At 31.0% G+C, this 64,832-nt stretch overlaps 2 protein-coding genes and 1 long non-coding RNA gene across 3 annotated transcripts in view; 2 read left to right on the plus strand and 1 right to left on the minus strand.

Moving 5' to 3' along the window:
* LOC111620121 (protein kish-B-like) overlaps window positions 1–3,576 on the minus strand; it is a 14,298-nt gene extending 10,722 nt beyond the window's left edge. The window contains exons 1-2 of the mRNA XM_023361981.1: window positions 3,545–3,576; window positions 127–258 (exon numbers count right to left, since the gene is read on the minus strand). Coding sequence (XP_023217749.1) covers window positions 127–258; window positions 3,545–3,554 — 142 coding nt within the window. The 5' untranslated portion in view covers window positions 3,555–3,576. The remainder of the gene's footprint in view (window positions 1–126; window positions 259–3,544) is intronic.
* Window positions 3,577–8,681: 5,105 nt separating this feature from the next.
* LOC111620114 (plexin-A2-like) lies at window positions 8,682–56,132 on the plus strand. The gene is made up of 32 exons (XM_023361973.1): window positions 8,682–8,826; window positions 15,430–16,605; window positions 18,625–18,807; window positions 18,873–18,998; window positions 19,093–19,193; window positions 22,727–22,856; window positions 23,094–23,268; window positions 24,450–24,543; window positions 25,306–25,417; window positions 25,528–25,659; window positions 25,735–25,842; window positions 25,942–26,129; window positions 26,790–27,138; window positions 29,158–29,340; window positions 29,406–29,531; window positions 29,626–29,726; window positions 33,260–33,389; window positions 33,627–33,801; window positions 34,983–35,076; window positions 35,840–35,951; window positions 36,062–36,193; window positions 36,269–36,376; window positions 36,476–36,569; window positions 37,702–37,877; window positions 37,953–38,122; window positions 38,211–38,328; window positions 39,861–39,997; window positions 42,675–42,863; window positions 43,652–43,745; window positions 44,375–44,617; window positions 44,699–44,875; window positions 55,884–56,132. Exons 2-32 carry the CDS (start codon window positions 15,463–15,465, stop codon window positions 55,941–55,943), a joined length of 5,460 nt encoding a protein of 1,819 aa, XP_023217741.1. The 5' UTR covers window positions 8,682–8,826; window positions 15,430–15,462; the 3' UTR covers window positions 55,944–56,132.
* LOC111620122 lies at window positions 51,741–53,516 on the plus strand. Its single transcript, XR_002755858.1, has 3 exons — window positions 51,741–51,891; window positions 52,129–52,303; window positions 53,485–53,516. It is a non-coding gene; the product is annotated as an uncharacterized LOC111620122 (long non-coding RNA).
* Window positions 56,133–64,832: the final 8,700 nt, after the last annotated feature.

Genomic DNA, 64,832 nt, shown 5'->3' on the forward strand with positions numbered 1-64,832 from the left:
GAATTTATAGTTTAATAATATAAAATATATATATATACTTAAATCAACTTTTAAATAAAATCTATTATTAATAATCTTTTAATTGTATTATAAATTTCATAGCTATTTTATTAAAAAAATACTAACCTTTGTAAAATATTCCCAGAAAACCTTTCTTTTCTGATAAAAATAAATCTCTAATTTTAGGAATTTTCCTTAGATAAGCTGTTGTACATATAACCAATAATGCAAATATTATAACTCCATCAAATGAATATACTGAAAAATTAAATATTCAATTTTATTACAAAATCATTATAATGTTAAATATATAAGATTACTGCTTATTATTTTCTTACAATTCATAATTAATTAGATTAATGCACTTACTTAATGCAACTTTTATTATGAATTAATTAATAGATAAAATTGAAAATAACTGGAAATTTATAATTAATACAGTAGAACCTCTGATTATCAAGCTACTTTGTATAAAATGAACAGTTCCAATCATTTTGGATTAAAAATTACCAATATGAATATAAAAGATTTACACAGTATCCCTTTAAGCCTCTTTTTACACTTTATTAAATTTAATCTTATGTAAGAACAATAATTTTTACATCATTTATATTATATAGCTGATATTTATGATAGTCAAAAAATAAAAATATAGTTTTGTACTCATATTTAAAATATGAATGGTTTGTCTCTCACAGAAGTCAAATATGAAAAAAAAATTCATCATTTTATAATACATGTTATTGTTTTTTTAAGATTCTTACAGGTTTGTTTTGGATAATGAGAAATATTAGTTAATTGGAGTTCTACTGTATACTAATTTTATAATTTTTTTTCATTATTCTAAAATATAAAAGATAAATTTGTTTATATTTTTTACAATATTTTTTCAATTTTCAATTTTTTGGCAAATTTGAGGTTCTTTTTGTATGACAATCCATTGTAGTCACTTCATATCTGTCATCTTTAATTGCTTCTCTAACTTGCTTCCCTTATGTTATACAACTTCTCACTATTGAAATGTTTGTTTTTCATACTGAACTAGACTGTTTCAGATATTGATTGATTGTTTCTTATAGAGTAGATAAAAATATTATACAAGATCAATATAATGCCATAAAGGAAGTCTTTTAAAGCCCTAGTAGACAATAATAATTTAAAATAGTATTAAGGACATAGAGGCATAATTGATTAACAGTCTTTTACTTTGTTTAATGTTATACAACTATCAGCATAGTCACTGGAAGTATACTTTTCGTTACAAGTAATTTTACTGTGTGTCAGTGTATAAGCTTTTATTCACTCTTATATCATCATCTTTGCTATTAGTTGCAGTTCTTTTTCATAGACCAGGAGGTCTGAAACATGTATAATAGCATATTTGAATAAAAAATGTAAGTGCATACATGTGTGAAATTATTTACAGAAGTAGGTTTTTACAGTTATATTTGACAAAAGACAAAGGATTGCTTCCTGTATGCAGTACTTAACTGTTTTGCTAATGTTTTGTTAAAAATGATTTTAGTGTATTGTACCTGAAAGCACTAAAACTTTAAATTTTTTAAATTAAGGTGCAATATCCAAAATTCTATGTAAAAATCATATACATTTCCACTCAAAAATTTTGTGAATGAAATAATTGAAGCACATTCCAATATGGCTGAATCAATGCTGGCAAATGTAAATGCCAAAATAAGCAATATGTTACAGCTTATAGTTTACTGGATTCATATTTGTATAAACATTTATGGAATTTGAATAATCACAATGTGGGTATGTTCGATCACATTTAGTTTGATGTAATATTGTTCTATCCTTTTATTACTATTTATTCTAGGCCTATGTTGTTAGCAGACAAATTAATGTAGTCAACTGTAATATAACATTAAATTATAAAAATATGTAAAATTTATAAAAAAAATAATTTATCAGGTTTTTTTTCATTCAGTCTTTTTTATAACTTTTGTTTAGCACATTCATTTCGCCAAATCATACATCATAAACAATGAAGTGATGCAATATAGGCTACAAAAGTGCTATGCATTGGGTCATTAAATGGACTAAGTTAGGCACCTTTAACAGCAGGATTTTTTGGAAGAACATTAACATTTTCATCCTGGTTAATAAGTCATCATTTAAGTCATTAAACAAACAAGATCCTTGATTTCAAATTTAAAAGTTTTAAACTTATTAAATAATGCTATTTCAGATATCAAAGTAAACTGAAAATTACTTGCATAAATTTTTTTTTTATATTTAAAAAACTTTAATGTGGAATTTTTAGAAATTAAATTCAATTAAACAAATTGCCTTTATTTACTTAAACATTTTGCTTTCTAGCATCTATGTACGAGTTTTATATTTACTTATGTAAACAGTATATATTTTTTGAGGCCAGATTGGTTCAATGAATGCTACACTACTTTTACATCAAAACACATACTGCTGCATGCAATACAGAGTGTAGAGAGGGAGAGAGGAAGTAGGGAGAACTGTGATGGGTCAGCTGTCTCTTAAGCAGATGCAATGCACCCAAAGATAGGCGCAAGCTCACAAGGCTTGACCAAAAAGTTGTACTCCCATCTGGATTTTGCCTCCTGATATAGTCAAGTCATATCTAAAATGGATGATTACAAAGTATAATTAACTGCCTTTGGGGGCCCAAAAGGGATGGTCTTTTGTAAAAAGCCACATAAGTGATCCCATAGTTGCATTAGTCAATTTGGTTTATTTGGTCATGGCAATGCGACACACGACTGATCTGTCAATGGAGGATGCCTCTCCAGGGAGCTTTTATGGGAAACTAATCCCTATTTAGGCATTACGAATGTGAAGAAAACTCAGAAAACTTCTTGTGGCAAATCTGTTGGAAAAGTACAAATGCACAACCAACTACCAGCATTCAGTGGTTTTATCCATTCAGCCATGGTGAGCTGCATTAGTTGGGGTCTTGGGGTAGGTAGTGGTGGGTGGCTTAGCCACTTCTCGCTTTTTTGGGTATCTGATGTCAGCCAGGTCTCGACCCGGAGCCCAGCAATGCCAAAAAACAGCCAAAGCTCCACAGCCGATACAACAGATTCGCTTCCTTGTAAAGCAGCTAAGTAATCAAGCCAATGACATAGTTCGTTTTATATGAAACAAACTACGTCACTGGCTTGCTTGACAAGGAAACTCACCCAATGCAAATTAATGAGAGATGCGGCCAACCAGCCCAGTCCTTACATTTTTAAATTTCATACTAAAATATGAATTTTTAATCAACCAAATACTACGTATTAAATTTTTCATATATTGAAGTTAAATCTTATCAGATGATACGGCAATTTAAACATCAATTTCAAATAAATATCAAGAAATAATGCGTCATGTACAGTACTACTTGTATATAATTATCATAATTTAAAAAAGTAAATGCATTAGTATAAATGTTATTTTACCTATTTAGACTTCCTTACGTAAAAATGTCGCATATAAAAGTAAAATGTAATAAATTTTTGCTACATATACATTTAAATCATAAACCGTCTCCACAAGTAAACCTTACCATTCGTCATCTTGTCATCCTTAAAATCATTAGTGTTGCCAGATGTTTTTATCATAAAATAATACGTATCGTAAAGTGATAATTTTTATGAAGTTATTTCTAGATTTTAATATTGCTATTTTGACATTCTATATTTTCTCACTTTTTAAAAGTCAGATAAAAATTGAATAGTATTAAAAAAATAATGCATACTTTACATATTTATCAAAACTATTAAGTTTTTTTTTTAATTTTTCCGCTCTGTGGGCACTAAGAGTACCTTTTTTTTTTTAACAAGCCCGTTATGGGTTCGGCCAGGCCCGCAATAGGGCGGGCGGGTGGTGAGGGACGGGCCCGACATATCCGGATGGACCACTCCCCGAAAAATTTCTGGGGATTTTTCGATCCGTCCGGATTCGATTCCAGGTCCTCCAGAGCGGTACGTTGCCACCGTGACCTCTCGGCCGTCCGGCCGTAAAATTATTAGGTTTTTTTCTACTACTAGACGGCTTTGTTTTTTAACTTTTCCTCTCTTAACTTAATAAGACTGTGGAAAGTAAGAAGACTTATTTTTAGACCCATTGTGGGTTAAAGTAGCCGAATAGAATACGAATGCCGATGTATCCGGGACACGTTACCAGAAAAATTTCTGTCTTTTTAAATCGACCGGACTCGATATCGGATACCCAGGAACAATAGACTGACGTCTTAATCGTCTCGACCGACCGCTTGTCATTCTTCAGTAATATAAATGATATTTCATATGCCATAAACAATTTTATACACAGAAATTGAAGGTAACCATCAAGAGTTTATGTAGCTGCTCTTTTGCTTCTTAGCTAACCCTTTTAACCAAGTTTCTTCAAACAAACAAGATACGTACATTGTTTCTTTATTAAATTATTAATAAAAAGTAGACTCAAAAATTTTATTTTCTGTTAGTAAAAGTAACATTAATTTCTCATGGGTATAAACCTCTCAGGTTCCTAAATTTTCTCCGGGTCCGGGAAAAATTCCCTAGCTTCCTTCTCGACGGCTCTGAACATAGTACGTATGCATTACGTATATGATACATGTTTGTTTTTCATCCTCACAGCGTTACAAGTTCCATAGTGGTAATTTTAAGAACTAAATTTTTTTTTCGCAGAAATCTCTTTCGAATATCCGGAAACGTCAGCGTATAAAATTTAGTTGAGTTACAACTGCAACATATTCCTTCAGATAGTGTTAAATAGCTATACTTAATTTACGATCACACGGAACTTTTGATATCTTATCAATCGAAAGCTAAACATATCATCATCAAGTCATTTATATATACTGTAAATATATTCTATGTTGCATTTAACTCACTATCGCTACATACAAGGTCTCCTAAGTATCGGATGAACCACTCAGAGAGCCCAAGCGCGACCTAGTTTTGAGGCCCTTGTTCTAAATATTAAGTAATGCTATCAAATCAATATAATACTTAATAAAAAAATACTGATCAGTGAATTGTTTCCTTAAATATACATCTCTAAATGTCTAGACGAAAATGGTATCTGTGCTAGAGGTTCGCAGAATGTATCTATTTTTGAAGCTGCTAACTTTCGAAGGTACCAAGCGCGCACTTCTTGTGTCTGTGCGATGATTTATCACTGTTAGTGATAGCAGCAATAAATAGATTATTTTGACATATTCAATATATTCAGGCAGGCCATATTCAATCATAATTTCTAAGAAGCCAGCCTACCTCTTTGGGGGATCCTGTGTGGAATCTGCTTTAGATTGGTGAGATATGGCAACGCAACACATGCGTGATCTGCCAAAGAGCATGGGCGTAGCGAGGGGGGAGCCTGGGTGGGCACGGCCCTCCCCAGTAAACCTGGTGCCCCCCAGAAAATCACAGCCGAAAAAGTGCTAAGCCGATTTGGAAACAACAAAAAACTTAAAGCTAAAAATTTTGAATACTAATAAAAAAAGGTCCACTGTGCCCAAAGTTATGAATAATTTGAAATACAGTAGAGCGTCGTTTATCCGAAAGCTAGTTATCCGAAACGTCTGTTATCCGAAAGCATTCCAGTCAGCGAATTTAAATTTTCGCTAGTGCTGTGGCGCTGCAATCTTCGGCTGTTTCTTGGGTTACTCAAATATTTTACGTTTTTGATACTAAATTAACATTTGAAGTATAATTTTTTATTGTTTTTATGTTTTTCAATATATTTATTCTGTTTGTACAAAATAAAAAAATAATTTTTACAATAGTCTTCGTTAGGCTTAACATCGACGAAATTCAACGCGAAGCGACACGCAACAGAGAAAAATTTCAACACGGGATAAATTAATATATTTTTTCGTACATGATTCGTTATCCGAAAAATAAGTTATCCGAACCACCCCAGTCCCCAATTGATTCGGATAAACGACGCTCTACTGTAATTCAATTTTGTGTTAGGTTGGCCTCTACTAGGCCCCCCACAACAAAATTCTGGCTACGCCCATGCCAAAGAGAGTCTCTCCCGAGAGAACTTTTTATTGGAAACGTATGTAGGTGTTAGATACGTGAATAAACTCGGAAAACTCTACGTGGTCAGCCTGTTGATGAGGCGCGAACCTGCAAACAACTAGTAGTGTTCAGTAGTTTATCCACTCGGTTACCGGTGGGCGATCGAAACTGACTGTTACTAAAATCATCAGGCATTTTTTTAGGAACAGTCTGTCTCAAACGTCAATACGTTTGAGACAGACTGTTCCTAAAAAAATGCCTGATGATTTTGGGTCACGTCTTTCATTTCCTCACCATTCTTATTGTAGGGTGGCTGAACCCATAATGGGTGTGGAAAAAGGTTCTCATAGAAGTTTGATTTTTACATGAAAAGTCAAAAATGAAAATAGTACAGTAGAGTCCCGAAAACTCGGCACTCGATAACCCGGCAGTCCGGATAACTCGGCCACACCCTGGCAGGGCGAAAAAACCCCTAGTTAGTTTTCATTATAGACAGCTTTATGTCTCTTAAAGTATTTTTCTGAGGTATGTCTTATCAGGTAAATTACTGTACACTGTGTATTCATTAATTTTCATTTTCATGTAGTAAGAGCCTTATGCCTTCATAAAGTACGTACAAAAGTACGTACTTTACGTACGTACCTTTGTTTAAGGGTATTTGGGCAGTTTATTCTCTGTTGTATTCTCAAGCAAACAATACATACAAGTACAGTACAGTATTTTCTGAGGAAACACTCGTACTTATTTTTTTTAACCCCATTCCCGATAACCCGGCATTTTCACAAACTCGGCCACCCTTCGGTCCACATTAGGCCGAGTTTTCTGGACTGTACTGTAATAATTATATCATTTATAATTTTCTTTCTTCCTCTTTTTTATTATATTTTTATAAAATTTTGTATGTAAAACTTTTACTTTATTATTATTATTATTGTTTGAAATTTGCAAATTATTAATGAACTGAATCGATTTTTAAGCTTCTTATTATTTTTCAAGCATACTCTCTTTAAAAAAATCACGCTTATAATCATCTGCTTATATAACCACGTGATATAACTAGACGTATCCGTCATAGTAGCCTTAGGTTAAATTAATTTAAAGTAGACAGATCTGAGGTCAAGGAAAATTATTTTTTATCTTGTGTACTACATGCCACTGATTAGATGCTTATGAGTGTTGCTTCTTAACAACTGAATGTAAAAAAAGCAAATGTAAGTTTCCACTTTTTCTATGAATATGTCGGATAAAATTTTACATATAGTACTGTACTTTATAACTGTTATAAGTATTGAATAGTGATGAATTGATAACAATGAAAATGGAATTCCTAAATTTAATGTAAATGAATATCAAACTTAATTCTTTACAAATATAAAAATCGTATATTTAGATTATAATGCGATGTTAACTGAATATTGTGCATAAAAACGTTAGCAACTAATAAGTTAAATATAACTCGGGTATTTACGATTAATTGTAGATACTTTCTAATAAGTTAAAACTATAATTTGGATAGGACCATTAAACAGGAAATCATTAAAAACAAAAGTAAAATCGTAAGTTTAACCACTTAATTAAAACGGGGTTTTCGGACGAATGAACCGAAATGTTGTCTTTCAAGAATACTCAGAAGTTCCCGAGTTCAAGAATTACTCAGAAGACGATTAATTCTCAGATATTTTACTTAAATCCATTTCGGATAGGAATTCTCGCCGATCCCTCTTCAATAAAGGTACAATTTACGACAGAGCCTACATCAATATTTCAGACTGTTCGAAATCAATCGCAGTAAACAGTCGGATTTGAAGGACATAACACTTCGGTTTATTCGTCCGAAAATCCCTTTTTAAGTTGTTATAAAAGTGGATAAAGAACTTTATTTACTGTTGTTCAGTTGAGAATTTCCAATGTTAAACGGTGCCACAAAAAACCTAATCCTATGTTACAAAATGAATGGGCTATCAATATTAGGCTTCGGAATAAGTCCGAACTCTAATTCCAAGGTTCTCAGAAATGAACAAACTGAGAATGAATTAGGCTAGGTTCGTAAAAAATCCAGCCACGAGGTATATAACTTTTCTGAATTCGTCGGAAAAGTTATACACTTCGTGGTTGGATTTTTTAATGAGGGACACTAAGACATTAGCACAAAGCTAAGATTATTTGTGGCATCATCTGTTGTGAGATATCATTAAAAAATAACTTTTATATTATTAATTATTATAAAATGGCAAAACGCTTAATTTTGAAGATATAGATGAGTTTTTTAAAAAATTGTAAATGCCAATAATGGGTACAATTTTCACTAAGTCCGACCCCACTCGAGATACGACACATGATCCCCTCTATCTCCCTACTCCCTCGACCTTTAACCATAAAAATTTAATAGTATCATGTGTGAAATCCGGAATTTTTACCGATTTTTCCGATTAATATCCCGTATTTTCCTAAACCCTCAATTAAACTTTTATTTAAACCTAAACTAAAACCTAACTTAAAAAAGGGAAAAATTCCAATCTCCTCTTTCGTTCAAAGTAAACATCCGTCCACTTCGAAAATAATCCCACATTCCAACTCCAAAGTTGATAGTTAGCATGGTCCCGGGACAACTTTGACCCATCCGCGTACCTTTTACCTCGCAACAATTAATCACACGACCATTCTCCCACGACGAAACTATAAAAGCCACTTGCTTCCCTCTCTCGGGGGTGTCGTTCATCAACCGTCACCTACAATTTCCTTGAATATTGTGTCCTGGTCCTACCGTGTTGGATAAAATAATATTTTCCTTGAGGATAACTATCGACATAAAGATGTATGGAACAAATTTTTGTGAACTCTCTCTCGGCCCTTCGCGTTTTAGGGACTCAGAATTTTCCCTCGATAATAGTTATTGTACCGTCTATATAGGTAGCTAATAAATCGTTGTTTCCTTGTTAAATTGGTGTCCTCTTTTACTCGTATATCGCCTGTCACCTTACCGACGGCACTCCTCCCTCCTACACTCGACCGGACCTGGAAAAAAATTAGTCCCGTTCCCTCGGGATAAATTAAAAATTTAAGCCATCCAGTGAGCAAGTCCCTCCGACTTGAAAGCCGATCCACGGAGGTACGACGTAGTCATACCCCCTCGGTTCTCACACATGTCTATTATATACAAAATTATTGTTCCGAAATTCGTCTCTTAATCTCTATTCCATCCTGTGGTATTAAACGAAATAGACGCCCACATACACGTATCAACGGAATTCATTCCTTTTTTGACTTTTTGGGTGCGGAAGGGATTTCAAAACGTCGAGATTTGCAAAAACAAAAAAACCCAAAGGGTCAAATCTAAGACAATTTCGTGTTATATACATAATATACATAACAGCCGGAAAAATAATACGTCAGAAATGAGCGATTAGAAATTATTGCTGTCAAGAGAGAATACACAGTTCTGATGTAAAGATAAAGTTCTACAGATCGATAAACATATCCGGTTGGCATAGGAATTCGGCGTCGAATTAAATGTCTCGCAGCTTGAGTTGGTCTCGAATTTCTCCTGGAAACAAGTACATGGCCAATCAGAAAGTGTGGAGAGATAACCGGGGCAGTTGAGATGCCTGATCGAGGGACGAACCTTTTAAAAACCCACGTCTCAAGGACATGGGTATCCTAGTTCCTTATAATTCCTTAGTGCCTGAATTCTTAATAGATGTATTGAATTACGACTATATCATACAAAAGCAAATAATTCGAACACGTTTGATCAAAACTTTTTAAATTATGCAACATTTCTTTAATTGCATATTTAGGCTACTATAAACAGCATATTTTGTTAAAAAAGTGTAGCTATATTTTAACCATATTTACTACCCTTTTATCAAAACATGATATAAAAGTTCAAAGTTTAATCAGAATGGCTATAAAATTTGTTTTACTTAACCTTTATTCTATAACATATACAGTATGGGCTACGCTATAAATAAAACGGAAATACATTAATAAAAAAACACTCTATCCATTTTATATCTGGCCTATTGATCCTTACAAGTTTATTTATAAAAAAAGAACTGACTTTATTAGAAGCTAATATAGGTTAGATTAATTAATTTCTTTGAAATGTTTTCCTGATAACTTGAAAAGGTCATAATATATTTTCGTTACAAGATAATATTGACGTCAATTAAGTATAACACGTTATGTGGGGTGTTTTCGAAATAGTGGGATTAATTTCCGAAGTTTGCTTCGGGGATGAATTTTACAGGAAAACAACTACAGAAATGTATATAAACATTTCCGGAAAAAGGTGGTTTTCGAGAAATCAAACCTCTTATACTGAAAAATAGATGGTTACATAACTCTTATTAACTCTCTTACATAACTTTTCATTAAAGTGAGCTTCAATTCACTTTAATTTTAATCAATATGCGCCGGCTGTACTAAATAATAGGCTACATATCCATACAGATGGATAGGTAGCCTGTGATTTAGAGTAAGTCCAGTTGTGTGGCCTCCACGTTTCCCGGTCTGAATCCTCTGGATTTTTATCTGTGGAGTCACCTGAAGACAATGTGGAGATGCAGCTGCAATGCACCATCATTTGTGGAAGGTCTGGAACCTTCGAAAGAGTGCAGAAGTCTGTTTTGACGCCTCAAAATACCCTCCACGTGCATCTATGCACGCGGAGGGTATTTTGAGCATTTCTTATGAAGAAAGCTGTGGCATAAAAAATATGCCCATTTCTAGACATATTTTTATATTCCTATAATTATACAAGGTATATTATTTCACAAAACAGTTTTCATGTAGCATTAGTCAATTATTTTTCATTTATTTAATAATTGTTTAAATAAAAATACAAGGTATAATATTATTAATAAATTACTGAAGAAACTTAAAATTTTTTAACAATCCATAAAAATTCATAAGTTAGGGGAGACCGGGGATAGTTGTCACAGTGGAAATATCGCCTATATACAGTAGACCCCTTATAACACGGGTTCATATAATACGGGATTTGTATAACACGGCGAAAAAATTGCGATCGTATTCGTATAAACACGCTACAAGAGACTCGTATAATACGGTAAAACGTCATCGCTGACTCGTGTCGCGACAGGATTGGTCGAATCTAGACCAATAGCGGATATTGCACAAATCTTTGAGTTTAAACGAGCACTGGACCTACTAAAAAACATTTATTATTCAACGGCCATAAAAATTATATTTATAATAATGATGTCTCCAAAGTTCAGCGAATTTTTCGCAGAAAAATAACTTATCAGAAAACATGCGTCCGCCGTTCGATGCGCCGCTCCGCGACGAAAACAAGTTTAATTAAGCAATGGCGTCGTCGAATAGTGCACACTCGGTAAGTAATCCTACAATTTTTTGTTTATAGCATAGTTTATATGGATTGTTCCCCAAAAAATTATACGTGTTTTGGAAATGTTGTGTGAAATTAGTCTAGAATCGATTAATTTTATGGAAGAAAACCTTTCAAACAGCCGTAGTCTGTAAACTGCACACGTGCCGGGGCTGTGATTGACTCATGTATTTAAGTGACTCGTAAAACACGGAATTCATATAAAACGGAACGTATCTACTGTGTTATGGGGGAGTCTACTGTAATCAAAACTGAATGGTCACGTTATCTAGGAATAGGTTCATATATCCGTTGCATTGTTTTCTGTAAATTAGCGGTTAAAAGATTTACAGCAAGTCGCGTAAACTTTGATGCATCATGTCTTGGGCCGTTTGAAAACTTTCAATTAGTAAAAGGTGAGTAACAACTGTATTTCCTATTAGATGTGTCCTTAATGTATATATACATTACGAGTAGAGGATTTGATCCCGGGATCTCGAAAATCGGGATCCCGGGATCCCGACCACTTTTCAGTCCCAAAATTTTCGGGATTAAGTTTTCCTAATCCCGGGATTTTCGGGATTGACATCATTTTTAAAAAATTGCAAAATAGACTGCATGAAGCGAAACGTTCAGTGCCAGTGCTTTTAACAGAATTGCATTGCTTGCCTATCATTTTAATATAAAATACAAGAAATTTTATTCCAAGCAAGCAGCAGAAATTAACCAAGCGGGCTTGCGATGCTTGCTTGGAATAAAACTTTTTGTATTTTCAACTAAAATGATAGGCAAGCAGTTCTCACTGGGTTACTTGGTAATATACTTCATTTTTGTATTTTTGAATTTTCGCGGGCGCCAATCGATTTTCTGGCGCAGTCGAGAGCACTACTCAGTGCGTTTTACCTGTCAATGTGTCAGCCATCTTGTTTTGCCAGTGTGGTTAATATAGACCCGACGCCTCTCGCTTAGGGGGGTCGACCTTAGGTGAAAAGGTTACGACCCTCGCCTTGCCCGCGATCTGTCAGGATGATGCGAGAAAGTCTTTTTACGTTTCGGGGTAGTGGTTTGCTGGACGCTGAGAGACTCACACAGAGACCGAATTTACAAAATTAACGCGTTTATTTTTAGAAAGACATGCTTACAATGATCGAAACAATCGGGATTGTAGCCTTTACTCCTACAATCCCGATCCGTGTCGACCGGACTGTTTTCTTCCATCCTCCCCGTGTCCTCGAAGCTTATAAGTATTTACTAACGATTCCTCCAACTTCCATCAAACCTAAACGCGTTTTCTCAGCAGCTGCATATATGTGCAACAAATTGAGAAGCAGACTTGGTGATGAGACACTGGATGCGTTGTTATTTCTCAGATCATATTTTCGCAATTCAAATTAGAATGTTCCTATTAGATTAGTTTTCTTTATATTTAAGAAAAATGTGACTGATTAATATTATTTTTAAATACTTTTTGCTAAGAAACTTACTTTACTACCTACTTACTAGGTTGTTATATGAAAGTAGTCTATTTAGTCGATGTTAAGAGAGATTTTTGTTAATTTTCAACGTTTATTTGCATAGTTTGTTACATAAAGGTTTTTTCAATTTATGTGAGTTTAAAGAGATCTCAGTGATGCTTAAAAAAGAATAAATTTAACATGAAGACAGTGATTTTAAGTCTGGTTAGTCTGACTGTAAGTCTGATTAATTAGAGTGATTAAATTAACTAGGTGTATACCGTAAAATACGTTGATTTTTGTCTAAATTTTGATTTTTAATTTCTGTAAGATTTTCTTATTTTTTATTAACCCTCAATACCGAAATAATCCCGGGATCCCGGGATCGAATAAGTATAATCCCGAAATCCCGGGATTAGAAATAAGGACCGGGATCGAATTCCCTAATTACGAGCAATTGAATTTTCTATTTTGAAGTTAGAAACTATGAACCGATTTGTTAAGGAAGTTCATTTGGGGCAAATTGTCACACATCGAACGGGGCAACTTGTCACTAACAAGTAAAACTGACTCATCCGAAGAGAAAGAAAAGACCTTCTGTTTGGTTTGTGGTGAGAGTTTGGTCTCGCGAGCTATGTACAGATGTAAATCCATATTATATTTGTTACAATTGCGACTCTGAAGACAAATGTAATGCGAAGGTCGCCGAATTGGTGATATCCAAATGTCAGGACTTATTATCGTATGTGGGATGAAGGAAAGTGAGGCAAATAGCTACAGTGACAAACAAACCCGTTTATTTATACTGTCTTACAATCTAGAGTGTCTTGTCTTCTGGTGGCTCTGGATTGTTCAGTTGTTGGCCCCGGGGCAGTAAGTCAGTGCCCGATGGTGTGGGAGATTGTGACGAAGGATGATAGCCTGAAGTTCAAAATGGATGGTGTCCACTCGTGGAGGCAGGGAAAAGTCTGGACAATTAACTATAGTTGTTAGCTGGGGAAATTCTGAACAGTGGTTGACACTGTCAGAGGCTGAGAAGTCTGGAAGAAGTCTCCTACAGTTACTTCACTAAGGGAAGCAGGGAAAAAGTCTGCCTTTGTTCTTTAGATACAGGTTTTTAAAAGATTCTCTTCCCGGATCTCTAGTTTTTGATTGGTCGGTTTCCTGTATCCAAGCAGACCATTTCCGGCTACCAAAGGTTTAATTCGACAGTGTGTTTTAATATGATCAAGGGAAATTAATCGCACCTTGAAACTACTGCTCGTATTTAATTGTTTCGAATTCTTATAAGTCTGACACATGATATCAGCGCTGCATCTCCTTTTAAGTTTATTTAAAAACCTTTTTTTTCTCTTAAGTTTATTTAAAAACCTTTTTTTTCTCTCGATTAATAATTTTATTATTTTCCAATTTTATTTAAGTTTTTGTTCCAATTTTTTACGAGCGTTAGAATCAAAGCCCGATACCTCGATTTGACACCTTTATGATATTTTTAACACTTGAGCTCGAGTATCGCTTGGGCCTCACAGTAAATATTCTAGTTACTTGTCTTTCGCAGAATAAATAATAGTAAATTACTAATCTATTTTCTTTATAGAATTGGCACGAGTAAATGTCATATTACGCATAATTTAACATAACCAAAATAAACTCAGGAAATGTGAGAGCTTAAACTACATATACCCTGTGACAACATATCCCGTCTAGGGGGTATGTTGTCACAGGGTATAATATGTTCAAAATAATTAATAACTATGACAAAAAATTATTCAGTGTTCATATATTTATTATATGAGATCCGACCTCAGAGTAAGCCCAAAATTGTTCATTTTCCCCCCTAAATTTTCGACGTATTTGAAATAAATTTGTCGCCTCCTCGTTAAAATAACATTGTCAGAAAAAAGTATCATATATCGTTCGAAACTTATAACTTTCATCGTTAATATAAACATTCAACCCTCGAACAATGACATTCCTCTGCTGCAATACAAAACGTTTATAGTTAAAGTCCGAATTCGTCATTTTGTTTTGGTCCCGGGAACAACTTTAACCTCCACATCTGCAGGACCAACTCTACCTCACACAATAGATCACCTGACTAATTTCCCCTACCCGAAGCTATAAAAGCGACTTCTTTCCCCCCTCTCTCCCCCACATCAACGGTCGGAAAGGATTACGTCTCCGAAAATTTTTACTTTGTACGTCGAATTCTGTGCCTACGTTGAATCTACTAGAAGTATGAAACAAATAATGTAAACTCTCTCTCCGCGAGTTAGGAGCTAGCGAACTAAATTCATTTCCCCAAATGTTAGATTTTGTATTCTTTATTTTTTTTTTCTTTTCGTTAATCTAATAAATCGTTGTTTCATTGTTAAATGGTGTCCTTTTACTCGTATATCGCCTACGCCTATAATTGATATTATAGACTCTAAAACTAGAAATGACTAAAAACTGTGACAACTAGCCCCTGTCTCCCCCTATTGAATTAACACAAGAGAAAGTATAGTTTTAGAATTTTTTTTTACCTTGGCAATGATATCGCCAGGTGGTAAGAAATTAATATTAACAAAAGATTTAATATACGATTTTATTTTATTATTATTTTTTTTTACAGATAAAGTAACGTTTTTACACAAGGACTATAAAAATGCGGAGACCATCTACTTTTCTCCATATTTTGGAGATTTTAGTATTTACGCTTATAATTGCTTTTGAGCTAACGTCTGGAAACGTAAAATATGTTAACTATAAAGTATATGAAAATAAGGATGTAGAAATGTTTAATAAACTTGCTGTAAACGTGCAAACCGGAAAAGTGTATATTGGGGCAGTTAATAGAATTTTTCAATTATCTAAAGACTTAAAATATCAAGAATCTGTGGAAATGGGACCAAGAGAAGACAGTCCAAATTGTCCGGTTACAAGGGTGTGTCCAAATGAACAAAAATCATCAACCAATTATTATAATAAAGTGTTAGCGATAGATTATTCTCAAAGCAAATTGATAGCATGTGGAAGTCTTTTTCAGGGAGTTTGTACATCACATGATGTAGAAAATGTGACTTTATATGAAACTCCAGCTAATGAATTTGTAGTGGCAAATAACTCAACTGCATCCACTGTAGCATTTATTGCTCCTGGTCCAGAAGACTTATCTCGTAGTCATGTTCTTTACGTTGGTGTATCATACACTGGAATTGGACTTTACAAATCTGATATACCAGCCGTCAGCAGTCGAAGTTTGGATCCTGCAAACATGTTTGCAATTGCATATACAGGTGTCACAACTGGAACTAAAATTATGATTAATAGCATGTCGCGTGAACATTATCCCGTTAAATATGTATTTGGATTTAGCGCAAAAGGATTTTCATATTTTATAACTGTACAAGGAAACCAGACATCGCATCCTAAACCTTTTATTTCAAAACTGATTCGCATTTGTCAAAATGATGTACATTATTATTCCTATACAGAAGTACCTCTTGAATGTCGAGCTGATGACGGAACTCATTATAATCTTGCTCAGGCAGGATATGTTGGTCATCCTGGATCAGAACTTGCTGCGAGTTTAGGTATCACTACCCAAGATGATGTTCTATATGTTGTTTTTGCAAAATCTAAAAGTGACAGTGATACCTACTTTAAGCCTAGTGCCAATTCTGCATTGTGTGTTTATGCATTATCTGCTATCCATCGAAAATTTACTCAAAATATTCAAAATTGTTTTAATGGAGTTGGTCAACGAGGATTGGATTTCATTAATCCTAGTCAACAATGTTCACAAACTGTAAGTAATATTTCAATAGGTATTAATTTTTAAAATTCCAATAATATAATTCCCGTATTGATTTTTAAATATTTATATAATGAAATCGAATGGATGGCCGAGCGGTTAAGGTGGAAGCCTGTCGCTCGAGAACTAATGTGGACGGATCAAAAATCCTATGAATTTTTGGGATGGTGGTCCGTTCGGATATGTCGGACTCCATCCCTCACTACCCGGCCGCCCCGTTTTGGGTCTGGCCGAACCCATAATGGGCTTACTAAAAGAGATACTCTTAGTACCCATAGGGCGGAAAGAGTTTTAAAAAACTATTGTATTACGATTCTGGTTGAACCCATGGCAATCATGAAGTAAGAGTAAAAAAAGCCATAAAGTATTTTTGTTTAATCTATTAATGCGAAATATATTTGCGATTTTGTGGATAAGAATAGGCATTTTAATCTTAAAGTTTGGTTAATATGTAATACGAAGTGTGTCGTGGTCGATAATTATTATACTGTATTAGGTTATTTGATATAAAGCAGTTTCTAGCTTCCCAAGTCACACAAGCAAAGTAACAATGCAGAAGTCACATCATCACCAGGAACGCGTGTTTCGTCGTCGTTTGTGTGGAGCAACACAAATTTTTTCAACATATCCAAAGAAGATAAAACTGAATGAAGTAATTGAGAAAAAATTTGGCTTTTGTCATTTGATGGTATGACCGTTATTTTTTTGTAAAGTTTTCTTAATTCGAAACTTATTACAAATTGCCAATTTTTAAGTTCCGTCAACTTTGTATTGTCGGGGTTTGACTATATACGTTCACTACGTATTCAAACTAATCAAAAATTTGAAATATTCGAATATTCGAGGTTTGGTTAATATTCAAACTCGAGAAAAGTGATATTCGTTTACGTTACGACGATTGGTTGGCCGAAAGGGCCAACCAATCGCGTAGTTCCAGGTGGTTCCAAAAGTGAGCACTATAGTACCCTTGTGTCGGTCAGTAAATCTAAGGGGGTGGCAGGGGGGAGCTAGAGGCAGATACTGAAAGGTAACCATAGTCGAGAGTTGAGTCACCGACAATCTTTCCCTTCCCTCTGTTAAAATGGGTAAGAAGAAAGATTGCATTTAATGGTTTCCAGATGTGGATAACAATGTTCAGTAAGTGTGAGATTCATAGGAAAGTCTTTCTAAGAATGTTTCCAAGTCTTACTCGCACAAGGAAAAAATGGGTTAGGGGCGTTGGGTATAAGTTTATGGAACCAAGATAGCTTAAAAAAGTTTTGGATCACTGGGCTAAAATATATGAGTTGCTTTTTTGGGAGATTGGATTTAAGTCGAAGTCAGATTTTCAAAAATTTTGTTGAAAATTATATATGTCCACCCTCTCCAGTATCACCAGTGACGTAGTGGATAACACTACTGAACACTGGTAGTATGCCATGGGTTTCTCATTACCAACAGGTTAGTTGCATGGAGTTTTTTGAGTTTTTTCGTGTATCCAACATTTGAGTAGAAGTTGGTTTCTAATCGAAAACTTATCTCCTTTGGCAGATTGCCAAAACCAATTGATCAAACCAAACCATCCTCTCCACTTGTATTTCACTTGATTTTCTTTTCAGTTGTGCTTCAGTTGCTCAGGTATATTCAGCAGAGAAGACTGTGCCTTGAATACACCTATGATTATCAATTAATTTTTTGTGTGTAGAATAATTAGAATTTATTCTATTATTTTATACATAGATTTCAATTTAAATTAATGCAATCTACTTGTTTTTTTTTGTAGAAATTGTCATTAATTATAAGGTTCTTTATGAGAACTTTTCAAATAATAGAATTAATATTCTTTGTAAACTAATTTGATTAATTTTATTGACTAAATATTGTTTAAATGAGTGACAATTGTCTTATTGTTATCAAATTATTTTTCAATCTGAGATGTAAAGAAAAAAGTTATATAACTACCTATTCATTTTGGTTTTTTACCAAGAAAACATATTTACAAATGGTAATCTGCAATATACTTTTTTAATTTAGCAAGTTCAAATTGATGATGACTTTTGTGGTTTGGATATTAATAACCCACTAGGAGGAACTATTCCAGTTAAGACATCGCCAATTGTACAATATAATGGGGTTTTATTGACAGCTGTTTCAGCAATGCCTGCATATGACAATACTGTAGCATTTCTAGGTACATCAACCGGACATTTAAAAAAGGCAAGGAAGTTTCCTTTATATTGCAATTATTACATTTCATTTTCATAAATAAAATGTTTTAACAGGTTATAATTGAATCTGCAACAGTAGCAAATGAGTATAGCGATATTACAGTTGATGAAGGAAGTGCTGTCAACCCTGATATGCTGTTTGATAAAGAACAAAGTATTTACGTCATGACAAAAAATAGAGTATGATTTTTAAAGTTGCTTTTTTACATAAGATATTTTGAAATATTCTAAATACTTTTTAAAGATTTTTATTTAATGTTTTTATGATATTTAGGTAACGAAAATGAAAGTACAAGAATGCCTCAATTTTAATACTTGCGATGATTGCATTGGTGCAAATGACCCATTTTGTGGATGGTGTACAATACAAAACAAGTATGTGTTTTGTAATAAAAAACAAATAAAGCGTATTTTTGTAATAGTTGTGAATGCCGTTAAGAAAATGATCTATTTAATCTCATCATCAATGCCAAACAAATCAATTACTACGTTAAATCATTGTTTACATTATTACGACTCTGTTCTCTACTAGAACAGGGTCGTAATAATATTGTAAGCAATTTAAAATGCGTATTGTTACTAGTTCTAAAATTCGTAGCCTAAGACACCATCAGTGAGCTGTTCAATTAGTCTATTTATTACGAGTGTGCTTTGCGAAAGGTTTCGAAAGACTAACAATAGCTCTTGACTGTGCAATATACAGGTGCTTTCTCAGGAAGGCATCAGGCAACGCTCTAATAGAATCGTTTTTATTTCATTGTACTGTAATACAGATTTAAGTGTATAAGCTACCATGCCAAAATTTGTTTTTTAATTATTACTCCATCCTGTGATATTTAAACGAAATAGATAGACGCTAACATACGCACATACATATAACCACAAAATATTTTTCCGTTTGTTTTGGCATTTTTGGGTTCGTGGGTTTCAAAACGATTTGCAAAAAACCTGAAGGATCAAATTTAAGACTATTCCAATACTTTTCCTTGTTATGTATACATAAAACTAATAAGCGAGTATATTTTAAAAGAAAAATTAATTAATTCAGCTATTACCTATACGGAATTCAAATATAACACTGTTTTTTTATACTTTCATTTGCTTAATTAAACTTCGCTCGAAAAATTCACTCGCTTGCATCTGAATGCTCATAGCTTAAATTCTAACAAATACTCATGTAAACAAAATATTGTTTCATACATTTATGTTTAAAACTCAAGCAAAATAATGGCATTAGTTGTTGAAAAACGCAATTGGCGATGCATGCTGTTATGTAAAACTGTTCAAAATTTGAATATAACTTTCATTTGATGATGGGCGAATGATGGACAAACGAATGGCATAATTTACTTTGAAAAAACACCATTGGAAGTGCCAACAGATCTGTAGATATGGTAAGAAAGATCTCAAATTTGAACAATTGGTAGAAATTTCCTTAATAATTGTATATCTTGCTGATAACTTTGATGGCCTTGTTGACTTTTGGTGCTATATTTATCACTTTTAACGCAAAATTTGTCAATTACACTCGTAGATCAAATGAAATGTTTGGCAATCTATCTATTTAACTTTCCTCCATGTTTCAAAATGGTTATTTGCCCTTTTTCAAAACGATACCCCCTGAGAATATTGATAAATTCCATCACAATAAAAATACTCGAATTAATTGTTAACTAGACTTGTGTGAATATTTATGAGTCTCAATGAGTGAGTTATTTCAATAGAAATTATAATCACTGCCTTTATACTTTTGGGACACGAAAACTATTGGATATCGATAGATAATATTTTTTATTACAGGAACAGTTTTTATTGAATATCACTTTTCTCATCATTTTATTTACCAGACTGTCATGTATACATAACAAGAGAAAGTATTGGAATCGTGTCAAATTTACCCTCCGGGTTTTTGCAAATCTTCGTTTTGAAACCTATTGAACCCAAAAAAGTCAAAACCACAGGGGAAAACCTGTGGATATATAACCTATGTATATATCATTGTGTGTGTGTGTTTATTGGAGTCTGTCGTTTAATATCTCGAGATGAGATAATGATTAAGAAATGAAATTTGGCATGGTAGCTCGCATATAAGGGAAATTGATGCTATTAAATTTTGATGGTTAAAGGTCGAGAGGATGGAGAGATAAAGAGGGTACTTTTGTCATATCTCGAGAGGAATCGGACTTGATGAAGATTTTACTCGTAATTAACATTTAGCCTACAATTATTTTTTTTAAATAAAACTCATCTCTGCCCTCAAAATATGCGTTTTACGATTTTATAATAATTAATAATACCGGTATAAAAATTTTAATGCTAAAATCTCAATAGATGGCGCCGCACACTATATATTATTTGTATGATTAATAATATAAAAGTTATTTTTTAAAAGTAAATCTTTCAACAGCCGGGAAAGTTACGCAACTCTTTGCTGGATTTTTATAGATCATATGAAATAAAAATTAAACTCATTTTATTGATCAAAACGTGATTTAAAAATTTTTCCAATTAGAATAACTTTCTTTATAATTATGGAACACACCTTAAATGATGAGAAGAATGGTTTACTGGTGGTGCCTGTAAGGACAACCTTAGGCACTTGCTCAAATAGAACAATGGGTCCGGACACGTCCGAATACAAGGACAGATCTAGGGGCATTTTGCATTTATTTGCAGTAAGACCCCGCTTAACGCTGCTTCGCTTAACTTTGATTCATTATAACGCGGTCTGCTCGAAGCCTAAAAAAGCTCAAAATTAACGCTGATTTAAATTATCGCGGCATTCCATCGATTCGTATATAATACGATTATTTGCGAACACAAACCAATCAGCAAAAGATGGCAAAAAGTGTACTTTCTTTAAATCTATGTTTGTTTGGTTCAATTTTGGAAAAAATATAACACCATGGATGCCATAGGAAATATCGACTTCGCTTGACAATAATTAACTGATAAATGCACGAACGAAGTGTGGAAGAAGTTATGGCTGTAGGTATCCAAGAATTCTCAACGAGAAGAGCCTATAGCCAAGGACTATATCCTTGGCCTATAGCTATATCGTTAGGTTGACCAAACTCAACGTAATCGATATAGCAGGACTAGGAGAAGTAGACGATCAGGATATTGAGGAGTTACCGCAGGTTTTTGGTGAGAGTCTTACCAACGACGACCTACAAGAGCTGGCAGAACATGGAATTCCTGTGGAACTGAAAAATAAGAGCTTCTGAAAATGAAGAACCCAAAAAATTTCTCTACAGATTTCCTTAGTAAAAGTTTGGTAAGATAACCGATATCGATGATCAAATTGTAGCGAATGATCCAGATTTTGAAAGGAGTGAAAAAGCGAAACAATGCGTTTTGGATGCAATCTTCTGTTACCGACATTTGTTTAAGGAAAGAAAAAAGCGACAAATGAAACTACAGGACTTTATCGCAAAAAACAAAAAATTCAGAAAAGCCAGGACCTTCCTCACAAAAAATGAACTTGCATTTCTGTGTGCATATGTTTATCTGTTATTTAAAATATATTATTATACAAATTAATATAAAAATAACTTAAAATTAAAGTTGTTTCTGTTTGGCCGCGTGTTTCCCTATCCCTATTTACTCTATGTTAAAATAACCTAATTTAACGTTGTTTCGTTTAGCGCCTTGCTGTCTAGGAACGCATCCTCGGCATTAAGCGGGGTCTTACTATATATTAGTTTATTACATTTACAATTAATACAAATCATCGAAAATTATTATTAAAAAAGTTAATTTAAGCCATTTTTAATACTCAAAATTTCATAAATATACATGCACATATATAAAATCAACGATTATTTTAATAGACGTAATTATTTTCGTTTAGTTGATACAGTATAATTAAATTTTAATTGGATTATATTTAAAATTTTCTTTTAAAGATGCAGTTTACGTGAAGAATGTGCTGGTATTTCTCAAGAAACAATTGATTGGCTATCCTATAAACATGACAAATGTATAACAATAACCAAAATTCATCCAGAAAGTATCCAAAGTACAACTGCTCGAGTAGTAAGTAGTAATTGCTTTTAAATTATTAGTAAATTGTTGAAGATATATTCAAGTTCACTTGTATTTTGATATTGCATGATTATAAAATAAAGTAACAATAATGTATTTAAAAATTTTTGAATTTTACAGCATTACCTTGTAATAAGCATGAGATTTTCAAATTGTTTTAATTGATATTGCCATTATGGAAAGAAGTTCTAAATAAATAAAATTAACATTTTTAAAATTTTTTTCCAGCTTTCTCTAACAGTTAATAATCTTCCCGTGTCAGAAGATAAATTATTCTGTGCATTCAAAGTTATAGATCGAACTATAATACGAACTATAATAACGAATGCTACAAGAACAGCTTCTGGTGTTACGTGTGCAACTCCAAACACATTTTTTATTCCGCCTATTCCATCTGGTCATCGTAAGTTACAAAATTATTATCTTTTATTTATTTAATTAATTTATAAATCAAATAAGTGTACGAAATTAATTATTTTGAAAATATATTTTTAATTAAATATTTATTTATTTTTTAATACCATTAAAATTAATGATGAGCATTAATTATATAAAAAGTAGTTAACTACTTATAAAAACTGTGTGTAATTTTACTAATAGTTAACTACATTTAAACTACTCAAAAATAGAAAAAACAAAATATTAGATTGGATTAAAATAATAGCTCTGTTTCCTCTTCACTCTTGTCATTTAACACTTTTAAATCTTTTTAAACTGAAGCCTCAAAATAAATAAATAAAAAAATTGGAAAAATTTGTATATAACATTATGTGTTTAAGTTTATCTCAACAGGAAAAACAGATGTTTCACTGTAGCACTACTGTCAAGGGTAGTGTTTTATTGTAAAAATGCATGTTTTTTACATGCCGGTAGCTGTTTAACACTCAAGCTAACATTTTTGTTTCCTAAATTTCCAATTTAACTTGAAAATTCCTGCCATCCAATTTATAAAGCTGGCAACATTGTTGTTGGACTTTTCCAGCATTCTTTGTTTTCATCTCTAATACGTAATTGCTACCATTATAATGAGTTAAAAGTAGTGGAAACTAAACATGTACTGTACAGTAAAACCTGTTCAAAACGAAAAGAATTCTTCGAAACACAGCGATTTTCTGTGTTAAAAAACCTGTTTAAAACGGAAACCTGCCAAACTGGAAAGATTATTCGGTATCGCGCGAGTCCGGTTTACAAAAGTTTTACTGAAGTTATCTATTAGTTGAATTACTAAATTTGGATAGTAATAAGAATTGTAACTAGTACTATAGTTAACTACGTATTTTTAATTACATCTGTAGTTAATTGCCCATCTTTACAGACAATAAATTATAAAATTGAAAAACATAACAGAAAGTAGTTTCAATTTTCTGTATGGATTATTCATTCTAATTATTTATAAATAGGAAAAAATGCATCTTAGTAAAAATAGTAATAAATGTCTTTGAAAAATAAATAATAATATCAGTATATAAGGTATATTTTTATTTTGTTAAAAGAATAATATTACAGATGAATGGTGTTTATTTCTTTATGATACAATAGAATACAGTACTGTAATTTAACTGATTCATAACAATACTTTTATAGATAATCTCAGATCTAGGCTGTATATCGTAGATGAAAAACAAATCAAATATACATCAACGAATTTTACCTTTTTTGACTGTACGACGTATACTTCGTAAGTATTTTAAAATTTTCAGTTATATTTATTTTGATTTAAAAATTTACAATAAAGTAATTTTAAATAAGTTTAAAAAAATCAGGTGATTCTATATAAAATACCCTATTCAACGCTCTCTAAAGAGATATTTAACAGTCTAAATATAACCGAATTTAGTAATGTGACATTTTAGGACATGCGAAAACTCACCTATCTGACAGGTTTCTCTCTGAAAGCAACAAAAAAGGCAGTTTCATTTGTGAGGACATTTAAAACTCGTAGTATATCGATGACATACTGCAAATTTGGCAGCCTTGAAAGACAGTATTATTCTGTGTGTGAAAAGCATCAGAGGATCAATTGCGGTTAGCTGTTCAACACACTGTTCATCAACTTTAGGGTTTATACTTTAGAATGACTACAACATTGAGCAATAGACTCTAGATTGCTAGCGAGAGTTGGTGTACAGATCAAAATGTTTGTGCTTACAACGCCAAAAATAATATAATGATGAATTTTGGTACTAATTTTTTTTAACTAAAATGTCTTCCGCATGTTCTGAACTGACAGAATACCAAATTTGTTTGCATTTTAACTACTAAATATTGCATTTAACTTCGGAATAGGAGTGCTTTAATTAAGATCACCAACCGTTTTCGATAAGATTTTCCTATCTCAATTAAAAAGAAATTTGATTTATTTATTTTAAATAATGAAACTTTCTAAAATTTACTTTTAAATACGTTATTTAAAATATTCATTTCAATGCATTTATTTTAGCTGCACGCAATGTGTTTCAAGTCCATTTCCGTGTAGTTGGTGTGTTGAAGGTCATCGATGTACACATAATATTGATGAATACTGTCGTAATGACATAATTATAACTGGTTCTGTAAGTGTTTTTCTTATAAGATAAGAAATGTAACAGAAAATATATTTCATTAAATTTGTATAAATTCATTATAATATAGTGCTATTTATAGATTAAACATAAATCTTTAGAATATAGGTCCAAGCTTACGACCAGGTCCTGAGTTTTGTCCTCGGATTGACATAACGAATGGAGATTCATCTTCGATATTAGTACCTTATGGACAAAAGAAGAAAATTCAAGTCAAAGTAAAAAATATAATGGTATAATTAATTTAAAGTATTAGTCTTACCGTGCTTATCTACACTTATGTTCAATTAAGTACAACTCTTTTGTAGCAACTTATTGTGCAAACTAGATTTGTCTGCCGCGTTAAAATTGAAGATCGGGTTTACCAAGTCAATGCTCAAATTCTTGGTGATACCATATATTGTGATGTGATAACGGTAAATGTATTTATAAAATTCAAAAGTTATATATATTTTTTATAAGAACCGATTTAATTTTAAAATGCAATAATTATTTGAAACTTTAACAATATGTAGTTTTCTCATGAAATACAATCAGGAAATGCGACTGCATCATTTTATGTTATATGGGATGGTTCAAAACCTTTAGATAATCCAAAGAATATCCATGGTAAGTATGTCTATATATTTGTACAGTGGTCTGAGCTGTTCTATATTTGTTACATATTTTTTGTATATCTTACATTTCCTATAAAATTACCTTTGTCATAAACTTTTTGAAAGCTTATCTATGGAGTAATTTCGATATACAGTACATAACTTAGAAAATATTTTAGCGATTTTTTTTATTGCTTCCAGATATTACTGGGGTTAATTTGAATCGATAGTAACCGACTCAATTGTTTCTAAACATGCCAAAAGTTCGTAAATGGGTACTGACATTTATCTATTGATGAGGCTTAATGTGCTGTTTGAGAATAAGCTATACATGCATTATAGTTGTGGATTTTAACGGTTCATAAAACCAGTAGCGAATTATTGTCACTTTATTCTGTGGCCGCCATCGTGAACACGGTCTAACAACACTTAAAAAACGAGTTGTTGTATGGCAACGGGGGGAAAAAAAGGTGTGAAAGTTCGTTGAGTTGCCCGCATGTAGCCTGGGGATGTAGACGACGGCTCTGATCTTATTTTAATAAAGTTCTTTTGTTATTGTTTGTGTGTGCCTGCTTAGTGTTGGTATTTTAAGGATCAGTAGGATTGAATGACAAAATTCTATTTAAAACACGGTAGTTAAGGGAAGCCTTAGCCTACTTTTGACGTAACAATTTTTGATACTTACTGTTACGATAATGTCCCTCAGAATGAAATATAGTAACTGAAGTTTCTTGGAATAAAAGTTAACTATGAAAAATAANTCGCATTTGTCAAAATGATGTACATTATTATTCCTATACAGAAGTACCTCTTGAATGTCGAGCTGATGACGGAACTCATTATAATCTTGCTCAGGCAGGATATGTTGGTCATCCTGGATCAGAACTTGCTGCGAGTTTAGGTATCACTACCCAAGATGATGTTCTATATGTTGTTTTTGCAAAATCTAAAAGTGACAGTGATACCTACTTTAAACCTAGTGCCAATTCTGCATTGTGTGTTTATGCATTATCTGCTATCCATCGAAAATTTACTCAAAATATTCAAAATTGTTTTAATGGAGTTGGTCAACGAGGATTGGATTTCATTAATCCTAGTCAACAATGTTCACAAACTGTAAGTAATATTTCAATAGGTATTAATTTTTAAAATTCCAATAATATAATTCCCGTATTGATTTTTAAATATTTATATAATGAAATCGAATGGATGGCCGAGCGGTTAAGGTGGAAGCCTGTCGCTCGAGAACTAATGTGGACGGATCAAAAATCCTATGAATTTTTGGGATGGTGGTCCGTTCGGATATGTCGGACTCCATCCCTCACTACCCGGCCGCCCCGTTATGGGTCTGGCCGAACCCATAATGGGCTTACTAAAAGAGATACTCTTAGTACCCATAGGGCGGAAAGAGTTTTAAAAAACTATTGTATTACGATTCTGGTTGAACCCATGGCAATCATGAAGTAAGAGTAAAAAAAGCCATAAAGTATTTTTGTTTAATCTATTAATGCGAAATATATTTGCGATTTTGTGGATAAGAATAGGCATTTTAATCTTAAAGTTTGGTTAATATGTAATACGAAGTGTGTCGTGGTCGATAATTATTATACTGTATTAGGTTATTTGATATAAAGCAGTTTCCAGCTTCCCAAGTCACACAAGCAAAGTAACAATGCAGAAGTCACATCATCACCAGGAACGCGTGTTTCGTCGTCGTTTGTGTGGAGCAACACAAATTTTTTCAACATATCCAAAGAAGATAAAACTGAATGAAGTAATTGAGAAAAAATTTGGCTTTTGTCATTTGATGGTATGACCGTTATTTTTTTGTAAAGTTTTCTTAATTCGAAACTTATTACAAATTGCCAATTTTTAAGTTCCGTCAACTTTGTATTGTCGGGGTTTGACTATATACGTTCACTACGTATTCAAACTAATCAAAAATTTGAAATATTCGAATATTCGAGGTTTGGTTAATATTCAAACTCGAGAAAAGTGATATTCGTTTACGTTACGACGATTGGTTGGCCGAAAGGGCCAACCAATCGCGTAGTTCCAGGTGGTTCCAAAAGTGAGCACTATAGTACCCTTGTGTCGGTCAGTAAATCTAAGGGGGTGGCAGGGGGGAGCTAGAGGCAGATACTGAAAGGTAACCATAGTCGAGAGTTGAGTCACCGACAATCTTTCCCTTCCCTCTGTTAAAATGGGTAAGAAGAAAGATTGCATTTAATGGTTTCCAGATGTGGATAACAATGTTCAGTAAGTGTGAGATTCATAGGAAAGTCTTTCTAAGAATGTTTCCAAGTCTTACTCGCACAAGGAAAAAATGGGTTAGGGGCGTTGGGTATAAGTTTATGGAACCAAGATAGCTTAAAAAAGTTTTGGATCACTGGGCTAAAATATATGAGTTGCTTTTTTGGGAGATTGGATTTAAGTCGAAGTCAGATTTTCAAAAATTTTGTTGAAAATTATATATGTCCACCCTCTCCAGTATCACCAGTGACGTAGTGGATAACACTACTGAACACTGGTAGTATGCCATGGGTTTCTCATTACCAACAGGTTAGTTGCATGGAGTTTTTTGAGTTTTTTCGTGTATCCAACATTTGAGTAGAAGTTGGTTTCTAATCGAAAACTTATCTCCTTTGGCAGATTGCCAAAACCAATTGATCAAACCAAACCATCCTCTCCACTTGTATTTCACTTGATTTTCTTTTCAGTTGTGCTTCAGTTGCTCAGGTATATTCAGCAGAGAAGACTGTGCCTTGAATACACCTATGATTATCAATTAATTTTTTGTGTGTAGAATAATTAGAATTTATTCTATTATTTTATACATAGATTTCAATTTAAATTAATGCAATCTACTTGTTTTTTTTTGTAGAAATTGTCATTAATTATAAGGTTCTTTATGAGAACTTTTCAAATAATAGAATTAATATTCTTTGTAAACTAATTTGATTAATTTTATTGACTAAATATTGTTTAAATGAGTGACAATTGTCTTATTGTTATCAAATTATTTTTCAATCTGAGATGTAAAGAAAAAAGTTATATAACTACCTATTCATTTTGGTTTTTTACCAAGAAAACATATTTACAAATGGTAATCTGCAATATACTTTTTTAATTTAGCAAGTTCAAATTGATGATGACTTTTGTGGTTTGGATATTAATAACCCACTAGGAGGAACTATTCCAGTTAAGACATCGCCAATTGTACAATATAATGGGGTTTTATTGACAGCTGTTTCAGCAATGCCTGCATATGACAATACTGTAGCATTTCTAGGTACATCAACCGGACATTTAAAAAAGGCAAGGAAGTTTCCTTTATATTGCAATTATTACATTTCATTTTCATAAATAAAATGTTTTAACAGGTTATAATTGAATCTGCAACAGTAGCAAATGAGTATAGCGATATTACAGTTGATGAAGGAAGTGCTGTCAACCCTGATATGCTGTTTGATAAAGAACAAAGTATTTACGTCATGACAAAAAATAGAGTATGATTTTTAAAGTTGCTTTTTTACATAAGATATTTTGAAATATTCTAAATACTTTTTAAAGATTTTTATTTAATGTTTTTATGATATTTAGGTAACGAAAATGAAAGTACAAGAATGCCTCAATTTTAATACTTGCGATGATTGCATTGGTGCAAATGACCCATTTTGTGGATGGTGTACAATACAAAACAAGTATGTGTTTTGTAATAAAAAACAAATAAAGCGTATTTTTGTAATAGTTGTGAATGCCGTTAAGAAAATGATCTATTTAATCTCATCATCAATGCCAAACAAATCAATTACTACGTTAAATCATTGTTTACATTATTACGACTCTGTTCTCTACTAGAACAGGGTCGTAATAATATTGTAAGCAATTTAAAATGCGTATTGTTACTAGTTCTAAAATTCGTAGCCTAAGACACCATCAGTGAGCTGTTCAATTAGTCTATTTATTACGAGTGTGCTTTGCGAAAGGTTTCGAAAGACTAACAATAGCTCTTGACTGTGCAATATACAGGTGCTTTCTCAGGAAGGCATCAGGCAACGCTCTAATAGAATCGTTTTTATTTCATTGTACTGTAATACAGATTTAAGTGTATAAGCTACCATGCCAAAATTTGTTTTTTAATTATTACTCCATCCTGTGATATTTAAACGAAATAGATAGACGCTAACATACGCACATACATATAACCACAAAATATTTTTCCGTTTGTTTTGGCATTTTTGGGTTCGTGGGTTTCAAAACGATTTGCAAAAAACCTGAAGGATCAAATTTAAGACTATTCCAATACTTTTCCTTGTTATGTATACATAAAACTAATAAGCGAGTATATTTTAAAAGAAAAATTAATTAATTCAGCTATTACCTATACGGAATTCAAATATAACACTGTTTTTTTATACTTTCATTTGCTTAATTAAACTTCGCTCGAAAAATTCACTCGCTTGCATCTGAATGCTCATAGCTTAAATTCTAACAAATACTCATGTAAACAAAATATTGTTTCATACATTTATGTTTAAAACTCAAGCAAAATAATGGCATTAGTTGTTGAAAAACGCAATTGGCGATGCATGCTGTTATGTAAAACTGTTCAAAATTTGAATATAACTTTCATTTGATGATGGGCGAATGATGGACAAACGAATGGCATAATTTACTTTGAAAAAACACCATTGGAAGTGCCAACAGATCTGTAGATATGGTAAGAAAGATCTCAAATTTGAACAATTGGTAGAAATTTCCTTAATAATTGTATATCTTGCTGATAACTTTGATGGCCTTGTTGACTTTTGGTGCTATATTTATCACTTTTAACGCAAAATTTGTCAATTACACTCGTAGATCAAATGAAATGTTTGGCAATCTATCTATTTAACTTTCCTCCATGTTTCAAAATGGTTATTTGCCCTTTTTCAAAACGATACCCCCTGAGAATATTGATAAATTCCATCACAATAAAAATACTCGAATTAATTGTTAACTAGACTTGTGTGAATATTTATGAGTCTCAATGAGTGAGTTATTTCAATAGAAATTATAATCACTGCCTTTATACTTTTGGGACACGAAAACTATTGGATATCGATAGATAATATTTTTTATTACAGGAACAGTTTTTATTGAATATCACTTTTCTCATCATTTTATTTACCAGACTGTCATGTATACATAACAAGAGAAAGTATTGGAATCGTGTCAAATTTACCCTCCGGGTTTTTGCAAATCTTCGTTTTGAAACCTATTGAACCCAAAAAAGTCAAAACCACAGGGGAAAACCTGTGGATATATAACCTATGTATATATCATTGTGTGTGTGTGTTTATTGGAGTCTGTCGTTTAATATCTCGAGATGAGATAATGATTAAGAAATGAAATTTGGCATGGTAGCTCGCATATAAGGGAAATTGATGCTATTAAATTTTGATGGTTAAAGGTCGAGAGGATGGAGAGATAAAGAGGGTACTTTTGTCATATCTCGAGAGGAACCGGACTTGATGAAGATTTTACTCGTAATTAACATTTAGCCTACAATTATTTTTTTTAAATAAAACTCATCTCTGCCCTCAAAATATGCGTTTTACGATTTTATAATAATTAATAATACCGGTATAAAAATTTTAATGCTAAAATCTCAATAGATGGCGCCGCACACTATATATTATTTGTATGATTAATAATATAAAAGTTATTTTTTAAAAGTAAATCTTTCAACAGCCGGGAAAGTTACGCAACTCTTTGCTGGATTTTTATAGATCATATGAAATAAAAATTAAACTCATTTTATTGATCAAAACGTGATTTAAAAATTTTTCCAATTAGAATAACTTTCTTTATAATTATGGAACACACCTTAAATGATGAGAAGAATGGTTTACTGGTGGTGCCTGTAAGGACAACCTTAGGCACTTGCTCAAATAGAACAATGGGTCCGGACACGTCCGAATACAAGGACAGATCTAGGGGCATTTTGCATTTATTTGCAGTAAGACCCCGCTTAACGCTGCTTCGCTTAACTTTGATTCATTATAACGCGGTCTGCTCGAAGCCTAAAAAAGCTCAAAATTAACGCTGATTTAAATTATCGCGGCATTCCATCGATTCGTATATAATACGATTATTTGCGAACACAAACCAATCAGCAAAAGATGGCAAAAAGTGTACTTTCTTTAAATCTATGTTTGTTTGGTTCAATTTTGGAAAAAATATAACACCATGGATGCCATAGGAAATATCGACTTCGCTTGACAATAATTAACTGATAAATGCACGAACGAAGTGTGGAAGAAGTTATGGCTGTAGGTATCCAAGAATTCTCAACGAGAAGAGCCTATAGCCAAGGACTATATCCTTGGCCTATAGCTATATCGTTAGGTTGACCAAACTCAACGTAATCGATATAGCAGGACTAGGAGAAGTAGACGATCAGGATATTGAGGAGTTACCGCAGGTTTTTGGTGAGAGTCTTACCAACGACGACCTACAAGAGCTGGCAGAACATGGAATTCCTGTGGAACTGAAAAATAAGAGCTTCTGAAAATGAAGAACCCAAAAAATTTCTCTACAGATTTCCTTAGTAAAAGTTTGGTAAGATAACCGATATCGATGATCAAATTGTAGCGAATGATCCAGATTTTGAAAGGAGTGAAAAAGCGAAACAATGCGTTTTGGATGCAATCTTCTGTTACCGACATTTGTTTAAGGAAAGAAAAAAGCGACAAATGAAACTACAGGACTTTATCGCAAAAAACAAAAAATTCAGAAAAGCCAGGACCTTCCTCACAAAAAATGAACTTGCATTTCTGTGTGCATATGTTTATCTGTTATTTAAAATATATTATTATACAAATTAATATAAAAATAACTTAAAATTAAAGTTGTTTCTGTTTGGCCGCGTGTTTCCCTATCCCTATTTACTCTATGTTAAAATAACCTAATTTAACGTTGTTTCGTTTAGCGCCTTGCTGTCTAGGAACGCATCCTCGGCATTAAGCGGGGTCTTACTATATATTAGTTTATTACATTTACAATTAATACAAATCATCGAAAATTATTATTAAAAAAGTTAATTTAAGCCATTTTTAATACTCAAAATTTCATAAATATACATGCACATATATAAAATCAACGATTATTTTAATAGACGTAATTATTTTCGTTTAGTTGATACAGTATAATTAAATTTTAATTGGATTATATTTAAAATTTTCTTTTAAAGATGCAGTTTACGTGAAGAATGTGCTGGTATTTCTCAAGAAACAATTGATTGGCTATCCTATAAACATGACAAATGTATAACAATAACCAAAATTCATCCAGAAAGTATCCAAAGTACAACTGCTCGAGTAGTAAGTAGTAATTGCTTTTAAATTATTAGTAAATTGTTGAAGATATATTCAAGTTCACTTGTATTTTGATATTGCATGATTATAAAATAAAGTAACAATAATGTATTTAAAAATTTTTGAATTTTACAGCATTACCTTGTAATAAGCATGAGATTTTCAAATTGTTTTAATTGATATTGCCATTATGGAAAGAAGTTCTAAATAAATAAAATTAACATTTTTAAAATTTTTTTCCAGCTTTCTCTAACAGTTAATAATCTTCCCGTGTCAGAAGATAAATTATTCTGTGCATTCAAAGTTATAGATCGAACTATAATACGAACTATAATAACGAATGCTACAAGAACAGCTTCTGGTGTTACGTGTGCAACTCCAAACACATTTTTTATTCCGCCTATTCCATCTGGTCATCGTAAGTTACAAAATTATTATCTTTTATTTATTTAATTAATTTATAAATCAAATAAGTGTACGAAATTAATTATTTTGAAAATATATTTTTAATTAAATATTTATTTATTTTTTAATACCATTAAAATTAATGATGAGCATTAATTATATAAAAAGTAGTTAACTACTTATAAAAACTGTGTGTAATTTTACTAATAGTTAACTACATTTAAACTACTCAAAAATAGAAAAAACAAAATATTAGATTGGATTAAAATAATAGCTCTGTTTCCTCTTCACTCTTGTCATTTAACACTTTTAAATCTTTTTAAACTGAAGCCTCAAAATAAATAAATAAAAAAATTGGAAAAATTTGTATATAACATTATGTGTTTAAGTTTATCTCAACAGGAAAAACAGATGTTTCACTGTAGCACTACTGTCAAGGGTAGTGTTTTATTGTAAAAATGCATGTTTTTTACATGCCGGTAGCTGTTTAACACTCAAGCTAACATTTTTGTTTCCTAAATTCCCAATTTAACTTGAAAATTCCTGCCATCCAATTTATAAAGCTGGCAACATTGTTGTTGGACTTTTCCAGCATTCTTTGTTTTCATCTCTAATACGTAATTGCTACCATTATAATGAGTTAAAAGTAGTGGAAACTAAACATGTACTGTACAGTAAAACCTGTTCAAAACGAAAAGAATTCTTCGAAACACAGCGATTTTCTGTGTTAAAAAACCTGTTTAAAACGGAAACCTGCCAAACTGGAAAGATTATTCGGTATCGCGCGAGTCCGGTTTACAAAAGTTTTACTGAAGTTATCTATTAGTTGAATTACTAAATTTGGATAGTAATAAGAATTGTAACTAGTACTATAGTTAACTACGTATTTTTAATTACATCTGTAGTTAATTGCCCATCTTTACAGACAATAAATTATAAAATTGAAAAACATAACAGAAAGTAGTTTCAATTTTCTGTATGGATTATTCATTCTAATTATTTATAAATAGGAAAAAATGCATCTTAGTAAAAATAGTAATAAATGTCTTTGAAAAATAAATAATAATATCAGTATATAAGGTATATTTTTATTTTGTTAAAAGAATAATATTACAGATGAATGGTGTTTATTTCTTTATGATACAATAGAATACAGTACTGTAATTTAACTGATTCATAACAATACTTTTATAGATAATCTCAGATCTAGGCTGTATATCGTAGATGAAAAACAAATCAAATATACATCAACGAATTTTACCTTTTTTGACTGTACGACGTATACTTCGTAAGTATTTTAAAATTTTCAGTTATATTTATTTTGATTTAAAAATTTACAATAAAGTAATTTTAAATAAGTTTAAAAAAATCAGGTGATTCTATATAAAATACCCTATTCAACGCTCTCTAAAGAGATATTTAACAGTCTAAATATAACCGAATTTAGTAATGTGACATTTTAGGACATGCGAAAACTCACCTATCTGACAGGTTTCTCTCTGAAAGCAACAAAAAAGGCAGTTTCATTTGTGAGGACATTTAAAACTCGTAGTATATCGATGACATACTGCAAATTTGGCAGCCTTGAAAGACAGTATTATTCTGTGTGTGAAAAGCATCAGAGGATCAATTGCGGTTAGCTGTTCAACACACTGTTCATCAACTTTAGGGTTTATACTTTAGAATGACTACAACATTGAGCAATAGACTCTAGATTGCTAGCGAGAGTTGGTGTACAGATCAAAATGTTTGTGCTTACAACGCCAAAAATAATATAATGATGAATTTTGGTACTAATTTTTTTTTAACTAAAATGTCTTCCGCATGTTCTGAACTGACAGAATACCAAATTTGTTTGCATTTTAACTACTAAATATTGCATTTAACTTCGGAATAGGAGTGCTTTAATTAAGATCACCAACCGTTTTCGATAAGATTTTCCTATCTCAATTAAAAAGAAATTTGATTTATTTATTTTAAATAATGAAACTTTCTAAAATTTACTTTTAAATACGTTATTTAAAATATTCATTTCAATGCATTTATTTTAGCTGCACGCAATGTGTTTCAAGTCCATTTCCGTGTAGTTGGTGTGTTGAAGGTCATCGATGTACACATAATATTGATGAATACTGTCGTAATGACATAATTATAACTGGTTCTGTAAGTGTTTTTCTTATAAGATAAGAAATGTAACAGAAAATATATTTCATTAAATTTGTATAAATTCATTATAATATAGTGCTATTTATAGATTAAACATAAATCTTTAGAATATAGGTCCAAGCTTACGACCAGGTCCTGAGTTTTGTCCTCGGATTGACATAACGAATGGAGATTCATCTTCGATATTAGTACCTTATGGACAAAAGAAGAAAATTCAAGTCAAAGTAAAAAATATAATGGTATAATTAATTTAAAGTATTAGTCTTACCGTGCTTATCTACACTTATGTTCAATTAAGTACAACTCTTTTGTAGCAACTTATTGTGCAAACTAGATTTGTCTGCCGCGTTAAAATTGAAGATCGGGTTTACCAAGTCAATGCTCAAATTCTTGGTGATACCATATATTGTGATGTGATAACGGTAAATGTATTTATAAAATTCAAAAGTTATATATATTTTTTATAAGAACCGATTTAATTTTAAAATGCAATAATTATTTGAAACTTTAACAATATGTAGTTTTCTCATGAAATACAATCAGGAAATGCGACTGCATCATTTTATGTTATATGGGATGGTTCAAAACCTTTAGATAATCCAAAGAATATCCATGGTAAGTATGTCTATATATTTGTACAGTGGTCTGAGCTGTTCTATATTTGTTACATATTTTTTGAATATCTTACATTTCCTATAAAATTACCTTTGTCATAAACTTTTTGAAAGCTTATCTATGGAGTAATTTCGATATACAGTATATAACTTAGAAAATATTTTAGCGATTTTTTTTATTGCTTCCAGATATTACTGGGGTTAATTTGAATCGATAGTAACCGACTCAATTGTTTCTAAACATGCCAAAAGTTCGTAAATGGGTACTGACATTTATCTATTGATGAGGCTTAATGTGCTGTTTGAGAATAAGCTATACATGCATTATAGTTGTGGATTTTAACGGTTCATAAAACCAGTAGCGAATTATTATCACTTTATTCTGTGGCCGCCATCGTGAACACGGTCTAACAACACTTAAAAAACGAGTTGTTGTATGGCAACGGGGGGAAAAAAAGGTGTGAAAGTTCGTTGAGTTGCCCGCATGTAGCCTGGGGATGTAGACGACGGCTCTGATCTTATTTTAATAAAGTTCTTTTGTTATTGTTTGTGTGTGCCTGCTTAGTGTTGGTATTTTAAGGATCAGTAGGATTGAATGACAAAATTCTATTTAAAACACGGTAGTTAAGGGAAGCCTTAGCCTACTTTTGACGTAACAATTTTTGATACTTACTGTTACGATAATGTCCCTCAGAATGAAATATAGTAACTGAAGTTTCTTGGAATAAAAGTTAACTATGAAAAATAAGTTAATGAATATTTATTATTATTATTTATTTATTTATCTGGCAGTGTAAAACAAAATAATCCTAAAAAAAGGGAAGATACTAATAAAATTGCATCATGTAAGAAGCAATTTTGTTAAATTCTTTGAAAATATTCTATAGTCTACAATGTCCTATATTGTCATATAAAAATTCTTATATATTTCTTCAAACAAATGCTGAGACCACTGTATACAGGGCGTCTCAGTATTTCCGACCCCACATTGCTATATGATTCCGAGTCGTCGGGATGCACCCTACCCCTCTTAGAAGTTCTGAAACGTTTAACTGAGACACCCTGTATATTCCTTTTTTTCCCATTGTTTATCCTAAATATTCAACATATTAATTTTATTTATTTATTTTAAGTGCTAATATACAAATGTGAAAAACTTGCAACAAACTGTAGATCATGTCTACAATTAGAGTCTAAATATGAATGTGGTTGGTGTTCAGATGGTTTAGGATCTTGTCGCATTCGTGAACAATGTAGTAGTTCTTTGCTATCTTTGGATGATTACGAGAAATGTCCTATACGTCAAAAGGTATTAAAAATTTTATTTTAATTTTTTTAAAAAACAATTTTAACGTAATAAATTTGAAAATTTAAATATTTCTAGTTCATACCATCAGGACCTTGGGAAAATGGTGAAAACGTTATAGTCACAGGAATTAATTTAGGACTTACGTTTACGGATATTAGTAGTAATGGTATAAAGATTTTACAAAATGATGGAAAAATAATTGCAAATTGTACACTTCACAAGGATCTACAAGAAAAAAGAACGATGTAATTTTTCATTACTATTTTTATATTCATCTATCATTATTCCTTATATATAAAATATTTTAATACATAAATATATTTTTCGTGTCAGAATTGCTTGCCAGAATGAGAAATTAAGAGTTGATCATCATCACGAACACATAGATAATATAATTTTTAAAATACAAAATAAAGAAAGTGGTTTAACCAAGTATGATTGCAGTGCTATTGTAAGTATTATTTTAATTACTTAATAAACGGGCCTTACATATTTCCCATATGGTATCTTCTTAAGAAACCGATTAGTGCCAAATTTTTTTCTCAATTCTGGCAATGGATAAAAACATTGGTAAACTTTTATCACATTGGTATGCGCGTGTGTTTATTTAATTATTTAAAAATTAGAAATTTTCATGTGTGCTTTTATATCTGTAGAAAAGTGTAGTCAGATTGAACAAAAAGATTTTAATATTTAAAAAAATGTAAATAAATTGAAGATTATGTTATTTAGTAGTCCGGAATTCTAAATGGAGGAGGTGAAATTCAAAATCTCCTTGTTGATTTAGTCCAAAAACATTATACGACGTAATTGGAATTTTTATAGTGGATTTAAATAAATTTGAAAAAATTTAGTTTTTAAAATGAATGTCAAAGAAAACAATAATAGAAATTACTCCAAAACTTTCAATATAAAAACTATTGTAATTTTGTCTGAAAAATCTCTATATATCATGTAAGTAATATGGACTCTTCTCGATACCCATCAGTATGTGTTCACAATATGTTGAACAAAACTGTTTATTTTCAGTATTTCTTCACAAACCACTTCCATATTTAGATGTCAGACACGAAGAAAATATTAAATAATCCATATAGCCAGCCCGCCGGTTAGGTGCGAACTTACGATCAACTATCAGTATTCAGCTGTTTTATCTATTCGGCCATGGGTGGACTTTGTTCGTATGTAATAAATTCAAATTTGAATTCATTATGCTTAAATTTATGGGCTCAGTATGAAGCAGCCCGAGATAGATATGATCCAGTGAAGATTTAATTTACGCCCGAATAAAATAATAAAACTATTAAAAATTCTTTACTCACTGATCCGATTTGACTATTTTTTCGGTTCATGTCTTTTCATATTCTTATTTCATTTTTCTATGATCTTTTCCACTGTTACTTCAGTTTTTAAATACTTTTCTACCCATTACACCCTCTATAAATGAAACTGTTCCATGATTAATGAATTTTTCTTCCTAAATTATTATTAATTCTATTACTGTTTTAAAATATAAATATATTCAAATAAATATGTCTTTTAAATCCATTTTTTTTTCTTTATTTTTATTGTATTTAAATTAATTTCATATCCTACAATAATGATACAACAATATAATAAGTCTTATTTATAAACAAGGTCCAAGTAGACAATATAGAAACAAAGTAAAATTATTTTTGTTATATTTTATAATTTTTAAACAACTGGACATGAACAGTGTGGATTTGAGAAAATTTTGTAATTTGGTTTCTCAGGCAGATTCCCTGTGGCAAATATATATGACCTTTTAAGTATTTAAAATATATTGTTGTAAAAATTCTTGAAATTATATACAATTTTTCAATAAAACTTAATAGATGTTTTAAGAATTACCAAGAACTTTTGACATTTAATTTTAAAAAAATTAATGTTTTAATAAAATTGAAATAAATTTTTTTATTTATATTCTGATAAATGTAATAAAATTTTTAAAAAATTATTTAGAGTCCAAAAATTGTGAACATTACACCTTCTATCGGTCCTAAATCTGGTGGAACACATCTGTTTATTTGGGGAAAATACATGAATATTGCTGAAGCTGTTGAAGTAGAAATAGGTGATATACCGTGTCATGTTATAAGGTAATGTTTTAATTTGAAATGTTACATATATTAATTAAAAACAGAATGTTAATTATTATATTATGGCATCATTGTTTTACCAAATTGAAATATAGCAGAAAAGTATGGATATTTTGGTATACAGTATTTTCACTGATGAAAATATTTTTCATTTAGAATGGAATTATGTTAAAAATACAGTGGAACCTCTCTTAAGCAAATTCTTTATTATGGACATGGACGTACAAAATACAAAATAGTCATGGGCATCCGCATAGGGAGTAAAGTAAACAGGGCACTTGCCCTCCCTTAGAATTGACTAAAAAATTCCACAAATTATAGCCTAATTATAAAGTGATTGAGATTTATACTTACATTCTCGACTATGAGACACTTTGTATGTCTTATAAAACCTCCTAAAATTTTAGGGTCCCTTATTTATTAAAATTTAATAGTTTTTTAATATAATTTTAATACTTTATTCTGATTGTGGTTCCTTAGTGCTTGCTCTGGCTTTCCAAAAGTTGTTGATTTTTGGCATATGCCTCCCTTGAAATATTCTGTGCTCCCAACGATGTCACATGGCCCGTTGATAAACTATTGTCGACTATGGGATATTTTGAAATAATTTAACAAAATTACTTTTTACATGATGCAACTTTATTAGTACAGTATCTTCCTTTTTTTTAGAATTATTTTATCTTACACTACCAGATAAAAGACAAGAAATATTTATTGACTAATTTTTCGGAATTAATTTCTCATTATTCCAAGAGCCTTCAGTTCTTAAATTTCATCCTCAGGAACAATATTATAATAGTAAGTATCAAAAATTGTCATTTTAAAGGCTGAGATTTAGTAAGGCTTCCCTGACTAATCTTTGTTGAATAGAATAAAATGACATTAAATATATATCATTGTAATCTAATGATAATTCTAGTTACCTCTACTGACTTGGCTCTCGTTTTAGGTAATGTTAGCCCGTAATGGATGTAATTTAAAATCAACTAAATATTGATTTTAGTTCAATTGCATTGTAATAGTAGACTATTATTGAATTTAAAAACTGTTTTAATACCTTTATCATAAATGAGAAGTTAAAATGAAAATAATATGATAACAGAAGGTCATTATTTCTACCGGTATTATGTTCATATAGCTTCTATGGATAAATTTTCATAATTTCTAATGATCCATTTCACCCTATCTAAAGTGATTCAAATCACTTCATATGCAATAAAACATTTTTAGTTGTTGACTACTGCCATATTAGGCATACCACAACATAACAATCTTGAAATTTTTTCCATTTTTGCTTAATAAGAGATTTGTATTTTTATTTGTAATTATAAGCATAGTATTCAGTTTATTGTTAGTCCTGATAATATGTAGAACAGTGGCGTGCCGTGACATTTGAAGATAGGGAAGCTGTGTTTCTGTAAGAAGCCGACTTCCAGGGGCAATCAGTTAATTGCGCGTCAGTGATGGTCTAGGGTCCATTCGTACTCGTTTGTTCGATAAGCCAGTAAAAACCGTAGACTTCTCTAAATGTATTTTTAATATTACAATTACATTCCGAATCGCTAGCCACAATATAAGGATTAAAATTAAAAATACTGTAATAAAAACTTACTTTTGTTTAAGTAAAATTCCGGCTCTTTCAACAGAGTTTTATTTATGTCCCTAATTCCTTAATCTCTTAATTATTTAACTACTTCTTTAGTAGAAATAAGTCGAAACCGGTTACTTTGTACTTGAATATTTGTAGTGTCGAAAAAGAAGTGGAAAGACAAATTTTTATGACAAACGGATACATAAATCGTAAATTTAAGGAAAATAAATTCTAGAGCTTTTTTGTACCTTGTGTATCTCATTCATTACATTTAGTTGTACATGATGCTGCCGAAGTAACAGTTAATTTTTTAGCATTGTACAAGAATTATACACGTTTCTTTCTACATTCCCTTATATATGGGACATACGAAATCGTAATATCACTAGTTTAATATTGAAATCCGTAAGTAATATAAGATGGGAGCGCGGAATAAAAGCGGAATAAATATATTAAATATTTTAATGGATTTATTTTAACTCCTGTCAACTATGCAGAACTATCATAAAAACATAAATTCCTATCGGTTGGGTTAAGTTATAAATCTCGTAATTCACATAATCGGGCAAGGGCGGCCAAATATCTAGCGGGAAGGCGGCTAACAGTTCAGAACCGATCCTGGATAGAATCATTGGAAGCGTTGTGTGTGTAGCTTCCACCGTGAGTTGGTACTCTGTAAAGCGTATGCGCGAATGCCTATAATTTGGTCACTTGGAAGCTGACCCGGTTTCGACAATACAGCGCTTCCATTCCGCCACTGATATTCGAATATACAATAGCAATCTTGTCGTTTTTTTTCACATGTAGTTTAGAAATTTGTAATAAGATACATAATGCGGTTATAATTAAATAAAGTACGTTAAAATATGAAAATAATCGCGCAATATGTATTTATATTTTAGAAAATACATATTGCGCGATATTTTCATAAAAAGGATAGCACGCTACTGATGTAGGAATAAAACACTTAAAAATATGATGCCTTATATGATTTATTTCACACCTGCTTACTCTAATCTTTATTATTACAATATAGGTAAATATTATCTAATTAGATGTTATTAACTATTTCTTTTTTTTTTCTAGAAGAAAAACAAAAGTTATTGAATGCATTACTTCACCTTCCCAAAGCATTACAAAAGATAATGTTAGAATAAAGTTTGATAATGATTTCAGAATTTCTGAACAACAATTTCAATATGTTGACAATCCTATAATAACTTCTGTACGGTCTCAGTTATATGATGAGAAAAACGTTCTTAAAGGTATACCAAGGTGAGACTTTAAAGAAAATATTTTTATTTACTTTTGTTTAAGACTTAATAACTATAACAATTCTTTAAAAAAGTAAAGAGTTTGTTCTATTTTGTACAAAAATTGAAATAATTTGAAAATAAATAAAATGTACATTTATTATTTAATGAAATTTATTTAGTTTTTATAAATGTTAAAATATATAGAAAAAAATTTTAATATTCTATCTCTTTATATATTTTTCTTACATTATCACACATTATTTTCAGATTACTAGATTACTTACATTAAAAAGACAAATCTACACAGAGTTTACATTACAGATTATACATTGGGATCCAGCATAATAATTTCAAAATTTGAATTCCTGTAATATTTTCAAGTTTTTCAGTTTGTAAAATATCAACAATGCCTGTTAGAAATTTTATATATTAAAACCTAGGCTTAAATACACAACTTGAGTATTATCTTGCATAATTTGTTTAGTCTATTAATTATTTTTTTATGAATTGAAAACTTCAAATAATGAGCACAATTCAAATTTCCTTAAAATAACAACAAAAATTAATGCAGGGAATCTAACACAGATTTTCGTTATTAAAACATCAAAATTATTTAAATTTAAAATATTAATTTTATATACTATTTTATTTCCTCGGCTCTTACTTTTTCTTGTGTAACAAGTTGTTTTGTGTTTCTAAGTTTTACATACAGAATTTACAAATAATTTTTATTGACCAGTTCATTTTATAAAATTAACTTTATAAACTAGTAAATTCATTTTCAATTTCATTTATTACATTTTTCAGTGGCGGTTTAACAATAGATGTAGAAGGCACTAATTTGGATGCAGTTGAATCACCAAAGATGTATTTAATCTTTGAAAATGTAAAGTATAGAAGTGTAAGTTTTGAATGTTTATAATTATTGATGTTATTTGATTTTCAATTGTTATTTAGTAAATTAGTAATGCATAATTTTCATGTTAAAATAATCTGTACAGAAAAATTTAATTTTATCTTGTTACATATTATAAATGTAGTATGTATTGATAACTACTTACATTTGCTGGTTAACTAATATACACTCAATAAGTATATGTAATTATATTCAATAATGTCAATATATGTGGATTATGTGCTACATTATCATATTTGTATTATATGCCAGTATAATACAAAAGACTTTTTTAACCTGTATACAGAGAAGGAATTGCTGGCAAAACAGCCAAATATGTAATATTGCATCCCTAGTGATATCCTTTCATGAAAATTTTCTGGTTTGCCAATCTAGATAGTATTTTAAACAATTATTTATAACATACTTTTAACAGGAAATTGATAACATGTTTTTTCAAGAAGTAAGTTTCCTGTGGTAATAACAAAAAGGGAAAAACTAAACTTAAATTAATAGAAAGTGTAATAAGTAATTATCCAAACTTTTTGTATTATTATAATTATTTTTTACATAAAGTATATAAAAAGTAATGTGTTTAGATCATCTTTATTAACCTATTAAAATTAAAATTTCAGAACTGTACAGTAAAATCACCAAATGAAATGAAATGTGAAAGTCCCTCAATACCTTATGTTGTGAAAGATGAAGAAGTTTTGCAACTAGATTATGGATTTGAAATGGATAATGTGGAAGAAGTAAAAAACATGAGTAGCAAAATTGGATTTCATAAATTCCAAATATACCCTGATCCTACATATTTATCATTTGATGACAAAAACTGTATAAAAAATTTCAGAAGTGATTATTTAACGATCTTTGTAAGTTTTAAATTTGAAAATTATTTCAAATGACAAATATTTTACACCGGATTTAATAAATTATCTTATTTTTAATTATAGGGTAAAAATCTAAATTATGCTTCTGATGAGATTGATATTTTTGTGCAAATAGGCACCGAACATTGTGTTATTACTTCCATTTCACGAACACAATTGACATGCCGACCACCAGCTTCCCAGCCTTCAGCAATAAGATTACCCGGTGCACTTGATAAGGAAAACCTACCTGAAGTCACAGTAATTTTCTTTTGTTTTTTAAAATATACGTGTGGTTGTATGCAGTAAAAACAATTTTGTAAAAACGAATCTATATAAAATAGAATTAAAACTCAAAAACAAGTACTTGAAAGATTATAGGAATTAAAAATGTGTCCAGATAAAACATGTTTTGAAGCGTTTGAGTGACAAATGTTCTTCAAATACTGTATGTTGCATTTTTCACAGAATTTCATTAGTGATGTTAAATCAGATAAAACATATTTTTGAACATTCTGTTAGTTCAGAAAAAAGGATATTAATATTACAACAGATATATAGGGATGCTCTATCAGATAGAGCATCCATTTACATAAACTTTTATATGATAGTTTATTTTATAAAAATTTAACTACGACCGCAATAAATTGATAGCTACTTTCAGCGGGCCAAAAAAAGTAATCAGACACTGGTAAAATTACAAGTGTGAACTCAGTTTTATGAGAATAATGATTCAGCAAACTAAGCTAACATCATAATTTTTATACAAGAGGATAGAACTTTTATTGGTAGAGATTTTAGCCGTTGAGTTTGCTTATATTGACTTACACAGATCAAAGCTAGCATGAATTGAATGTTGATTACTTCTAAATTAGACGTAAAAAATTAATCAAACATTTTACCTTTTAAGCAGTCAAACTTTTATTTATTCATAAGGATACATTCGATTTTGTTGAACCTCCACGGGCCTTTATCACAAGCTCTAAGCCTTTTGGCATTGATAAAACCAACTTTCTAGTTGTATTTTCACTGAGGTTGTTCCAGATATCTAATAACGCCTCTTTCATATCTTATTTCTTCTTAAATCTTTTGTCTCGTAGGTGCTCAAATTCAATCGTGACTCTGAAAAGACCGTTCCAGATGGTTGACTTGATTTTTAACAAAAGAAAATCCTTTGCAATGCGCGAAATATGCTTGGAGTCGTTATCCTGCTAAAAGATGAAATCATCACTCAAGTCCATTTTTACCGCAGAAACGAAGAGATTTTCGTTAAGAAAATACATTGACAATACATTTAGGCGTTCATAATGCATCAATAAATTCAAGCTTCCTGACATCCTTTGCTACCATGGAATCACAAAACATAACGTTACAACCACCATATTTTATGGTACCACGCGTTCATGCCAGCTGGAACTCTTTCCCGGGCTTTCTCCAAACTTTCTGTCATCCGTCTGAGCATAAGTTTAAATTTCGATTGGGCGAACCATAAAATTTTTTACCAGTAAGAGGTATGCAGTAAAAAGAATTTTGTAAAAACGAATCTATATAAAATAGAATTAAAACTCAAAAACAAGTACTTGAAAGATTATAGGAATCAAAAATGTGTCCAGATAAAACATGTTTTGAAGCGTTTGAGTGACAAATGTTCTTCAAATACTGTATGTTGCATTTTTCACAGAATTTCATTAGTGATGTTAAATCAGATAAAACATATTTTTGAACATTCTGTTAGTTCAGAAAAAGGATATTAATATTACAACAGATATATAGGGATGCTCTATCAGATAGAGCATCCATTTACATAAACTTTTATATGATAGTTTATTTTATAAAAATTTAACTACGACCGCAATAAATTGATAGCTACTTTCAGCGGGCCAAAAAAAGTAATCAGACACCGGTAAAATATATGTTAGCATATTTGTATTATATGCCAGTACAATACAAAAGACTTTTTTAACCTGTATACAGAGAAGGAATTGCTGGCAAAACAGCCAAATATGTAATATTGCATCCCTAGTGATATCCTTTCATGAAAATTTTCTGGTTTGCCAATCTAGATAGTATTTTTAACAATTATTTATAACATACTTTTAACAGGAAATTGATAACATGTTTTTTCAAGAAGTAAGTTTCCTGTGGTAATAACAAAAAGGGAAAAACTAAACTTAAATTAATAGAAAATGTAATAAGTAATTATCCAAACTTTTTGTATTATTATAATTATTTTTTACATAAAGTATATAAAAAGTAATGTGTTTAGATCATCTTTATTAACCTATTAAAATTAAAATTTCAGAACTGTACAGTAAAATCACCAAATGAAATGAAATGTGAAAGTCCCTCAATACCTTATGTTGTGAAAGATGAAGAAGTTTTGCAACTAGATTATGGATTTGAAATGGATAATGTAGAAGAAGTAAAAAACATGAGTAGCAAAATTGGATTTCATAAATTCCAAATATACCCTGATCCTACATATTTATCATTTGATGACAAAAACTGTATAAAAAATTTCAGAAGTGATTATTTAACGATCTTTGTAAGTTTTAAATTTGAAAATTATTTCAAATNTCAGAATTGCTTGCCAGAATGAGAAATTAAGAGTTGATCATCATCACGAACACATAGATAATATAATTTTTAAAATACAAAATAAAGAAAGTGGTTTAACCAAGTATGATTGCAGTGCTATTGTAAGTATTATTTTAATTACTTAATAAACGGGCCTTACATATTTCCCATATGGTATCTTCTTAAGAAACCGATTAGTGCCAAATTTTTTTCTCAATTCTGGCAATGGATAAAAACATTGGTAAACTTTTATCACATTGGTATGCGCGTGTGTTTATTTAATTATTTAAAAATTAGAAATTTTCATGTGTGATTTTATATCTGTAGAAAAGTGTAGTCAGATTGAACAAAAAGATTTCAATATTTAAAAAAATGTAAATAAATTGAAGATTATGTTATTTAGTAGTCCGGAATTCCAAATGGAGGAGGTGAAATTCAAAATCTCCTTGTTGATTTAGTCCAAAAACATTATACGACGTAATTGGAATTTTTATAGTGGATTTAAATAAATTTGAAAAAATTTAGTTTTTAAAATGAATGTCAAAGAAAACAATAATAGAAATTACTCCAAAACTTTCAATATAAAAACTATTGTAATTTTGTCTGAAAAATCTCTATATATCATGTAAGTAATATGGACTCTTCTCGATACCCATCAGTATGTGTTCACAATATGTTGAACAAAACTGTTTATTTTCAGTATTTCTTCACAAACCACTTCCATATTTAGATGTCAGACACGAAGAAAATATTAAATAATCCATATAGCCAGCCCGCCGGTTAGGTGCGAACTTACGATCAACTATCAGTATTCAGCTGTTTTATCTATTCGGCCATGGGTGGACTTTGTTCGTATGTAATAAATTCAAATTTGAATTCATTATGCTTAAATTTATGGGCTCAGTATGAAGCAGCCCGAGATAGATATGATCCAGTGAAGATTTAATTTACGCCCGAATAAAATAATAAAACTATTAAAAATTCTTTACTCACTGATCCGATTTGACTATTTTTTCGGTTCATGTCTTTTCATATTCTTATTTCATTTTTCTATGATCTTTTCCACTGTTACTTCAGTTTTTAAATACTTTTCTACCCATTACACCCTCTATAAATGAAACTGTTCCATGATTAATGAATTTTTCTTCCTAAATTATTATTAATTCTATTACTGTTTTAAAATATAAATATATTCAAATAAATTTGNTTAATCAAACATTTTACCTTTTAAGCAGTCAAACTTTTATTTATTCATAAGGATACATTCGATTTTGTTGAACCTCCACGGGCCTTTATCACAAGCTCTCAGCATTTAAATGTGAAAGTCCCTCAATACCTTATGTTGTGAAGGATGAAGAAGTTTTGCAACTAGATTATGGATTTGAAATGGATAATGTGGAAGAAGTAAAAAACATGAGTAGCAAAATTGGATTTCATAAATTCCAAATATACCCTGATCCTACATATTTATCATTTGATGACAAAAACTGTATAAAAAATTTCAGAAGTGATTATTTAACGATCTTTGTAAGTTTTAAATTTGAAAATTATTTCAAATGACAAATATTTTACACCGGTTTTAATAAATTATCTTATTTTTAATTATAGGGTAAAAATCTAAATTATGCTTCTGATGAGATTGATATTTTTGTGCAAATAGGCACCGAACATTGTGTTATTACTTCCATTTCACGAACACAATTGACATGCCGACCACCAGCTTTCCAGCCTTCAGCAATAAGATTACCCGGTGCACTTGATAAGGAAATCCTACCAGAAGTCACAGTAATTTTCTTTTGTTTTTTAAAATATACGTATGGTTGTATGCAGTAAAAAGAATTTTGTAAAAACGAATCTATATAAAATAGAATTAAAACTCAAAAACAAGTACTTGAAAGATTATAGGAATTAAAAATGTGTCCAGATAAAACATGTTTTGAAGCATTTGAGTGACAAATGTTCTTCAAATACTGTATGTTGCATTTTTCACANTCATTATAACGCGGTCTGCTCGAAGCCTAAAAAAGCTCAAAATTAACGCTGATTTAAATTATCGCGGCATTCCATCGATTCGTATATAATACGATTATTTGCGAACACAAACCAATCAGCAAAAGATGGCAAAAAGTGTACTTTCTTTAAATCTATGTTTGTTTGGTTCAATTTTGGAAAAAATATAACACCATGGATGCCATAGGAAATATCGACTTCGCTTGACAATAATTAACTGATAAATGCACGAACGAAGTGTGGAAGAAGTTATGGCTGTAGGTATCCAAGAATTCTCAACGAGAAGAGCCTATAGCCAAGGACTATATCCTTGGCCTATAGCTATATCGTTAGGTTGACCAAACTCAACGTAATCGATATAGCAGGACTAGGAGAAGTAGACGATCAGGATATTGAGGAGTTACCGCAGGTTTTTGGTGAGAGTCTTACCAACGACGACCTACAAGAGCTGGCAGAACATGGAATTCCTGTGGAACTGAAAAATAAGAGCTTCTGAAAATGAAGAACCCAAAAAATTTCTCTACAGATTTCCTTAGTAAAAGTTTGGTAAGATAACCGATATCGATGATCAAATTGTAGCGAATGATCCAGATTTTGAAAGGAGTGAAAAAGCGAAACAATGCGTTTTGGATGCAATCTTCTGTTACCGACATTTGTTTAAGGAAAGAAAAAAGCGACAAATGAAACTACAGGACTTTATCGCAAAAAACAAAAAATTCAGAAAAGCCAGGACCTTCCTCACAAAAAATGAACTTGCATTTCTGTGTGCATATGTTTATCTGTTATTTAAAATATATTATTATACAAATTAATATAAAAATAACTTAAAATTAAAGTTGTTTCTGTTTGGCCGCGTGTTTCCCTATCCCTATTTACTCTATGTTAAAATAACCTAATTTAACGTTGTTTCGTTTAGCGCCTTGCTGTCTAGGAACGCATCCTCGGCATTAAGCGGGGTCTTACTATATATTAGTTTATTACATTTACAATTAATACAAATCATCGAAAATTATTATTAAAAAAGTTAATTTAAGCCATTTTTAATACTCAAAATTTCATAAATATACATGCACATATATAAAATCAACGATTATTTTAATAGACGTAATTATTTTCGTTTAGTTGATACAGTATAATTAAATTTTAATTGGATTATATTTAAAATTTTCTTTTAAAGATGCAGTTTACGTGAAGAATGTGCTGGTATTTCTCAAGAAACAATTGATTGGCTATCCTATAAACATGACAAATGTATAACAATAACCAAAATTCATCCAGAAAGTATCCAAAGTACAACTGCTCGAGTAGTAAGTAGTAATTGCTTTTAAATTATTAGTAAATTGTTGAAGATATATTCAAGTTCACTTGTATTTTGATATTGCATGATTATAAAATAAAGTAACAATAATGTATTTAAAAATTTTTGAATTTTACAGCATTACCTTGTAATAAGCATGAGATTTTCAAATTGTTTTAATTGATATTGCCATTATGGAAAGAAGTTCTAAATAAATAAAATTAACATTTTTAAAATTTTTTTCCAGCTTTCTCTAACAGTTAATAATCTTCCCGTGTCAGAAGATAAATTATTCTGTGCATTCAAAGTTATAGATCGAACTATAATACGAACTATAATAACGAATGCTACAAGAACAGCTTCTGGTGTTACGTGTGCAACTCCAAACACATTTTTTATTCCGCCTATTCCATCTGGTCATCGTAAGTTACAAAATTATTATCTTTTATTTATTTAATTAATTTATAAATCAAATAAGTGTACGAAATTAATTATTTTGAAAATATATTTTTAATTAAATATTTATTTATTTTTTAATACCATTAAAATTAATGATGAGCATTAATTATATAAAAAGTAGTTAACTACTTATAAAAACTGTGTGTAATTTTACTAATAGTTAACTACATTTAAACTACTCAAAAATAGAAAAAACAAAATATTAGATTGGATTAAAATAATAGCTCTGTTTCCTCTTCACTCTTGTCATTTAACACTTTTAAATCTTTTTAAACTGAAGCCTCAAAATAAATAAATAAAAAAATTGGAAAAATTTGTATATAACATTATGTGTTTAAGTTTATCTCAACAGGAAAAACAGATGTTTCACTGTAGCACTACTGTCAAGGGTAGTGTTTTATTGTAAAAATGCATGTTTTTTACATGCCGGTAGCTGTTTAACACTCAAGCTAACATTTTTGTTTCCTAAATTCCCAATTNCGTGTTTCCCTATCCCTATTTACTCTATGTTAAAATAACCTAATTTAACGTTGTTTCGTTTAGCGCCTTGCTGTCTAGGAACGCATCCTCGGCATTAAGCGGGGTCTTACTATATATTAGTTTATTACATTTACAATTAATACAAATCATCGAAAATTATTATTATAAAAGTTAATTTAAGCCATTTTTAATACTCAAAATTTCATAAATATATATGCACATATATAAAATCAACGATTATTTTAATAGACGTAATTATTTTCGTTTAGTTGATACAGTATAATTAAATTTTAATTGGATTATATTTAAAATTTTCTTTTAAAGATGCAGTTTACGTGAAGAATGTGCTGGTATTTCTCAAGAAACAATTGATTGGCTATCCTATAAACATGACAAATGTATAACAATAACCAAAATTCATCCAGAAAGTATCCAAAGTACAACTGCTCGAGTAGTAAGTAGTAATTGCTTTTAAATTATTAGTAAATTGTTGAAGATATATTCAAGTTCACTTGTATTTTGATATTGCATGATTATAAAATAAAGTAACAATAATGTATTTAAAAATTTTTGAATTTTACAGCATTACCTTGTAATAAGCATGAGATTTTCAAATTGTTTTAATTGATATTGCCATTATGGAAAGAAGTTCTAAATAAATAAAATTAACATTTTTAAAATTTTTTTCCAGCTTTCTCTAACAGTTAATAATCTTCCCGTGTCAGAAGATAAATTATTCTGTGCATTCAAAGTTATAGATCGAACTATAATACGAACTATAATAACGAATGCTACAAGAACAGCTTCTGGTGTTACGTGTGCAACTCCAAACACATTTTTTATTCCGCCTATTCCATCTGGTCATCGTAAGTTACAAAATTATTATCTTTTATTTATTTAATTAATTTATAAATCAAATAAGTGTACGAAATTAATTATTTTGAAAATATATTTTTAATTAAATATTTATTTATTTTTTAATACCATTAAAATTAATGATGAGCATTAATTATATAAAAAGTAGTTAACTACTTATAAAAACTGTGTGTAATTTTACTAATAGTTAACTACATTTAAACTACTCAAAAATAGAAAAAACAAAATATTAGATTGGATTAAAATAATAGCTCTGTTTCCTCTTCACTCTTGTCATTTAACACTTTTAAATCTTTTTAAACTGAAGCCTCAAAATAAATAAATAAAAAAATTGGAAAAATTTGTATATAACATTATGTGTTTAAGTTTATCTCAACAGGAAAAACAGATGTTTCACTGTAGCACTACTGTCAAGGGTAGTGTTTTATTGTAAAAATGCATGTTTTTTACATGCCGGTAGCTGTTTAACACTCAAGCTAACATTTTTGTTTCCTAAATTCCCAATTTAACTTGAAAATTCCTGCCATCCAATTTATAAAGCTGGCAACATTGTTGTTGGACTTTTCCAGCATTCTTTGTTTTCATCTCTAATACGTAATTGCTACCATTATAATGAGTTAAAAGTAGTGGAAACTAAACATGTACTGTACAGTAAAACCTGTTCAAAACGAAAAGAATTCTTCGAAACACAGCGATTTTCTGTGTTAAAAAACCTGTTTAAAACGGAAACCTGCCAAACTGGAAAGATTATTCGGTATCGCGCGAGTCCGGTTTACAAAAGTTTTACTGAAGTTATCTATTAGTTGAATTACTAAATTTGGATAGTAATAAGAATTGTAACTAGTACTATAGTTAACTACGTATTTTTAATTACATCTGTAGTTAATTGCCCATCTTTACAGACAATAAATTATAAAATTGAAAAACATAACAGAAAGTAGTTTCAATTTTCTGTATGGATTATTCATTCTAATTATTTATAAATAGGAAAAAATGCATCTTAGTAAAAATAGTAATAAATGTCTTTGAAAAATAAATAATAATATCAGTATATAAGGTATATTTTTATTTTGTTAAAAGAATAATATTACAGATGAATGGTGTTTATTTCTTTATGATACAATAGAATACAGTACTGTAATTTAACTGATTCATAACAATACTTTTATAGATAATCTCAGATCTAGGCTGTATATCGTAGATGAAAAACAAATCAAATATACATCAACGAATTTTACCTTTTTTGACTGTACGACGTATACTTCGTAAGTATTTTAAAATTTTCAGTTATATTTATTTTGATTTAAAAATTTACAATAAAGTAATTTTAAATAAGTTTAAAAAAATCAGGTGATTCTATATAAAATACCCTATTCAACGCTCTCTAAAGAGATATTTAACAGTCTAAATATAACCGAATTTAGTAATGTGACATTTTAGGACATGCGAAAACTCACCTATCTGACAGGTTTCTCTCTGAAAGCAACAAAAAAGGCAGTTTCATTTGTGAGGACATTTAAAACTCGTAGTATATCGATGACATACTGCAAATTTGGCAGCCTTGAAAGACAGTATTATTCTGTGTGTGAAAAGCATCAGAGGNTAATTTTTATACAAGAGGATAGAACTTTTATTGGTAGAGATTTTAGCCGTTGAGTTTGCTTATATTGACTTACACAGATCAAAGCTAGCATGAATTGAATGTTGATTACTTCTAAATTAGACGTAAAAAATTAATCAAACATTTTACCTTTTAAGCAGTCAAACTTTTATTTATTCATAAGGATACATTCGATTTTGTTGAACCTCCACGGGCCTTTATCACAAGCTCTAAGCCTTTTGGCATTGATAAAACCAACTTTCTAGTTGTATTTTCACTGAGGTTGTTCCAGATATCTAATAACGCCTCTTTCATATCTTATTTCTTCTTAAATCTTTTGTCTCGTAGGTGCTCAAATTCAATCGTGACTCTGAAAAGACCGTTCCAGATGGTTGACTTGATTTTTAACAAAAGAAAATCCTTTGCAATGCGCGAAATATGCTTGGAGTCGTTATCCTGCTAAAAGATGAAATCATCACTCAAGTCCATTTTTACCGCAGAAACGAAGAGATTTTCGTTAAGAAAATACATTGACAATACATTTAGGCGTTCATAATGCATCAATAAATTCAAGCTTCCTGACATCCTTTGCTACCATGGAATCACAAAACATAACGTTACAACCACCATATTTTATGGTACCACGCGTTCATGCCAGCTGGAACTCTTTCCCGGGCTTTCTCCAAACTTTCTGTCATCCGTCTGAGCATAAGTTTAAATTTGGATTGGGCGAACCATAAAATTTTTTACCAGAAAGAGTCGGACATATTGACGTACTTTTTTGCAAATGCCGAGCGACTCATCATGTAACGCTTGCTGAAGAAAGAATTTTTTCTCGTGTAGCGCCTCCTAAATCAAGCTTCCTGAATGCGATTTCGAACTGTGGAGTCACCTCGATCGCCAGTTGTAGAACAGAAAACTATCGTTATTTCTTAACCTTCCCAATGATGTCTCGATCATAGGTGCTAGTGGCCTTCCATTTTCGGCCGCGTCCAGGCAAATCAATGACTGAACCGGTTATTTTATGTTTTTTAACAATGGAAAAAATGATCGAACGTGAAATCCCTGTCAATTTTTCGAAACGATTGTAAGAATGGCCGGTAAAATGAAGATCAATGATTAAGTTTCTTTGGTCAATGCTAACCTGTGATTTTTAAATGCTAACTGTAAAAATCCTGTAAACAATCTTGTATAAATTTGCATAAATTTGTGTCCAACTGAATAGATACTTGCAATTTTGCCAGTGTCCTATTATTATTGGGCTGCAATTCGGAAAAATTGCAGATTTATAAATTCCCATTGTTGTCCGTCTGTCTGTCTGTCTTTGCTTAATTTCGAGAAAGGTGTTAGATAAATTAAATTCGATTCCAGATATAGCTTAGGGACAGGTGACCTCGATTAACTATCCACTCTCATTGTGGATCTGACCGAACTCATGATTGATTAAAAGGCCCTTCTAGTGCCCAGAAAAAATAAAATAAGTATTACCTTCATATACAGCAAAACCTTTGTAAACTGAAACTTCATATTACCGTTTTAAACAGATTGTAATACATTTTTTTTTGACAGATAAACGTCACATACTTACGTTCGTTTTTATAAGAAATCACTTTTACTATAAAAATGAACGTTTGCCATGCTCATGTGCGTTACACCTGGAGGAAATTTTAATTTTGTTCACAAGTAGAACTTAATTTTCCACTTTATTTGGGTTAAGTTACGTTTTTCTTTGTTCCCAAAACCTCTTCCGCGTTGGACAGGTTTTCGGTTTATAAAATTTAACATAGGAAATCGCTTCTTTCCGAAGTTTTTTTCCATTTAGGCAGGTTTTTTACTATATTACAAATTTCAAAAATTATATATTAATATACAGAACTATAATTCCTAATTTTATTTTAAAATTAAAATTTTATATTTCAATTTTCTTTATTAAAAATTTTTAATAATATATATTTGAATTTTTTTTTTAGGTTAAAGTGGGAAGCAAGTTAAAGTTTACAATTGGATGGTTGCGTTACACAGAAGACTAACGAGGATAGTATATTGGATCAATTGAATTACATTTCTCATAATTCTTTCATTTTTTTTATTTTTTCAATGTGAAAATGCTTACCTAAACAGAAAAGATAATAGAAATATATGTTTGTATTTTAAAATGATAAAATGTATTGTAGTTTGTATATGAAAATCCAGTTAAAAGCAAGTTTTGTTTAATTTAATTAATTATTCACCTTGAAAAGCTTGAGCGTTGGAATTCATTGTTGGACTGAACAACTGGATGCACTCACTCCACTAGAAGTAGACTGACCATTATAATACTGGGCTGCTTCTCGATTTATAAAATTGATTATAAAACAATCAATCAATTACTCGATTTGCTAAAATTAACGATTATTTGTACCGTATTATAAAATTTTATTTCAAAGCTACAATATTCAAGAAATTTTTTAGATATTAAACTTCGTTCATCAAAGCCTTCCAATTTATTTACGATTTTATAAGTTGTCTCGCCACTTGTTTTGCAACCAGGCAAGGGACGAAACATTCTCCCTCTTGCAAACCCCGCAACGGAAACACATTTCTAAATTAGTAATAAAGTATACACACAGATCCCTTCTGTAAAGAATAAAGTTCGAGAAGCACTTTATGTTGTTGATAAATATGCTTGTTGACTCGAATAAGTTAGAAATTCGAGTAAAGTATGTTTATTGCACTTAATTACGTTAGTTACACACAAATATAAGAACAAAGAAACGAACCGAATACAATCATTTAGAGCAGTGTTTCTCAACAGAGGCGATATCGCCCCCATGTTGGCGTTTTTCCATGTTGGCGTTTTTCCATCTTGAAGGAGCGATTTGTAACAATTTATATTTTGGGGGGCGAAAAACAATTTTCTGGGCGATAGAGTAAAACATTATATTAAGAATAATTGGATATTTTATTCGTTATATCGTACAATAATTAAACAAATAACATTATACTGGATCACTAGTCTATTCAATGCAGTACGAATTTGGCGTTAGCCTTGGCCCTCAGCATCGGAATTTTGAAGTAAAGGGGGCGATGGTTAGTTACAGGTTGAGAAACACTGATTTAGAGCGATTCACGACATATAACAGACTGACCATCAACTGTCTCCCTTCCCAACATATGATCGGAATGTCACAGTTGATTGTCAAAGGTCACAGAAGGGCGGTAGCATTTCGACTCAGTAAAGTAAAATGATAACCACATGTACAACTTCGACCGCAGTAGAACAAATAATAAATCATCCTCACAAAACTTTGATATTTTATGCCACGACATTAGAATTTGTAAATATGTACTGAAAATAAGATTATTTGAATCTAACACTGTCTTGAATAAAAGGTAATCGGTCAACCTTAGGACTGAAACAATTTTAAATAAAAAATTCTAGTTAATTTCTTATAGAATGTATAAATATAATAAAATGCACGATTAATTATTTTAAATACAAATAATATTTTCAATTCTGATGTTTTGAAAGTTTTAAAATTAGATGAATGATCGATAACTCATTCATGTGGCCAACACATTGAGTATGTATTGGTATGCTATTTATCAGTCAAACCTGCTAGGTTTTGACTGATAAACAGCATTTAGTTGATAACAAAAACAAAGTGCTTGTCAATTGGATGAGCCCAGAATCACGTGAATTCAATTTCTAAGAATTTCGAACTATCGTTCATTATCAAATGTGTGATATGAAACGAACTATCACTGGAATGAAGTGAAAGTTCCCGAAAACTTAACAATTTTTCTGCATTTCAGAAGAACGTGTGGTGTTAATAATAGTTATATGAGAATATTTTCACTTTCTGATGCCAGAGAACTTGGTATTTTTATTTTATGTCAAAGAATTTAAAATGAGTTCTAAGCGAAAACATTTAAGTGGTTTTCAGAAGAGAAAATTGAGAAAAGTAAATTTAAAAAGTACCGAAACTAGATGGATTTTTCAAATCGATAACGGCTGAAAAACTTGATTTTGATAATGTACCAGAGCCAGATGAATGTGAACAATGTAGTATAGAAGAAATAGCATAAAGTTTGGAAAGAGTGAGTACACATACAACGCCACAGCCCATCATTTAGAAAATGAAAACAACGAAAGTCCTACAGCAGTAAGTACATTTTATTGTCTTCCAATCGCGCATTGTACCCAATCGATATTACTAATAAACATACACGAAAGCAAATTTTAAATCTAGAATCATACAGACCGAATGGTCCTTTTCCCTTAAACTTCGATACCAAACGTTCTTTCTCTGTTAAATAATATTCATATAAAACAAAAACAGAACAGGAAATAGAAATGACTGTTATTCTCTCAAACTAAATACAGTATTACATATTGTGAATTCTGTTGGTTTTTTCGGATAGAAACCATAAAAATTATTACCGGTACAATTCTTTAATGAAAGGAATAAATGACTATCAGCTGGTTAAAAACAAACGAAATTATATTTATTAGTAGGCCTATATATTAATATATATTANATGCCTTATATGATTTATTTCACACCTGCTTACTCTAATCTTTATTATTACAATATAGGTAAATATTATCTAATTAGATGTTATTAACTATTTCTTTTTTTTTTCTAGAAGAAAAACAAAAGTTATTGAATGCATTACTTCACCTTCCCAAAGCATTACAAAAGATAATGTTAGAATAAAGTTTGATAATGATTTCAGAATTTCTGAACAACAATTTCAATATGTTGACAATCCTATAATAACTTCTGTACGGTCTCAGTTATATAATGAGAAAAACGTTCTTAAAGGTATACCAAGGTGAGACTTTAAAGAAAATATTTTTATTTACTTTTGTTTAAGACTTAATAACTAATAAATGTAATAAAATTTTTAAAAAATTATTTAGAGTCCAAAAATTGTGAACATTACACCTTCTATCGGTCCTAAATCTGGTGGAACACATCTGTTTATTTGGGGAAAATACATGAATATTGCTGAAGCTGTTGAAGTAGAAATAGGTGATATACCGTGTCATGTTATAAGGTAATGTTTTAATTTGAAATGTTACATATATTAATTAAAAACAGAATGTTAATTATTATATTATGGCATCATTGTTTTACCAAATTGAAATATAGCAGAAAAGTATGGATATTTTGGTATACAGTATTTTCACTGATGAAAATATTTTTCATTTAGAATGGAATTATGTTGAAAATACAGTGGAACCTCTCTTAAGCAAATTCTTTATTATGGACATGAACGTACAAAATACAAAATAGTCATGGGCATCCGCATAGGGAGTAAAGTAAACAGGGCACTTGCCCTCCCTTAGAATTGACTAAAAAATTCCACAAATTATAGCCTAATTATAAAGTGATTGAGATTTATACTTACATTCTCGACTATGAGACACTTTGTATGTCTTATAAAACCTCCTAAAATTTTAGGGTCCCTTATTTATTAAAATTTAATAGTTTTTTAATATAATTTTAATACTTTATTCTGATTGTGGTTCCTTAGTGCTTGCTCTGGCTTTCCAAAAGTTGTTGATTTTTGGCATATGCCTCCCTTGAAATATTCTGTGCTCCCAACGATGTCACATGGCCCGTTGATAAACTATTGTCGACTATGGGATATTTTGAAATAATTTAACAAAATTACTTTTTACATGATGCAACTTTATTAGTACAGTATCTTCCTTTTTTTTAGAATTATTTTATCTTACACTGCCAGATAAAAGACAAGAAATATTTATTGACTAATTTTTCGGAATTAATTTCTCATTATTCCAAGAGCCTTCAGTTCTTAAATTTCATCCTCAGGAACAATATTATAATAGTAAGTATCAAAAATTGTCATTTTAAAGGCTGAGATTTAGTAAGGCTTCCCTGACTAATCTTTGTTGAATAGAATAAAATGACATTAAATATATATCATTGTAATCTAATGATAATTCTAGTTACCTCTACTGACTTGGCTCTCGTTTTAGGTAATGTTAGCCCGTAATGGATGTAATTTAAAATCAACTAAATATTGATTTTAGTTCAATTGCATTGTAATAGTAGACTATTATTGAATTTAAAAACTGTTTTAATACCTTTATCATAAATGAGAAGTTAAAATGAAAATAATATGATAACAGAAGGTCATTATTTCTACCGGTATTATGTTCATATAGCTTCTATGGATAAATTTTCATAATTTCTAATGATCCATTTCACCCTATCTAAAGTGATTCAAATCACTTCATATGCAATAAAACATTTTTAGTTGTTGACTACTGCCATATTAGGCATACCACAACATAACAATCTTGAAATTTTTTCCATTTTTGCTTAATAAGAGATTTGTATTTTTATTTGTAATTATAAGCATAGTATTCAGTTTATTGTTAGTCCTGATAATATGTAGGACAGTGGCGTGCCGTGACATTTGAAGATAGGGAAGCTGTGTTTCTGTAAGATGCCGACTTCCAGGGGCAATCAGTTAATTGCGCGTCAGTGATGGTCTAGGGTCCATTCGTACTCGTTTGTTCGATAAGCCAGTAAAAACCGTAGACTTCTCTAAATGTATTTTTAATATTACAATTACATTCCGAATCGCTAGCCACAATATAAGGATTAAAATTAAAAATACTGTAATAAAAACTTACTTTTGTTTAAGTAAAATTCCGGCTCTTTCAACAGAGTTTTATTTATGTCCCTAATTCCTTAATCTTTTAATTATTTAACTACTTCTTTAGTAGAAATAAGTCGAAACCGGTTACTTTGTACTTGAATATTTGTAGTGTCGAAAAAGAAGTGGAAAGACAAATTTTTATGACAAACGGATACATAAATCGTAAATTTAAGGAAAATAAATTCTAGAGCTTTTTTGTACCTTGTGTATCTCATTCATTACATTTAGTTGTACATGATGCTGCCGAAGTAACAGTTAATTTTTTAGCATTGTACAAGAATTATACACGTTTCTTTCTACATTCCCTTATATATGGGACATACGAAATCGTAATATCACTAGTTTAATATTGAAATCCGTAAGTAATATAAGATGGGAGCGCGGAATAAAAGCGGAATAAATATATTAAATATTTTAATGGATTTATTTTAACTCCTGTCAACTATGCAGAACTATCATAAAAACATAAATTCCTATCGGTTGGGTTAAGTTATAAATCTCGTAATTCACATAATCGGGCAAGGGCGGCCAAATATCTAGCGGGAAGGCGGCTAACAGTTCAGAACCGATCCTGGATAGAATCATTGGAAGCGTTGTGTGTGTAGCTTCCACCGTGAGTTGGTACTCTGTAAAGCGTATGCGCGAATGCCTATAATTTGGTCACTTGGAAGCTGACCCGGTTTCGACAATACAGCGCTTCCATTCCGCCACTGATATTCGAATATACAATAGCAATCTTGTCGTTTTTTTCACATGTANTTTATTTTATAAAAATTTAACTACGACTGCAATAAATTGCAGTCGTCTACTTTCAGTGGGCCAAAAAAAGTAATCAGACACCGGTAAAATTACAAGTGTGAACTCAGTTTTATGAGAATAATGATTCAGCAAAATAAGCTAACATCATAACTTTTATACAAGAGGATAGAACTTTTATTAGTAGATATTTTAGCTGTTGAGTTTGCTTATATTGACTTACACGGATCAAAGCTAGTATGAATTGAATATTGATTACTTCTAAATTAGGCGCAAAAAAATTAATCAAACATTTTATTTTTTAAGCAGTCAAACTTTTATGTATTCATAAGGATACATTCGATTTTGCTGAACCTCCACGGGCCTTTATCACAAGCTCTCAGCCTTTTGGCATTGATAAAACCAACTTTCTAGTTGTATTTTCACCGAGGTTGTTCCAGATCTCTAATAACGTCTCTTTCATATCTCATTTCTTCTTAAATCTTTTGTCTTTCAGCTGTTTGTCTAAAACAGCTCGTAGATGCTCAAATTCAATTGTGACTCTGAAAAGACCATTCCAGATGGTTGACTTGATTTTTAACAAAAGAAAATCCTTTGCAATGCGCGAAATGTGCTTGGAGTCGTTATCCTGCTGAAAGATGAAATCATCACTCAAGTCCACTTTTACCGCAGAAACGAAGAGATTTTTGTTAAGAAAATACATTGACAATACATTTAGGCGTTCATAATGCGTCAATAAATTCAAGCTTCCTGACATCCTTTGCTACCATGTAACCACAAAACATAACGTTACAACCATCATATTTTATGGTACCACGCGTTCATGCCAGCTGGAACTCTTTCCCGGGCTTTCTCCAAACTTTCTGTCATCCGTCTGAGCATAAGTTTAAATTTCGATTGGGCGAACCATAAAATTTTTTACCAGTAAGAGTCGAACATATTGAAGTACTTTTTTGCAAATGCCGATCGACTCATCATGTAACGCTTGCTCAAGAATTTTTCCTCGTGAAGCGCCTTCTAAATCCAGCTTCCTGAATGCGATTTCCAACTGTGGAATCACCACGATCGCCAGTTGTAGGACAGAAAACTATCGTTATTTCTTAACCTTCCCAATGATGTCTCGATCATAAGTGCTAGTGGCCTTCCATTTTCGGCCGGTCCAGGCAAATCAATGACTGAACCGGTCATTTTATGTTTTCTAACAATGGAAAAAATGATCGAACGTGAAATCCCAGTCAATTTTTCGAAACGATGGTAAGAATGCCCGGTAAAATGAAGATCAGTGATTAAGTTTCTTTGGTCAATGCTAACCTGTGTTTTTTAAATGCTAGATGTAAAAATCATGTAAATAATCTTGTATAAATATTTTTTTGTATGTATGGATGTGTGTGATTGACACGATTTTGTTTATCCACTTTAAAGCTTAATAACCCTTGTAGGTTTAGTTGAAAATTTCTGAAATTTTGCAAGGAGGTTTGTGTATTAGAAGGATTGATACTATTAAATTCTGGTGGTTAATTAATTAAAACCAAGAGTGCGTGGAGATAGAAAGGCGTTAGACTTACTCGTTAATAACATTTACTTTGCCATTTTATAATAGTTAAAAATATAAAAAGTTTTTAATAATAAATTATCATAACAGATGACGCATCAAAATTTTAAATGTTGCCGGGAGAGTTAAGNCAGCTGGTTAAAAACAAACGAAATTATATTTATTAGTAGGCCTATATATTAATATATATTATGTCTGCCCGCGTGGGCCGGGCCCCTACCGTAGACTTAATTAAATTTCACATTGAATATCTCAGGTCACAGATCGAATTTTAAAATTATGTTTGCGTCATGAATTAGGCCGAGATGACTTCTATTTGTATGTAAAAAAATGATTTAAATCGGTTAAGCGGTTTCAGAGAAGTTAACCGTCGCACAAATGCCAAAGTCATCACTAAGAGAGCTCCGCCTCATTCAGTTCAATAAACGGGCCCCATTAAAATCTATTTCAAATTGCATTTATATGTCTGAAAACGTTACAAATCGTCTTGAAATTTGCTCCTGGATCTGCAAAAAGTAAAAAGGGGCCCTCCAAAAATTCTTCGGGACCCCTGGAATTTTTCATTACGGCCTTGATCCAGGCTATTTCTCTTTTTCATGATGAATTTCTTTTTTTTTCGAAAAGAGACGTTCGGCAGGTACTGAGGTATCAGGAATGCATCTTATTCTTCATAATTTGCATTAAAAGTAGCATAAAATTTGCTAATTAAAAAAAATTAAAATATTGGATAATTATATTCTAAATAAGAATCCAAAAATAATCGATTAAGAAACCAGAAATCAATGTCTTATAGTAATCGATTATTTGACAATTGCGAAATCTAAATAATCGATTAATCAATTACATCCGATTAATATCCATAGCATTTCTGGCCATTCTAGAGTCACCAACGTGTTGCCAGATTTGAAGATATATTGACAAAATTAGGGTGTATGATTTAATAGAGAATATATTGTTAATTTACTATCGAATTTTATTTTCAGAGAACACAGGTAGAGAGCGCAATAGAACCCATAATTTACTTTATAATAGTGATAATATGATTTATAGGCAATGTGAAATATCTGATAATCGTATAAAAACAAGAGTAGCAATTTATGAAAAACATGTAACAGTGTGAGTAATATTGGTAGGGTAGCATTAATATCCATTTTTACCGGATCGCACTGAAACTTTTATTCATCAGGTGTCGTTACTTGATATCAGAGATGACAAAGACCACGTTCTTTATGCAGTGAGTGTAGCGAAAATGGCGTCACATAGCTGCATTATAGTTCAGAAACGCTTTCCGCTCGAGCTAAACACGGATGCCGTAACCTATCCTTTAATTCTAGTTACAGCCGAAAGTAGAGTTTTAGTTAGAGCTACAATATTTAAATACAGTAGACCCCTATAAGACGGGTTCCTATAATTACGATTCCTATAAGTCGGCGAAAAAATTGCGATGGTATCCGTAAAAAACGGTAAAAAACTCCTATAATTACGTAAAACGTCATTGGGCAGCCGAACTATTTTCCGCCGTCAAGCGCCACGCTACGGGGAGATTACTATCGTCTGTACAGTATTATATATAAATTATATACAAATTAGGTACTGTACATATAATTATATATAAATTAGGTACTGTATATATAATTATATATTAAGTAAATTACAGTATGTAAATTAGGTACCGTAAGTCTAATACAGCACTGTAATTTTATACATTTCTTGTGAAAGAAACATTTCTTATTCAACGGCGATTAAAATTATTTATATTAATGATGTCTCCGAAGTTCTACGAAGTTTTCACAGAAAAATAAGTTGTTAGAAATCGGCCGCTCTTTGCTGAGCTGTTCCGCGACGAAAACAATGTTGAGCAATGGCAATGTCGAATGGTGACACTCGGTAAGTAATCCTACAATTTTTTGTTTATAGCGTAGTTTATACG

The sequence above is a fragment of the Centruroides sculpturatus genome, unplaced genomic scaffold (genome assembly GCF_000671375.1).
Source record: "Centruroides sculpturatus isolate CEXI.00-Female unplaced genomic scaffold, Cexi_2.0 scaffold109, whole genome shotgun sequence".
In the NCBI taxonomy this organism is placed as follows: domain Eukaryota; kingdom Metazoa; phylum Arthropoda; class Arachnida; order Scorpiones; family Buthidae; genus Centruroides; species Centruroides sculpturatus.

What these genes read in the sequence shown, in the direction of transcription:
- LOC111620114 (XM_023361973.1), top strand. Translation starts at nt 15,463, where the DNA reads ATGCGGAGACCATCTACTTTTCTCCATATTTTGGAGATTTTAGTATTT. An exon ending in TATATTGTGATGTGATAACG is followed by an intron (nt 25,843 to 25,941) that starts GTAAATGTATTT and finishes AACAATATGTAG; the next exon opens with TTTTCTCATGAAATACAATC. An exon ending in TCAAAGTAAAAAATATAATG is followed by an intron (nt 36,194 to 36,268) that starts GTATAATTAATT and finishes ACTCTTTTGTAG; the next exon opens with CAACTTATTGTGCAAACTAG.